General features: G+C 36.2%; 1 protein-coding gene across 2 annotated transcripts; it reads right to left on the reverse strand.

Annotated features, from left to right (window-relative positions):
- Positions 1-2,764: 2,764 nt before the first annotated feature.
- On the reverse strand, positions 2,765-48,349 carry WDR17 (WD repeat domain 17). 2 transcript variants are annotated; one of them, XM_018070702.3, is made up of 30 exons: positions 48,232-48,349; positions 42,625-42,753; positions 41,437-41,620; positions 39,453-39,683; positions 36,404-36,655; positions 35,537-35,659; positions 35,009-35,196; positions 33,589-33,757; positions 31,520-31,611; positions 27,032-27,114; positions 26,034-26,120; positions 25,273-25,437; positions 23,600-23,802; positions 23,315-23,464; positions 23,067-23,197; positions 21,116-21,241; positions 19,530-19,685; positions 19,183-19,247; positions 18,668-18,800; positions 17,304-17,395; positions 16,083-16,182; positions 14,837-14,976; positions 12,586-12,606; positions 11,579-11,690; positions 10,707-10,848; positions 10,516-10,618; positions 9,558-9,659; positions 7,208-7,303; positions 6,844-7,027; positions 2,765-5,175 (listed from the first exon to the last, which is right to left on the reverse strand). In XM_018070702.3, exons 1-30 carry the CDS (start codon positions 48,340-48,342, stop codon positions 5,056-5,058), a joined length of 3,990 nt encoding a protein of 1,329 aa, XP_017926191.2. In that variant the 5' UTR covers positions 48,343-48,349; the 3' UTR covers positions 2,765-5,055. The 2 variants fall into 2 exon arrangements, with proteins under 2 accessions (XP_017926191.2, XP_017926199.1); XM_018070710.3 differs by lacking the exons at positions 12,586-12,606; positions 48,232-48,349 and having other exon boundaries at positions 42,625-42,829.
- Positions 48,350-72,089: the final 23,740 nt, after the last annotated feature.

Consider the following 72,089-nt stretch of genomic DNA (forward strand, 5'->3'; position numbering starts at 1 on the left):
GGTTTCGAAGGCATATTGTGGAGATGTGGATAATGAATCTTCAAGCTAAAGTTCAGGAGGTGGATATGAGGTTCCAGAAATACATCAGTTCTCCATATCAGGAGGGTTATCACTCTTGAAAGGACATTATTTCTCTTGCTGTCTAGTTTATAAACAATTACCCAGCACCAAAAATCATATTGCTCTAGCAGGCATTTCTGTGAACAGGTTGAAATTTTATTGTTCAACTCCAGCCAGAGGAGGAATGCTGACACCCCCAAGAGGCATTAGAAAACCTCAAAGATTTCTGCCTTGCTCATGCCCTTGCATTTTGGTGATTGCCTGTCTTGTCAAAAAATATGATCTGACTACACTGAAATGCAGTGCTCCTCCTCTCAGTCTTCTCATTTGGTGTTCCTTTGAGAACAAATTACACTCTCAGTGATGTATACTCAATTCCTGTAAACCAAAGCATAAGACACTTGGTAATTTGCCACTTGCCCTTGGTGATTCACCCTATTCCATTCCTTTTCAGTGACTCCTTTCAGTATTTATGTTCCTACTGCAAAGATACTAAGTGAGGAACTAACTATAGAGGAAGCTTTCACAAAGAGGAATGCTTAGTCAGTTGCTAAATTATATCCACCCTAATGAAAAATGCAGCTGTCCAGCACTTGCCCTTGTTAAATAATCCTAGTTTTCATCTGTTCCCTGCAAAAACTCTAATTAGGGGTTTCTTCTGAAGTCTCTGTAAAGAAAAATCAAATGCAAGTAAGAGGAGCTGCTTAGGAGTCCATAACATCCAGACTGTTATGGAGTGAGTTGGGTGGTTTTGGTTTCCATCAAAACCTAGCAATTTGTGTTCTTATGTACAATACCAGTATGGTGTGTTACTTCGACAAACAAGCCAACTTCAAACCACCAAGCCAACCATGGCACTGCTGAACTTCTCTATGTAGAATGAGATAATTTAGATCCTCCCCTTCGGGTGTCCACAGTGCTTTTCATGTTTGACTCAGACAAAGTGTCAAAAAAAGCTCTCATGTTCTATAAGATCAGTTTTGAGCAAGTGTGGCTACTCTGCAAAACACCTGTTCAACACCACAGGATAACGAGAAGTTTTGCTGAGAGTCGCATAAGAGTTGAAGCCATCTCATTACAAATAGTTGTGTTTGTGCTCCTGAGGCATTTGCAATATCTATTCCCACCGATCCTTGCCACTATCCAAAGAGCAAACAAAGACTGTTTCTGGAGTACACAGGTATTTGGTACTGCTTTTCCTGTAATTCTACAGAAGGGTAGACTAGTCAGAAGAAACTGGCTTATGGTAATATTATGACTTGGATCTTGGACAAGATGCATTTCTCAACATAAACTTTTATCTTTTGCTACCAAATAATTATGTGAAAATGCGAGTCATTTTGGCAAGATAAGCCAAGTGGGTGGGGCAGTGCTTCTGTTACTATGTAACAGGGACAAACAAAAATAGGAAATGGATGTTGTTGCCCTGGCAGAACTATGCACTGCAACAGGTCTCAGGCAGATCAGAGCCTGCTAATGCCACATACCAAAAATACACAGCAATGAAATACCTGACGTTAGTATTTGGTAAAATCTCTTCCAAAAATGATCCTTTGTTTAGCCAGAAATGAAATGAAACAGGTTTCTTACTGTTTTCATGCTGTGAGGGCCCTATTCTTAGTATGAAGTAAATGCTAAGTTATGTAATAAAATATTAGGAATCAGGAGCTGAAACAAACAAAAAAAAAAAGTTACCCATATCAGAGCACTGTTTAAGACCACTACAGCACATCCAAGTTTGGAAGAAGCATTCTTTACAGGTTGGAATAGCTCTTATTATATGAATTTTTAGACCACTAAAACAGTATCACAGGACATTTTAATTAAAAAAAAAATAGTGTAATATGCCGATTCTGGAAAGCAATCCAACAGTGAAATCCTACAGGCATGCTCAAAAAGCACTCCTGAGACAAAAGAGGCTGTGAAAGCACAGGGAAGGGGGGCTGCAGGGGCTGCTCAGCACCATCCAGCCCAGCCCGGGCCTCGCTGCGGCCGTGCCTGGGGGGCGGCTCCGGGCCTGGGCCGGCACGGCAGCCCCACACAGGGTATAACAAAGTGTAAGTAAAAGCCACAAAACACAACAGCTGTGTGCAACATTTTCACTAAATCAGAAAGTGTACTTCATCTCATCATATGCCAACTTATGTGCAAATGCGTTCTGGTCCTCAGCACTGCTGTTGTGAATCTGCTCCCTGCTCCATGTCTTTTGTAATTTTTATCTGGAGCAAAGATGATCCTGGATTTCATTTCCTTCCTACATAAACATGTAACTTCAAGTTTTTAAGAAAACCTAATGCCTATTCTGAAAAAGATTTCTGGACTCTCTGTTTTCTGCGTTAAGAATGGAGTTTCTTTCATTAGTGTAATCTTAATTTGTAATTCTGGATTGAAATTATTTTACCCAATGAAGAAGTCCAACAACATGGATTTAAAGTGTCACATCTCATATCTCAGACTGCAGCTGCCAGTGAAGCTGTCCGTGAAGCTTATAAACATGTCAGTAATGTTGGACAGATTCTTTCAATATAACAATGGATTTGGTTTGGGGGAATAAAGTGATGTTAAATTTAACTGAGATTTAATAGCCATTGGAAAGCACTAGCTGTATAGCTTGATACATTTCTTCATTCAAATGGAAATAAGACTTTCACAGAAGAGTCAAACAATAATTTGAAGACAAAGTATTCTTTAATATTAAGGGAGAAATATCTGTATTTGACTTGCTGTGCCAGACAATGAAGTCACATATTAACAAACAATCTGAAATTATTATGAAAATGATGAATTCATAGTTTGACAGTTGCAACCACAGCTGTAGCAGTAGACACAATTACAACCTTTTCTGCATATTCCCCTCACTCAACACATGGGGTACAAACAACTACAAGGAAAATGCAACCTCATGTTATTCACAATGACTGTTTCCTGATTCACCCCAAATATAAAAAACGCCCTCTGACTTAATTTTTATATTTTAGCAATGAAAGAATTCCTAACCCTCACATTCTAAAGAGAGAGTAGATTTGCCCAGGATTCCATGTTAAGGCACAATTTATGTGCAAGACATTGATGTAGTTATACTACACATTGTAAGTTATTTAAACTTTGAAATATTGGTAAAAGTCCTTATGATACAGCAAAAGATTTTAAATATAGTAGAATGGCAGTTGAGTCAATCCTTCAGATTCCAATCACCAGTCATGGGGCTGCATGTTCTTACCATTGCTCTGCACCTGTGCATTTATATATCAGGTTATACAGTTTATGTGCTAAAAGACAGCTAGTCTTTCCTTTGACAGAAGCAGATATCAGATACTGACTGATGGAAAATTATTTCAAAAACTACAAATTTTGACTTCTGAAACCCAATTCTTCTTTGCCAAGCTCCATGGAGTTAAAAAAAGGAAAATCATTTTCCAAAGAATACCTGCAGATAGTAAAACATTCTGTTCCAGCATCCAAAAATGGGGGTTTTTAGGCTACAAAACAGCTAAGCCTTGCCTCTCCCCCTCCAATTTATTCTTACACCAGAAACCCTGTAATAATATTCTAGAGCATTGCCAGAGTGAAATTTTACTTTTTTAAAGAGGGAGAAAAACAATCTTGTATTTTTTCATTTCTAGTCTCCATCCCACCTTTCCAGCATGGTGGCATTGTTATTTCTAGTTAAATGAGGGCATGGCTTACCTCTCTATTGAGGATTGTCTACAGGGTCTGATAAATAGAGACCTGCTATTATTACCAGTTTTACAACAGTTTCTATTGAAATAATTCTGCCAATTTTTAATTGCAACTTCTTTACATTTCATGTAATTATCAGGATTTTAAATAAATTTTAAAATTTATTTTAAAGCAGCAGCAAAAAATGTAACATCAGATAAAGTAGATTTCTGCTTAAGTGCCAGCAATTAAACTAATAAAGAATATTGTAACCAAGGCATCTTTTCTACAGGTAATTCTGATTATAAGAATTATTAATAATAAATAAGTATAATATTTTCCTTATAATTAAATTCCATACTATACACAGCTTTAAAGTTTAAATATTCTTAGTATTCTATTGCCATAACTAGTTTTTTCCATTTGAGCACAGATTTAGTAAATAAAAATTTATATGCACAGGTATTTACTTCTGGTTTGTCATACTATATGCATGTTTATAACTAATACAAAATGTAAAAAGAAAACAAGTATTTTAAATATATATATCACAGTTAAATAATTGCAATAAATTCGCTGTTTGTTCCTTACAAACCCTTTGTTAAAAAAAGAAAACAGTTTTATAAATCCATTTTAGCCTCCAGTGAAAATATAAGGGGGACAGTTGCCGAAAATGATCCTATTAGAAAATAGAATTTTGTAATGTAGATATTCAAAACTCTCTAAACAGAACTTAAGTAAACTGCTATTTGTACTGCTAATAAGCACAATAACAAATGGATGAAAAAAATAATCTACTCTTTAAATTTTACTTTTACTATAGAACCCTGTGTGTAAAAATTAGTTAAAATTAAAAAGGGGGACACAATGTGTGAAAGAGCCACAGTATTCCAGTCCTTCTAAAAACAGGTTGCAGTAGGTATCAAGAAAGTTATTCTATTATTATGTATTTGGAAGTGTGTTTATGGATTTCACAGTTTGTTATCAATATTTTGATAATGTGCAGATAGTTGCTTACTCCCTTTACAAGGCATCTATTCACACAGAGTTGACTAAAATATGTCTGTATTGTCTGACATTGTTCTTACTGGAAAAAAAAAAGACATGGCTGTATATGAAGTTAGGACTTTTTCTTTGGATTATCAAATAACTTTTTTCTTTGGATTTTCAACAAACATTTGTATAGAAATTCTTTTCTTGCTTTCACTTTACAATTTTCAAAGTTCAAGTACTTGCCCTTCCAACTACCACTTTCTGTCCTTTGATCAAGGTTAAATCAGTATTAACCCCCAGAGTGTTATTTTAAGCACTATAAAGTACAGAGGAAACACCTCATCAAAATGGGTTAAGTCGTATTCCTGTTCCTAGTGGTGAAAAAGGATTGACTTTGGCCCACATCAAAGCATCATTCAGTGAAATAGCAGATTTTCCATCTTCAAGGAAGAACACTGGACCCTGTACAGCAAAAATGTTTGGAGAGGGAAAGAAAAAGAAAGCACACAGGTATTGTGTAAATGCCACCACAGTAGAAAGCACATTTTATCTGAGAAGAACACAAAAGTCTTCTTTACAGCTAACCTTCATGCAAAAAATTGTACCCCACCAACTTACAACTTTGATAACAGTTACACATTATAAATTGAGTGAACTTGCTATGTTCCCAAACCTGCTATGCAACACTTAATAATATTTAAATTTTTAGTTTGATTTTTAATAATATATTTTACTATTATTACATATATGCTTGTCAATTATTCCAGAGTTTAGTTTAGCCTGATTTAGAAATGGAGGTAACAAGCTTTCTTCCTTCGGAATACTGTCCATGCTTCTTGGTGTCTGTCATAATCTGTGCTGATCTGTGCTTTTTCCTATTTACAAAAAACCCCAATATAATGCATCCATGAATTGTTTGAAAACATGGAGTCTACAGAATCATTTCAAATGCTCACTACGAAAAGGAAAAAATACTCATTTATCTGATGGAAGAAGAGCTATTTGGCAATTTATTAATTTGATGAAATCTGGTCTCAAAGCTGCAATTCAGTTTAAGTGCTTTCAGAAAGGGTTGAGCTCTCCAAACTTGCTACTTAGAACTTGTAAACCCAATGCAATTAGGCTGCTATACACCTTAGTATTAACCAAGTGATTTGTGAGCTGATCTGCATGCCTAAAGCAATGACTCCTAATGTACACTAATCTGGAAATAAGGATATTGTAGATGACAAGATGGTGACACCATATTTGCTATGCTTGTTGAATGGATTATAACAATGGCAGCTTTACGTGGCTGTTAGCAAATGTTGAGAGCACAGCCATAGCCAGAGACCACTGATGTAATGTGAAAGTGTTGACAGCAAGTTTTTTTTTGATTGATGGGGTGCAACTGTAAATTTTGTTTACCTCAAAAATCGCACTAGCATTTTGCAATGTCCAATTTCTGACACAAAACTATCCTTCTTAGTCCTGGAACCACCCTGTTAGTCTTTGGGCTGGCATCTTGCACTGGACAGAGGAGACAGTATCATCTAAGAGAGTAAATTCACACTGTGGCACTACCTGAACACGGGACTAGCATTTTCAGGATCTGCCAATTTTCTCTTTATTGAAATAACAACATATACCAAAGAGGTGTTATAAGGACTAATGTGCTTCAATCATAAAGCTCCATATGAGTGATGAATAAATATCTTTGAATATTTAGTCTGCTAATTAGTCACGAATTGCAAGTTTTATAGTATGTATTTCCATAGTGATAAATACCAACACCAGAAAAATGTTAGTATGTGTTTGAAGACAAATAATATCCTGGCTTTTATTCAAGCTGTGGTGAGGTAGTAGGCAATAATTTACATGCACTTCAGGCAGAACATCTGGCAAAGGAATTTCACATGGAAATTAAAATGTTTCGGATTTGGGAAATGACAATTATTTGATTGGACAATTCTTTATGCAGCCTTTCTTATATAGCAGATGTCAGCATTTGTCATTTTTAACTCTGCTACTGTGAGAACAGGGTAAACATTTTTCCTCCTAAATGATGGATGTGACCTTAGATTTATGGCAGCCTCACAACTAGTCAATGCTATCACCAAGAAATAACACTTCAGCTCTCTGAAGCCGTACCTGTATCTTCAGCCCTGTCAAACAAGAGATATGAACATCTGAATGACTAGGAAGATTTGATCCAGTGACACAGTCTGGCCCAACCATTCCTTTCAGAGGCTCCTCCTGAATTCGTGATACAAGCAGTGAATACACCGCTCTCTGTGATTCAGATGGTGGGGTGCATGGCAGTTCATCGTCAGACCTAAGAACAAAAGATATTTGGTTTTCAACTATACTTCTTAATTTGTTTTAGAAATTAAGAGCCACAAAGCACTTTTTTTCCCCCCAGTCATATTCATATTTTACAAAGGAAACAAATTTACAATTAAACAGTTAAATACTACCAGTGTCACTCATGGTAATTTTATATTTTTCCACCTACTTGTTTAATTGTGTGCAAGCTCTCCATGCATCTAATTCCTCAGAAAGCTGTTCAATTTTCAAAGGTACAGATACTTCTCGTCTTTTTAAAAGCTGACTAAAAAGAAATAAAAGTAATCAAAGTCCAAATTAGTTCTAACAATGAGTATTTTCTTAGAAGCAAAACAAGATAGACATTAGTAATAAAAAATTATTTCTGATTGGATATGGAAATAACTTGATGGAAATAAATTGATCCTTCACAATAATAGTTATATTAAACCTTATAAATATTAATAATAGATACAAAAGTATACTTTTTCATTGAAATCTTATTTTAATTATTCCTATTTACACCTTACTTAATTAGCTCTATTTTTTTTTTAATTTGAGGTTGTTCTGTATCTTAAGGCTATATGTGTTCTTATTTCTTAATAATGTCAACTTCACTAAAATTAAGGACCTATTTTACCTATATATAGTAGATATGGTAAAAATACAGTTAGAGAAACATGGTTCAACACATGCTTTGGGACAGCCTGGTTTTACTTGTGGAAAACAGTTTCAAAACCCTTGCAGTGGATGCAGTTTTTATTTATCAAAATATAAAATAAGGGACAGTTACTACCTCACCTAATTCAGCCACCTTTCATTTGTGTTGGGATGCCCTAAAAACTCCAGCTTGTATGTAAGCATGTAAGTGTCTGATTTAAAATGTGCTGGAATCTAAAAATCCATGAATCCTGAAGATATTGGGCAATCCAAGAATAAAACTTAGAGTTGTATTGTTCTGTGGTTCTTTATATCCCAGGAAAATTGAAAGCTTGACAGCCAAAAGTATCAAAAAGTGAGTCTCAAAGACTCTGTATTACTAGTCTGTTAATATAGATATCAGAATAGCCCTTCTATAAAAGCTTGTATTTCATTCTGTTATTTCTGGAGGGTCAGGAAAAAACAAAACAAAACAAAAACAACAACAACAAAAAAATGCTTTTTTTCCTTTTTCCCAATCCTCTCACCAAGTTTCAGACATGAGGATGGCTAAGAGGAAAGACATATTAAGTTGTTTAATTATCCTCGGTAGGCAATTCTGATAAAATATCAGGAAGCACAGGAAAGGTCACAATTCTAGTGAGGTGTGAAAGGACTGAACAACATATACACAACATTTATTCTTGATGAAGAGATAAAGGAGCTGAAATTATTAACAAAGCTGCAGGGGTCCGTTAGAGCAGTTAATGCAGGAGTAACCGCTCGAATAATGTCAGCACAGCTTTCACTATGAAATCAGTGGCACCTTGGATCTGGCCTTGCTACTCAATAAGTTAGGTGACAAAACCAAGAGGAATTGACAGCCCCAACAGTGAAGGAGAAATGGAAATATGTCAGCTGGAATATCATTACTGAACCAGACAGGAAGACTAAACAATTGTGGTTATACTCTGAGAAAGGAATACTGAAGTATTCCATCTAAGTCTACTTTATTTACCATATAAGATAAAGATGATTCATCTTAATATTTCTGTTTTCTAGTCCAAGTTAGTTGGTTCAAGTTCAAGTGGGGTCAGATGAAGTCAGGTGTACCAAGTGAAATAAAGCAGGTCAGGTTGAGTAGGGTCAAGTGAGTTGTGCCAAGCCAAATTGGGCTGGGTCAGACCAAGTCTGGTCAAGTCAAGTGGACAAAGCTGGGTCACATGTAGTGGTTGAGGTCAGGTCAGGTCAGGACAACTGGGTCAGGCTGAGCTGATTCAAGTCAGTCAAGTCTAGTCAGGTGGGCCCAGTCCAGTCAGATATAGTCGGGTGACCAGTTGGGGTTGAGCTGCACCAAGCAGGCAGGACCAGGCCAGGTCAGATCAAGTGGGCAAGGTCAAGTGTATTAATGTCTGGAGATATTAGCTCACTGAGTAACAGAAGGCCAAATTGGGTTTCTTGTTGAAAATCAAGTGAGTGCCCAGTCATGAACTCTAAATTCAAAGCTTGTCCTTGTTGCTACAGAGCAAGTCTTGGCAAATGGTCTACAGGTAGATACAACTTAGAAGTGTTACTGTCCATGTATAGTCAGTCATGCATGGAAGTGATGCTGAATACTCATCTACTTCTAAAAATTGGTTTTTTACAGAACTCAGTTTGACTCATATCCTGGTTTCACAACTCATTGTGTTACCTCAGAAACTTTTATGTGTATAATGCATAAAGAAAGTAAAGAAGGTTCTATATGCAAGCATGGCTATACCGTTACAACTTTATAACAGAACTGGGAACGCGGTTGGTTTTGGTTTTCTTTTTTTTTTGGAGGGGAGGTGGGAGCAAAGTATGGTATATGTCATCATAAGGTCTGAGATTTCTCAGTGTTAGTGAAAACATAGTATTACCTTGTATACTCATACAGTGCAGGTACAATGCTATTGTACTGTCTTCTGATAGCAAGTAAAGCACCAATGTAACCACACAAAATCAGCAACTCATTCCGAAATCTATAAATGGACAAGTATTAATCATGAAAAACAACAAGCATTTGTAAAACATTAAACAAATTCATATTACAATATTAAAACCTAATTTATCCATCCACCTTTTGTGGAGAATATATGTTTGCTGATTATGCTTGTTTTCTGTGTCATGGAGTTGTTAAAACAGACGCTGTGTGTTTTATACTCATCTCCATTGTTAAATTTTAAATGGCACATACAACACAGTTTTTAAGCACAATCATGTAAAGTTACAAAAACAACACTCAGAGCTTTTAATGTGCTAGAACTCTAAATGGAAATAAAATTGCCCCAAATATTAGTGCGGACTTCAGTTTCACCAAATGTCCCCAGCTTTTTTCTCCTTTTAGTTCTTCACACGTATACTTGTGTAGGTATCTAGGCCTAGTTTCAACCATCTATCATAAAGATGAACCACAGCTTCCAACTATTATAGAGTTAATACTGAGAGTGGCAGCTCAAATTTTCTTAACACTTTGACATAAAAGCCCACATTGTGTGTGGTACCACTGCTCTTTTTCCTCAGGAAACTGAAACCAGAGCAGATCAAAGTGAAGGTCTTCACATAAGACCATTGATTCACCCCTTGTAAATATGCCACAGAAAAAGAAGCAGTAAAATATCCTTTTTATTTTCTTGCTAAACCTTCAAAATTTAGGAAAATTCCACATTCTATTCTCCAGATTGAGAACCAGCCAGCTTGCTGAAAATTTTTTGTATCCCTCTTTTGGTAAGCAAATAATGATAGTAACAGTGTTCACCTACATATATATATGTTTATAAGTTCCAAAAGTTTCCTTTAATGAAAGTTCCACTTTCTAAGTAATGAAAATATACTCACTCACTACACTGATGCAACATTAATTGTTCAGTGCGTATGTAACTTAGAAGATCAAGATATGGAAAGACTGAATCCAAAGTCCAATCTGAGCCAATAAGTTGTTCTGTTGAAAAATAACAATAAAAATATCTCAAGAGGCAAGTTAGACAAATGACTTACACTTTAAAAGGTTTCTTCATCCAAGTACCTACCTTTCACATACTGAATGCCAACAGGGAGAGCCCTGTCAGGTTCTGTGCTTAACAGATAGTACTTTATCGTTTCAAATATATCTCCGTCTGCCTGAATTGTCTCTGCCAACCGCATACATTCTTCTGCATCAGGAAGATTGCACTGGAAAAAAACATTTTGCCAGAAAGTGACAGAAATGTTCAAACAATTCTTTAAGATGCAGAGAAACACTGATGTTTGAACATAACAATAAAAAAAAAATTCTCTCTGAAGGACTCTGAAGGACATTGTTTGAAAGATGTACCTGCATATGATGCACATTAAGAAAGCCATCTAGACCAGAGAACAATATAGGGAGAGAAGGTTCTGTAACTTTAATTTAAGCAGTACCAGTTTCCATTGCTAATGTTTTTGTGAACTTTTTACTACTGCTTAATAAATGTGCAGTCTGAGCTGAACCTTAAGGGAGTTAGCAGAGAAGACCCTTCTGCTGCTGAAGAGGAAAGGAGGGATTTAAGGACATTAGAGGGATGAGATGTAAAACAACTCAGACTAGTAAAGAAAGCTGATCTGCCACAACATGATTAGGCTGCATATCTAGTAAGTTTTAAATCATACTGACAGGTAATTCTGAAGATCATAAGCTACTTCAGAAAGTAACCTGTGTAATGGAAAGTGTACACAAAGAGCAGAATTAAAGAACTAAATTTCTTGCACAATACTGAAAATAAAGTCAATGAAGACTAAAAGAGCAAAGAAGGGCATGCAATGTATAAGACTGTTGGGGACAAATTCATCCTATAGATTTATTTGGCCTTAAGTTTTTTGAAATTAGTAAACAAATCAATACATAACCTCTTATTAGCATTCAGGTAATTTTTTTACGTTGTACCTTTTCATGTAGGTCATTTATTTCTGCTATGCATCCAGGATAAAAAGCACATAGTTTTACTAACTGCAGTTTGTTATCAGGAATCATCATAAGAAGATCAGCTGCTAAATCCCTGCATAAACAAAAGATGACAAGTTACTCTTGATGGTTTGTAATAGGAGGAAACTGTTTTCTCTTTAACATTCTTTTTATAAAGAAGAGTTTACTGAAAACAATACTATTTCCAGAGAAGTGCAGAAGCAATCTCAGTCTCTAAGACTATTTTGGTGCAATAAATGAGGCTTAATCTATTTATCTTTTTGGGGAAGTCATCAGTGAATTTTCTGTTGCTTTACTGGTTGAATTAAACAGCTGTGCAATCCTAAAGCATCAGAAACACCTCAAAGTGAGGTGGAAGAATACATGAGCAGGGATGGGAAGGGAGAGTAGGAACTATCCAATTTGAGAGAAAGAAAGATGATAATGTAGTTCTCTGTCATGAAACCACCCTCAAACTTCCAGGCTTCTAAAGCTCCATGACATCAGCATAAAGCATCTCTCAGTCATCCAGAATGGCATGCTTCTATGACATTAAAATAGAGAGATTATACATGAAAAGAATGTGATATCTATTTTCATTCTCCTCAAAGAAAAACTGTGTTTTAGCAAACTGACATTTCTGAAATTTTCCTAACTTTTTACCATTTGTTATCCTATCCTGAACACAATAAGCAGCTGGAGGGAACACATGTAATATTAGGAAATTATTCTTAAACAATTCATTTCTCCTGTGACCCACAAGACTGACTTGCCCCTGTGTAAGGCAAAAAATCCTAGAAAGTTCCTCTGGACTTTCAGAATGGGGTCCTTGGCTTAAAAATGTTCAAGTAAGCTACTGTCCAATATTTGTAACTGCTTTCTATCCCGCTTTCAAGTACTCATCACAATTAAAAATTAGAACACTTATTTTTATCCTTAATAAAGTCACATGCTTTTCAAATCTTTCTTTCTATAAACAAGCAAAATACCTGTATCCAAGTGATGGAAAGCTAAAAGGAAGACATTGAAACAGTAATGAACAAACCTTTGTATTACTTTACAGAAGAAATATCTAAGAGAAAATAATTAAAACACAACAGAAAATCTAGGAGTCAGGGCAACTGACTAACAACACAAAAAATGCCTTTTGACTACCTAAAGAAATTAATGTCAAAAGGTCTTTGGAATATCTGTTATACTATTACTGTGCAATAGCCACTTTTCCAAGTTACAGAAGTGCTCTTTCAGAATATAGGATATTTCACAGCTTCTTAAACTATTTTTAAAATCAGTTACTCACATGTGCTAATCTTCAAAAGCAATTTAAACATTTTTTTAACGTGATTAGAAGTCATTTTGCAAAATCTGAATCCAACATTTATTTAAAAAAAAATAATTCAGAGAAGTCCTCATGGAACATTACCTGGAATGATTTTTAAGAATTATACTGAAAACACTGTCAAGTATAAAGATAAAAATTAGGTGGCTGAGTTTGCATATGCAGAATTCATTATCTCAAGTAAAATATGATTAGCCTTTTGAATAGTAGAAGGTTGCTTCTAACACTATTTAGGTGTTAATTTCCCAAGGCTGTAGGTTTGGAGAAGGACATGAATGCTTAATTTTGAGTTTATTTGTTTAAATTTTATATTTTAGAGCACTTCTAAAAAGAACCAACCAAATCCCAAGAAACATTCCACCAATAAACTGTGTCTCTACAATGAAATGTTTCCAACTGATGGAAATTCCTTAGCATAACAACCAATAAAATCAAAAAGGGAACCCTTCGTCAGAGACCCGGAACTCCAGCTTCCCCACACATGACCTTATAAATGCAGTGAACCAAGACGTATTATGCTGTGTCAGTATCTCTTTATTACAAAATATGAAGAGATTCATGAATCCCTGATCTTTTCCTACACAATAGAAAAAATATGCTGTAATGGCTGAAAATCAGACTCCAGGATTGCAGAGTGTAGCTGCAGTAGGTGTTCAGTATAGCCCACTGTGAAATCCAGATGTATACTTGGGCAGTATGCAGTATACCATTTCAAAATTTTATCACACGTGCCAATGCAGACTTCAGTACACATATGCCATAAGTTTGCAGAAGCTTTATGTACCTAAACATAAATGTCATACTACTATAAGTATTTGTTACAGCTCTGAGTTCAGAACAAGCTTTTGTAATGGAACTGGGAAAAATATACACTGTTTTTCTTAACTCCACATCCAGTGCTTCCTATTGGAGGCTACATAAAAATCACCCTTCACAGTGAAGGCAGGGAGATCAAAGAAGGAGTTTCAGAGACTTTAACAGCTGGATCTGGAGTTGCCAAAACAACCCTGTTAAAACTGGTGCATTGCAGACCTGCTAAATCATTGCAAAGTGAAAGTAGCAAGCCATCAATTTCTTATTTTATCTTTTTCTACAATGCTTCATTGTCTAAGGCAGGCTAAATGCTTTAGAGAGAGGAGTTCCACTGTTTCTCTCAGGCTGCCTCTAGATATTTTAGCACTAACTGTAGCAGAAAAACTGATCCTTAATTGCAGCATCTGTTTAAGTACATCTTTTCTATGACATATTAATTATGAAACACCTTTATAGCTGCCAAATATACCTTGGGACAGTTTTCTGCTTTTCACTGGTAGGTAAAAAACAAGAAGCTGTACTCTTCAAAGTAAAACCAGAGAAGGTTTCCCCTATATGCAACAGAGAAATTACTCCTGCAGAATTAAACAGTAATCCTGTTTCATCCTTAAATCTTTTCAGCTGTTTTGTGTTCCTAATACCAATATAAAATAATTCCTCAGACTATTAGCTTCTTTATTTTTCAAACAAGTACTTAAAAATCACTTCACAGATCCTACTTGAGCTTCTGTCCCTTTTGACTTTTTAATTCAGTTCCAGCCTTACTTTGTCTGAAGCAGTTATTTTTACTCAGGACAGATCAGGACTGGATGTGCTACCTATTGCCCAAGTAGCTGGTGGTTTTTCAATGGTTTTCACACTCTGTTTGACAGTGACTCTTCTCTCATTTACAATGCATACGTAACGTGTTTTGAGATTAATGCAGAACATTTGCATGCCCTGTACTTCAAAGGTCTAATAGCAGCAATTCTTATTCTACCTACTCATGGTGGTTTGGTCTCCATAAAAGTTCCAGAATGATACACCTTGATTGTTTTGTCAGGGAAAAAAAATTAATAAAAAATTTCTTTGGATTAAGAAATTCTTACCATGTTGCTACTGCCATACACTTTCTTGCTAGTAATTCTAGGGCATAATGTGTTGCTTGTGCTGCACTTTCTCCTAAGACAGTACCCACACTGACTGCCAGCTCCAGTTCATTTCCACGAATCAGGTTTGCCATCGCAAGCTTGCTCAATGAAAAAATTAAATCATAAGCATTTTTAGTATTCACCATGTTGAGTATATGACAATAATTTATGAGAATGCTTTTTACAGAAGGACAAAATATGCAATACTTAACGTAAATTATATATAATTTGGGTCTCTTGCATGAGTAAATAACTGTGCACCACATGTTAATCGGTTTTAAAATAAACAAATAGGTTTCCTTTAGCAGAATCTTTCTTTATTTAATCAAAGAGATTACATAGATATGATAACTAAAAAGCATGATAGGAATTTCATCTAATCTTAAGTAATGACACTAACTTTCAGAGTATATACTTCCCCTTTCTTTCAGTGAAGGGAGACTCAAAAAACCAAGAAACCAGGAAGGATTCTCCTGATCTTACACTCTGGCCAACCAGAGTTGCTGGTAGGCATAGCACAATGTCAAACAGTAAGAGACTACACAACAACTTGGAATATGCTTATTTTGAAATACAAGCATTAATTGATTCTCGATTTCTCTCTGAACAGATGATTGAGATGGAATTATACTTATTTGGGGGGGATAGAGGAGGAAAACACATTAAGTTCAGAAAGAATGGGAAAAAGAAACTATCTGTATAAAAATACAAACAAAATGAAAAATCCAGTAAAATGTTTCCTATATGTCAGTTTTATATTTGTACTGAGAGGTGGGGTTTTGTCCTATTTACTTTTTCATTTAGACTGTAAATTCTTGAAGGCAGAGATTGCATCTTCTGTAGAACAATAACTTCCATTTCTAAACAGCTATTTTGAATCACCATAAACAGTAAACAGTAACACTTAAGTGTATATATGTAAGGTACTTAAGTATCTTATATTTTCTAATATAACAAGATACTGTATATACAATTCAATGATAATATATTACTTTCTGTGCATGAGAGAAACCTTGAATTTAATAGAATCAAGGAAGTTTTGCTAGTAACTTTAATACTGTAAGGATCTAACTCTGCATAAATATATACAAATCAAATATCAAGTATAAGTAGAATTTTAGAATGTGATACATAAATTTTAAAACATGTGTGGAGAAAGGAAGACAATGTCAGATTTTTCATAATTAAAGACAAAAAAAAATACCTCTATATTTTCGACAGCCAGATGACAACAGGCTGCAAGCACTGCATGGCCATCCTGAAAATACCAATCTGCCAGTTCTTTACTGACCTTGTGCAGGAGCCTGCAAGAACAAAACATGAATTCTGCAAGGTTGCTTTCAGGCTGGAGTCCTTTGGCTCTTAATTTATGTAAAATTCACCACATTTCCTTCTGTACCCTAAAAATTGCTATATTTGACTTACGACTAGCTTGAAAAATGCAATCTGTTTGAGCTTCATCCACTGCTTAGGTTGGTGTGTACTCATGGGGGTCATTTCCCAAAATCTACATAAGTACAGAAATGTCTCTTCAGACTGACACACAAAAAAATCAAATATTTGGATATCCAATTTATACCAAGTATTTCTCTAATTGCTCAGAAACTGCACATGTAAATGAAGCAGCTAAACAGCCTCTAAATTGCTTGTTACTACACCCATAACTGGATAATATAATTCCGGTTTTTGACCACTGTTCTAAACAAGGAGAGGTGCATGCTTTGGGTGTTTTTAAGGGCATGGACAATGAAAATCACAGAATCATAGGATGGTTTGGGTTGGAAGGGACCTTAAAGATCAATTAGTTCAATGTCCATGCCATGGGCAGGGACACCTTCCCTTAGACCAGGTTACTCAGAGCTCTATCTAACCTGGCATTAAACACTTTCAGGAGTAGGGCTTCCACAACTTCTCTAGGCAACCTGTTCCAGAACCTCACCACTCTCACAGTAAAGAATTTTTTCCTAATATCAAATCTAAAACTACTGTCTCAGTTTGATTTTTAGTGTACATTGTTAGAATCTTTACTGATAACAAACAGCAAAGCTTCAGGAGCAGATGATGCATAATAACAGGGGATTATAAATACTTGTTAATGCTAAATCTTACCCTGCTTACCAGAAGTTCTAAGTTAATATGCTATATATTTAAGGGCATAGGAATGCATCTTAAATATCAAGCAAGTGAAAAGGACATTTATAAAACATACAAATGAAAAATCCATTTTGTGCCAGGAGGAGTCACAAGAGGGAAATTAGTGTAGCATCAGATAGTTAGGAACTCTATTAAATATGTACTAGAAGACACAACATTTTGTTTAATTCTAAATTGCTGATGCCAAATTAAACCACTAAGCTTTATCTCCCTTAATGACTTTACATTCTGTACTAAAATGAGGTTTTAGATATAAACTAGAACAACTTACTCATTATAATCATCTGTATTGTTTCCACCAGAGTTTGAAGATCCACTTGCTGTGGAGAGTGGTAACATCTGTATATTTCCTTCACAAGCTGCCTGGTAGTGAATAAAAAACATTAATTAATGCACAATTGAAACTGAAGATGAAATATGATTTTTTAACAACAACAAAAATAACCTATGATCTATAAAAATAATTCCGAAGCCTAGTTATAACAAAGAAAATGTTTAAATGTTTAAACTAATGAACTTTTTCATAGCTACATCTTAGCCTAATTTTATCCAGCCATACAAGAAATTCTACAGAAGCAATAGACTTCTTCCTTCCTATGCATTTGAGCAAGATTTTTTCAGCATTTGAATATGCTTAAAACAGACAGTGAAGACTACAACCTTGATTTTTACACCACAAGGAGCAAGTGGCTGTGAATAAAGGATGAAGTCTATAGATACTTCTCAGCAGGTATAACAGCAAATTGGAAATGTTTGGCACACAGTGGCAGAAAGTGGCATGAGCCTAGCTCTTTTCTGTCTAGTAATAATTTATTTCTAACATTAAATACAAAGAGATCAGTGTGGGTTAAATGAAATCAGTGGACAAAGTGGTGTTTGGTCAAGGGTTGGGCTCAGTGATGTCAAAGGTCTTTTCCACACTAATTGGTTCTGTGACTCTGTGAATTCTTTCATATTCTTTAAGGTGTAGCTGGGATAACACGATTAAACCTCAGAGCTGAGTGACAAGGGAAAATAAGTCCCGTATTTTGTTGCTTAATATTATCCAATTAAATCTTTGAGACAAGATCATTCTATGAATTGTAAAATTTCTCTGTAATCTCTCTCTTACAAGAAAAATTAAGATCTTTCTAAAGCTTTAATTTGCTTTAGGGTTCCAACATTTTAACTTGTTAAATCTAGGCATGTATTGAAGTTCTATTCTGTACATTATTCAGCTATTGAGCTAAAACATTCAGGCAATTTCTCAGTAGAAATGCAAGAGAAATCAAATTCTACACGTCTTTGATGTTAAGGCCAATACTGACTGTTGAAAATCAGGTTCTATTTCAATCAAAATTGAACACATCAGTTTTCACTATGGTTATGTGATTGCAGTTTAGAACAATCAGACTTTCAATACATAAACATGACATACCTTCTTTTGATTTTTGCATAAAAACTGGTCAGTACAATATGAAAGTAAAAACTGAGGTATCATTATTCACTATTTTGCAAAAGTGAACAGAGCAAGTCTTTTAAATATGCTTGTCATATTCAAAGTGAACAGAGCAAGTCTTTTAAATATGCTTGTCATATTCAGAGTTATAAGTTAATAGCTAAATACATCTCCCCCACTGGTATAAGTAGTAATACCTGTGCAACAAGAAGCGCTTCTTTAAGCTGACCTCTTGAAGTAAAGAAAGAAACTAGTTTCTTTACATCTCCAGTAGCTATACAGTATGGGATGACATCATCATTTTCTTCCTGAATTAACTGATCAGCTCTCCTAATTAAACAAATGAATAAATAAATAAACAAGAAAGATCTACACATATGATTAATCACCAAACTTATCTCTATGGTATAGGTGTTAGATGAAGCCATAAAAAGATCACTGAAACCCATTCGCCTTTCCAGGCTTACAAACTGTGGATATTGCACTAAAGAGTTCACAGCTGAAGTTCCAACTTATGTTCAACCCTTTGATTCAAGTACACAAAATTGTTCAAATCCTCCACAGTTCTATCCCAAAGCTTACTGAACAAAAAGTAACATAACCAGAAAGCTGTAACAAAAGACAACTACAATTGATATTAGTATCCATCCTTCCTAACTTGTCTGTGTCCTTTTATGGATTGAAGCTACAACTCACCATAATATGAACTTACCTTTGCATTAACTTCCTCCAATATTTCATTGATACACCAGGTGCAACTGAGAGAGCTTTGTCCCACTAGAAGAAAGCAGCAATACATTTACCCTGATCATTTTATTTTGAGAAATAGCCATATTTTAATCTAGCTTAATTTTTCTTCCATTAAAAATAAATTTGACAAGAGGTTAAATAAGGAATGAGTTATGCTTTAGACTGCATATGTTAAAAATAAGCTAATTGGAACACGATTATTTTTTTGGGGACTTGTGACCATTTATTGACTCTCCATCTTTGCTAGGACAACTGGTTTTCAGAAACTTTCATATTTTGTTATTCTTCAATAATGTTCTGATGTTTTACCTCTCCAAGTTCTACCATTAGTTCACAATATCGCTGAATTTGTCCTAATCTTAAATGTATTTCTGCAGCTTCTTTGAGCCTTTCCTCTTTGCTTGGTGCACCAATACCGCCTCCAAACTTAGACATCTTTACTGTTGTCAGCTCTTGTGCCCTGGACTGAGGGGGAAAAAAAAAAGGATAAAAAAGTTTTCTGTGAAGAAAACAAGTTTTCTTAAGAATACACTGCTGTCAAATATTACAGTGGAATACAAAGGTTATAATTTCAGAAAAAAAATCTTTTGAGAAAAGGCTAATTGGAACCGATTTCAGTGAGATTACAGTGAACTTTATGTTGTTAAAGCAACTGTGTTAGTGTTTTGTGCTTATATACACATATTTTCTATTATCTTCCTTTAATATCTCTATATAATTTTTTATCCTCAACCATTTTCTCATGTTATAGTAATTCATCCAGATGTCCCTCATAAAAATCTTGATATTTTGAAACGTAAAAAAAAAAATTGTGAACATAAACCATAGAGAGCTGGAAATTGAACATATTACCATTATAATGATGTCACATAAAGAAATAATACAGATAGCAGGCTCAACTGGTTGACAATAGGCTTTGTGGTCTGATCTGTCATGTCCCATGAATCTTATAACCAAGAAATTATTTATATTTCCAACTAACGCAATTTTTATATTCGTTGGAGAAACAAGACTAACTTGCTTCATCTGGCAGAGCTTGAGAAACAAGCTGCAACAGAATTATAGTTAACACAGAAAAAAAAAAAAAGGCAAAACCAGCTTCACGTTTCAACAATTCTCAGTTTATTTCTACCATCAATACACATTTATGGCATTTGGCTATTCATGGCTTTAGTGTACCATATATGGAAGATGGAGAATGAATTTTAAACATTCTTCACTAAAGTAAACTGTCATGCAGACCAATGCCAGCTCCCAAGGATCTGTTTTTTTTTTTTTTTAAAACAAACTATGTTACTTTTTTTCCTCAGCATCTCTATATTTTTTATTATTTTCATGTTGAAGTCTCCAACACATCCTCTCTGTTTCCTAAAAACAGAAAAAACACAGTTGCTCTGCATCCCTACTTCATCCTGAAATGTCTAGGTGCTGCAATGCCATTATCCAGTTTCCTAAGAAAAAGACAGTATCAGCAGCCCTTAACAAGCAGTCAGCATTACCCTACCCCTGCTTTCTCTTAAAGCTGTCAAACAAGATTCTGAGTCAGCAAAAAAGGGGACAAAATGACCAGCAATGACTGTAGTGATTCTAGGTCACCGGAATTATAAATGTACAAAATCATGTTGCAGAGATAAATATTTTGAAAAAGCTTCTCTAGTTAAAAACTGTAAATTATCATTTTAACACTGAGTATGCAGTATGAGTATGAAGTCATGCAGACTTAGCTAGATCCTATTGTAACAGAGTGGTATTGCAGATGGAACTGGTATTGCACAAATATCTTTGGACATGAAATAAATTGTAACCCTTTTGTAAAGCATTAAATGTTATTTTTAAAGAGTGAAATACTATATGGAGTAACAATCATTTTCACATATTGTTCATGTTTCACTTACCATTCTAAATCTAATGAGATGTTTCATATGCATAATTCCTTTGCAGTAGTTTTGTGGAAGCAAACTGTCATCCTGTCCTTTTATTACAGCAACTAAATCCCATAAATTTTTGCTGCCTCCAGGAGGCTGAAATTGTTAGGGAAGAAAAGTTGTATTACAGTCATGCTCAAGAGAGAAACTTGAACTTATGAAGACATTCAAAAACATTTGTCTGTCAACTCCAAGAAGACAATGTCAGACCATTTCAATACTAAAACCTTCATGATGAAGGCATGAATTAGTTCAAGATACTCTAAGTCCTTCAGTCTTCTTGAAGGCTGTAAAGATACAGCAAGATCCATGAATATAAGTATTGGGTTATGTGTGGACATAGTTGAGGGCTTGCCATTAGAGGTTTCCCTTTTCCTCACAAAGACATACAAGCTATCTTGTGGCTACTGCTGGCATAAAACAACATTCAGCTGCTGGGATGCAGGAGCTGCCCCAGTACTTGTTTACCATTTTCTGTAAATTGAAGGCATGGGTAAAAAAAAGGTAAGATAAAAAAACAGCTCCAAGGCTTGACTGCCAGAACCTGGTTTACTTTCTTAATATTAAATCTTGAAATAGACATATATGGCATATGTATATGCACAAAAGCTTGCAGCACAAAATGATCAAGGTGATTATTTTTTAAAAATAGATTTTAAGCCCTTCCATTGGTTTGGCCTTTGAATCAATCCTTCTGTAGATCTAGGACAATAGTTTAACACTGAATGAGGTCTAGAAGAGAGTGAGAATTTAAAAGCTTAAAAAAAAAATAAATCATTAAACCTTTGACCTGAAGGACCTTTCCTAAGAATAACAGGATTACAAGTTTAGAAGTCCAGTTATTTCTGAGTTGGTAAAAAGCATGAAATCCTACTAGAAAAAAAAACAAAAAAAGGCAACCCCCTCCCCCCTAAAAAATATTCTCTCTTTTTTCTGTCCCTTAAAGCTCTTATTTGTCTCCTCATTGTGTAGCACAATATCTCATTTTCTGGACTCAAAAAGCACTGAGTATAGCTGATAAAAAAAGCTTTTGTTCTTGGAAAATTTTAGTACTCTTATAACAGTTTTACTCTCAAATCAACATGGGATATCAAAATGTATAGCTTCTGTGAAACAAGGAATTCCATAAAATATATTTTTAGAAAATATAAAATGTCCAGGTTCCAAATTGAGGAAGATTGTTTCAGCATTTCAAAATCATACACTTCAATCTAGCTAGAAATCATAACAAATATTTTGGATGAACTAGATCTTTATAGATCAGAATCCTGACTTAAATTACAACAGTGCGTGACACAATCTGTAGTTCCAGGTAATTTTTGTCCTTGTTCTACCCCAAGTTCAGCCCCTGTGCAGCTAAACGGTCACAGGGATCCAGTAGTTTATATTTTTAACTCAACTGCACTGAGAGGCTGCAGTGATTTATAGGAAATATTACTATGCTGTGGAGCAAAGGAAACAAATGGATACCGGGGCATCGGTCATCTAGATCTACGGCTGCCAGAATGTAATCCTGTGGTTTGGGCAAAAACACTTGGGCAGTTCAAACCTTACGAGTAATGAGGGTGTCCCTTTGATAAATCAAAATTAAAAACTCTAATGTAGTTTGATAAAACACTTATTTTCATTTTCTTCAATAGCAAATTCTTGTCAGATTACACCTTTCCTATAGAAAATTAAATTATCCCACTAATTTCACTTTGCAAAAAACTGGTGCTCACAACTGACAAACAATTAAGTCATGGACATTTTTATATGCAGAACTGCTAAGAAACAGAACTGATTTCTACATATTTTCTAAGGTCCCTTAAAAAAGAGAGAAAAAAATTGTAAAGAAGGAAGAAATTTCAGTTTTGGAGACTGACCTCAGAAGAGCAAGTCATGCACATTGACAACATACTTAGGTTTACAGAATACTTACTGAAAAACATTCTGAAAACCACCTTAGTTTTTTTCCTCGAGGATTTCCTGACAATTTTTCCAATTCCTGTTTAATATCCCTGGAAACTTTACCACACAGCAAAGGAGGAGCACCAGATTCCACAGCACGATCTAACACACACAAAGATTTATACAAGAAAATTAAAAAAAAAAAAAAAAACAACGAAAGAAAAAAGAAGAATAGTGATATAAAGAAAATTAGAACAATGGTATACACAATTTACTTACCTGTATTGCCGATAATATCATCCCAACATCTATCTGCTAAGATACTTATTGGTAGAGGGTTTATAAGAGGTGTCAATGACCAGAGTCTCACAGTGGAATCACGAGAGCAGGATGCCATAGTAAATGGACGACTAGGATGACATGTTAATCCTAGCAGAGAGGGCATTTAAAAATGCAGTCAAAAAAGTTTATCTAATAACCCATTTGATTAAATTATTTTATAAAATTTAAAATATATTAGAATGCATTTAAATACAGAAATAAAACCAAATTAAAAAATATTACCATATACATCTGCACCATGATCATAAACTGTGTCCAAACACGTTCCATCTCTTGTGTCCCAGACTCGAATTGTATAGTCCCAACTGCCAGATATTAGAAGGTAAGGAATTTCAGGATTCCACATCAGCCCCCGTACTGGAGCTGTGTGTCCACTAAGAACATTTATACAAGCGTCCTGTGTATAATCCCATATTCGAACAGTACTGAAACAGGATAAAAAAGACCAATGTTCATCAAATCACCTATAAAAATACCATTATCTCTCTACTTCAGCAACATTCTAAGCCTCAAATTTATCAGAATATTTATTTGCAATATATTTATAGAAGCTGAAATAGGAGAGGGTGGAGCCAATGCCCTTCAAGTTTACAATGGCATACAAAGTACACCAAAGACCATTCACCAGGGTAAGAAACTATTCCATTGACCACATAATCTTGCAAAAGCTGACAGCCACCCGTCACTTACATATCAGTGAGAGAAAAGAAGTTGGCCATATGTCTGCATATGCAGTAAATTTTTCTGTTAGGACTCTCAAGAGGAAAAAGAACTAAAGAAAAGCAAAACTGTAAAATTTATCTTTCCTATGGCTTCAACAGCCCTCTAACAGACCCAAGAAATTACAGATCTGCTAGTCTAAGCTCAGTTCCTGGAAAAAATTGTGAAGACTATACTAGGTATTATGGAAAGGCATTTAAAGAATAACTCAATCATCAGGCACAGGCACAGTTAACATGGGTTCAAAAAGGGAAAGTCCTGGTTAACTAATCAGGTATCCTTCTATGACAAGGTCACCTGCCCAGTGGATGAAGTGAAGGTGCTGGATGTAGTTTCTCTCAATTTTTAGTAAGAGTTCAGATACTGTACCTGACAGCATCCTTCTGGACAATGGTGGGATAAGCAGGTTCATGGTGCACTGGGTGAAAGACTGGCTGAACATCAGGGCTCAAAGAATTGTCATGAATGGGGCTACATCTGGTTAGCAACTGGTCATCAGCAGTGCTCCTCAAGGTTCAATTCTAGGGCCACTCCTGTTCAATGTATTTTGCTGTCAAGAAGTTTGCTGTGAAGTTGTTTTCTGTCATGAATCACTACACTATGAACTAACAGATTTTGCTTCAAGCATAAACCTCTAATGGGGAAAGCAATAGAAGTCAATACTCCAAACTTGAGATCTTTTACAAAAATATCTTGTATAGTCTGCAGGGAAGTGGCTTAGAACCAGAAAATCCTTCATCTCGCTTACTGAGGACTGCTGTGCTTTCCCTCAAAAAAGATGTCATCAAAACAACAAAACAGAAGTATCTAGCACTCATTAAAAATTTCTGCAGACTATACTTAAGTATATTTTTGAAAAAACATCAGTCACTGTGGTGTCCTCCTTGTATTATTCCTCAGAGTAACAGTATCAGTCACTGATCCTACTCTTGGGAAAGCATTCGGAAAGGTTGCACTGCTACAGCAGCTGTGACAATCTTAATGATCCTGCTGCCCAAATACTACATAAAGCTAACAGCAAAGCTACAGCCTGTATTTGAACAAGGCAGAGATTTAGATTATTAGGTATTCATGAAGTTTTTGAAGGTGCAAACACTAGTACAAGTAAATATTTTGAGTTTCTTGAGTAGTTCTGCTTGAGGTTTTAAGTTTTCCAATAGTTCAGAAATACACACCCATCATCAGAGCCACTGCAGAGGATTCCTTCTCTCAGAGGAGACCACCGTACATGAAACACCTTTGCAGTATGCCCTGTGAAAACTTTCAGTGGCTGATCAGAGCTGGTTGCCAAGTAGTAAACACGAACATTTTTATCCTCACAACCAGTAGCTATCATATCTCTGCAAAATATAAACAGTAAAATCTTTAGTCAGAGAGATGATCAATGCTTTTTTAATTTAAAAATACATATGATGTGTAATTTGCAATTTACTTCAAAAAACAGCATATTTTTGCTTCTTCTTTGTCTCTTCAAGAGACAAAGTAACTATTGATAATCCAATTAAATATACTAAATTAGACAGAAAGTTCTTATGTCATTATTAGGAATTATCTGCAAAATTAATATATATCATAGTGCATTTAGTTGCCTACTACATTTTCAGCTTAGTAGTCATTACAAGGAAGCCAATATAAACCCCTTTTTCCTGGTATTGAATGTCTGTTTTTTTCCCCCCACTATATATTCAGCTAGAGAATTTTTTTTCTCTCATCAATATGAAAAGATCTTCCTTTGAAAATTAAGGAAGTTCATGGTGGTCAATGAGATACACTACTGGGAATATAGAGCTGCTACAGGCATATCCTACTGTGGAACAGATAATTTTAGTGGTTTACTACCACAGTGAAAATCACATTCTAATAACCTTGTGTTTCTTTACTGGTAATCAATTTAAATAGTAAATATTGTCAATTCTTTGGGTTATTTTTTACTTACTTGTTGTTTTGACTCCAATCACAGCCGAACACTGCAGCTGGATGTTTATACTTGTGAAGAACATTGCCATCAATGGTTCGAATAATACTGAAACCAATTATAATGCAAAATAATAAGGAAAAAAAACATTTTGAGGAGGTTATCCAAAATTAAGGTTTATTTTGTGCGAATAAGCCAGGTAGCAAAAAGATATACAGAAAGAATATGAGAAATAGCCATAAACAATATCAGCCCCTCAACTACAAGGCTAACTGTGTATTTTCCAAGAAAACATCTAACTAGACTTCAGTGTCCATGTTCCTTCAGAAGGCCTATGAAGATATCCACTGTAGTACCTCCTTCTTGAAAAGATCCTCATAGCCCTTAATCAAAGTTGTAGTTATGGTTTTAAGGTACAAATAGATCTCTTAAGGAACTAAAAAAAAAAAAAAAAGAAAAAGTTGATTGTTTTCAAAAATTTATGCCCATTATGTTTGAGCTGGAATGACACAGGTAGCAGAGGAAACTAATGAAGAAGGATTTTTAAAATGTACTAGAACATAATATATGCAAAATTGGTCTCAATGGACATTCACACGTTTTTAGAAATAAGGTATTATACTCCCATAATAGTACAATTGTAATTACTTTGTTCTAAACTAGTGCTTTCTAGTCCTTGAAAGAACAAACTTTAAAATTTTAAAAATTAAAACAAATATGGTTGGATAGCTTTTGAAAAGTGTCCCCTGCAGACAAGAATGATAGGATATTCTTGGCTAAATAAAATAAAAATTCAGTTTCACTATCAGAGTGCCTTAAACACTACTCCTTTTGAAAAAGTTTCCTTTATCTTCTTCTTAACATCATGAAAAACATACCCTAAGAAGTACAGAAGACTAATATAATTCTAGTTTTGTCCAGTAAGAAAAGTTTTAACATCAATCACTGACAGTACTGTCAAAATGTACAGACTTGAGAAGTGCATTTAGCAATTTTTTTTTTCTTCCAATAACACTCACCAAAATCCATCACTGCTGCAGGTTGCTATTCTTTTGGAATCTTTATGGCTCCAGGCAATGCAGAAGATTCCATTCTTTCCATGCTTCAAAAAATGCAAAATACCTATCAATAAGAAATAATTCACCCCTTTTTCTCTCATCTATTGACTCTTATTTTATTTTATTCTACTATGGGCTTCAGCCCTTTTCTCCCAGTAAAGTATACTGTACAAAACCACACTATAGTGAGTACCCAATACATCTGGGATTTTTGAAAACTCAAGTCCAAAAAATTAGGACTACGGAGATGGACAGTAAAACTGCTATACTTGCCAGGATCCAAGAGGCAAAACTGGGTCAAGCTGAAGAATAAGCAATCTATAACTCTATAAACCTGAAGCTTAAATAAAGAACGCTATGAGCAATCAAGAGGGACCTCTGGGCCTTTGGACAACTGCACAAGGGATTTGAAGCACAAGTTGTGTTCTCTTTGTCCTGCCAGTTGCAGGGAGTGATGGGAAAAGAAAGAGGAAAATCATGCCAGATGAACATCTGGCTTTGAGACTTGTGTTACCAGCAGAATTTTGGGGTTTTTGATCATGGGTCAGTTTATACAATATCAAGCCTGCTGGCAACAAATGGGGTCCACCTGTCTCAAAGAGGAAAACAGATCTTAGCTCAGGAGTTAGCGGGGCTCATTGAGAGAGCTTTAAACTAGATTGGAAAGAGGACAGGGACAGGCTTGCCAAAGAGAAGGTGTAGGGAAGGGGAGAGCAACAGCAACCACCTAGTATAAGGAGGCCCAAGAGAGAATATCTGGAGCTAGCACAAGCAGCCAAAGGCATAACCACTAGACAGGACTATAGGATGTCCCTCTGCACCCCCACAGGGATACTGACACAATCAAATACTCTGTAAAGTGCCTGTACACCACCACACAAAGTACGAGGAACAAACAGGCTGAACTAGAGATCTGTGAGCAGTCACAGCCCTCTGACCTCACTGAAATTATGGAGACATAGGGGATAGCTTGCATGACTGGAATGTTGTCATGAAGGGCTACACAATGTTTTGGAAAGACAGACCAGGAATGCACAGTGGTGGAATTGCCCCCTGTGTGAGACAACACTTAGAATGTATCAAACTCTGTCTTGGGGTGGATGATGTGCAAGTCGAGAGCTTATGGATTAGAATGAAAGAGAGACTAGTAAGGGTGACACTGTTGTGGTAGCTTGCTGCAGGCCATCTGATCAGGAGGAGGAAGTAGATAAAGCCTTCTACAGGCAGCTAGAAGCAGTCTCAAAGTCACGGACCCTGGTTCTTCTGGGGGACTTCTACTAACCCAACATCTGCTGAAGAAGCAACACAGCAAAGCACAAACAGTCCAGGAGGTTCCTGAAGTGTTGATGGCAACTTCCTGTCACAGGTAGTGGAGGATCCCACAAAGAATGGTGTGCTAATACTAAGAAACAGGGAAGGCCTTGAAGGGTATGTTAAGGTTGGGGGCAGCCTTGGCTATAGTGACCACAAGATTGCGGAGTTCACTATCAGGCAAGGAAGAAGCAGGGCAGCAAGTAAGATACAGCCATAGACTTCATGAGAGCTAACTATTGCCTCTTCAGGGATTTTCTTTGAAAAATCCCATGGGAACAGGCCCTGCAGAAAAGAGGGGTCCAAGAGATCTGGTTGATATTCAAGGATCACTTCCTCCAGGCTCAAGAATGATGCATTCCAATGAGCAAGAAATGGGGTAAAGGGGGCAAGAGACCTGCGTGGATGAACAAAGAACTCCTGTCATTACTCAAGCATAAGCAGGAAATACACGGGAGATGTAAGCAGGGTCAGGTCACTTGGAATGAATAAGTAAGTAGAAATGACATAAGGAAGGCCAAGGGCCATCTGGAACTAAATATGACCAAGGATGTCAAGGAAAACAACAAGGGCTTCTTTAAATAACAATCAATAACAAAAGGAAATCAAAGGATAATGTAGGCCCATTACTAAATGGAGGGGAGAAACTGGTAACAGAGGACACAGAGAAGGCAGAGATATTGAATACCTTGTTTGCATCAGCCTTCACTGACAAGACCAGCCCTCGGGAATCTCTGACCCAAGGGACCAGCCCAAAAGAACGTTGCAAGAAAGGCTTTCCCTTGGTTGAGTAGAATTGGGTTAGATAACCTAGACTAACTTGACATACACAAGTCCAAGTACCCTGACAGAATGCAACTGCAAGTCCTGAGAGAGTTGGTGGACACCACAGTGAGGCCACTCACGATCATCTCTGAAAAGTTGTGGCTATCAGGAGAGGTGCTGGCAGAGGACTGGAAGAAAGTAAATGTCACCCGGGTCTTCAAAAAGGAAAAGAAGGAGGATCCAGGGAACTATCAGCTAATTAGCCTCACCTCATTCTGTGGGCCACCTCTATCCACATGGCTGACAAGAAAGTGATCAGGAGAAGTCAGCATGGATTCATTAAAGGGAAATCATGCTTTAACAACTTGATTGCCTTCTACAATGAAACAACTGCCCAGATGGATGCGGGCACAGCAGTGCATATTGTCTACCTCAACTTCAGCAAGGCTTTCAACACTGTCTCTCACAACATTCTCAGAGACAAACTCAGTAAGTGTGGACTGGATGAGTGGACAGTGAGGTGGGTTGAGAACTGGCTAAACTGCAGATCTCAGAGGGTTGTAATTAGTGGCACAGGGTCTACTTGTAGGCCTGCCACTAGTGGTGTCCCCCAAGTTTCAATACTGGCCCCACTATTGTTTAACTTATTCATCAATGACTTGGATGAAGGAGCAGATACCTCCTCAGCAAGTTCACTGATGCTGCAAAGCTGGGTGGAGTGGCCAATACCCCAGGGTGTGGTATAGCCCTTCAGAGGGACCTCAATAGGCTGGAAAGATGGGCAGAGAAGAATCTACTAAAGTTCAACATGGGCAAAGCAGGGTCCTGCACCTGGGGAAGAATAACTCCATGCACCAGTATTGGCTGGGGGCTGACCTGCTGGAAAGCAGCTCTGCAGAGAAAGACCTGGGGGTCCTGGTGGATAACAAGCTGTCCATGAGCCAGGAATGTGCCCTTGTGGTCAGGAAGGCCAGTGGTATCCTGGGATGCATCAGGAAAAGCATTGCCAGCAGGTTGAAGAAGGTGATCCTGCTTCTCTAGTCAGCCCTAGTGAGGCCACATCTGGAGTGCTGTGTCAAGTTCTGAGCTTCTCAGTACAAGAGAGTCATGGAGCACTTGGAGCAGGTCCAGGGGAGGGCAACAAAGATGATTAAGGGACCTCTCTTATGAGGAAAGGCTGAGAGATCTGGGCCTGTTCAGCCTTGAGAAGACATGACTCAGAGAGAACTGCATCAATGTATACAAATATCTGAAGTGAGGGTGTCAAGAGGGTGAAGCCAGGCTCTTCTAAGTGGTGCTAAGCAATAGGACGAGAGGCAACAGGCATAAACTGATGAACAGGAAGTTCCACTTGAATACGAGGAAAAGCTTTCCTGTGTGGGTGACCAAGCACTAGAACAGATGGCCCAGAGAGGTTGTGGAGTCTCCCTCACTGGAGATATTCAAGAACCATCTGGACACAACCTGTGTAATGTGCTCCAGGACAACCCTACTTGAGCAGAGAGGTTGGACTAGATGACAGACATTGTGGTCCTTTTCCAACCTTACTCATTCTATGATTCTGAATAAGGTTAGTTACTTATTGAAATAATGAAGTGAGTGGGCATGAAAAATTGTGGTATGTGAAAACTTAAATGGGGTGTGTATCAGGATCAGCACTACATAAAAGATGCTTAGTAGCACAAATGCAAAGATCAGTGTTAGACTCCCAGAACTCCTGAATGTATTTGTTTTCTGCTCATGCCTCTCCCCACACCTCTCTTCTTAAAAAGCATCCCTTGTACACTGATGCAGACACCACAGTTAATTATGTCTGCATATCTGAAGATTACAGCTATATACTAAGAATACACAAAATAGAGTAGAATACTACGACATAGTATTACAACAGCTCCTTTATGCCAATAAAAATTATGCTACTGTTTCAGGACTTAAAAATGCCTGGATAGATTTCAGGTAATACAAGGCAAGATTCTAAATGAGGCATACTGTTTAGTGTGCTGCAAAATGGAGCCTGAAAGCCTTATGTTTAAAAATACAGAACACAATTTGCATTTTGATGCCAAGTCTATATGTCCATATACATTGACACATTTAAGAAGGAATCAGCATTGCTTTTGCTGTGTATCCCTACAGGACCAATTTTAATATAATGGAGACCATGTGGTGCTTCATCATTCTCATGTCACAAATCCAGTCTGAGGAAATAAAATACTTCTGCCACACAGGTAAACTGGCACCCACGTAATTCTATAGATTTTTATATTCTAGCACCTTTAAAAAACATATGAACTTTGACCCATCTATTTATTGACACTAGAGGAAATGACTAATTTACATTTTATATAGACAAAAAGAATAATCTCATCTTACCTCACTGAATCTGGTTATCATTTTGCCTTTTCGAACATCCCAGATGAAGGCACCATTTCTGGATGTTGCCCCTGCTATGCAGTTCAGATCTCCTATAAAGAGAGATATTTGTAAAGTGTCACGATAATTATAAGATCACAATATTGTTTGTGTTTATACTTTAAATTGAAGAAATGAAATATCAACAGGAGACATCAATGGCACATAAACATGAATTCTCCATAGTTTAAGGCCAGCATTTGCTACTAAGTCACAAACATCAATTTCAGAAAAAGCCTGACGTGTTTTTTACATTCCTGTTTTGAGGAAAGGCAAAACAGAAGTTGTATAGCTGTAAAAAGTATTCTCAATGCCTGCTGAAAGTCTTGCCCTTAAAAACATAGTGACCATGATGCATATGACTCAAACTAGAAAACAGATACGATCTCAATGTTTCAACCTTAAAGTTGTAGCAACTAGGACACTTTCCTTTAAAGGAAGATGTACTTCCCTATGTACTAAGATAAATCATAAAAATGTGACAGAACATCTAACAGTAGTTTTTTCCTTAATCTTGCACCACTGCAGCATGCAACCCCCTAAGAATGTGCCTGAATCTGTAACTACACTCTACAGGGTGAAAAATCTGAGTACGTAACTCCACAGCGAGAACCTGAAAACTGAATTCAGGCCTAATCTAAAAGCCATCAAATTCTCCTCACCACAGTGACTCTCTATCCCAATATAGCTATACTTTTCATAAATGGCACATTTATAGGAAAGTTTTGACTGTTATTTTATTCCAAGTTTCGGAGGCAGAAAAGACAATCTATGCAGGAGTATAGCATGGTAAATATATAAAATGGGAAGAGATTCAGGCAGGAGAATGAGAAAAGGGGGAAAAAAAGAAAAAAGAGTAATCACTTTTCCCAAAGACCTTCTGAGACCAAATACAAATGGTGATATGTACTGGATTATATATTAGGGATAAAGTACAAGGCAGAGAGGAAATGTCTAAGAGTAAGGGATGTGAAAGAAGCGGCAAAAGCTCTGGCCAGGAGGGACATGAGCTTTTGGACAGGTTGATAAGGAATGGAGTCAAAGCACGTGCTTCCAATTAGTTTTGTGGTTTTTTTAATTTTGTTTTGGGTTTTTTGGTTTTTTTTTTTTTTTTGGTTTTAAGAAAACCAGCCCCCTTCAGTGAACAAACTATTCCCTCAGTTTGAGATACTACTACAAACTGAATTTAAACTTCAAAACAAAATAAGTAAACATAAACACCATATTTCATACTGCCATAATTTACATATAGCAAGACAAATTATCTGTAAGACACTCTCTGAAATGAAAAAAGTCCAAATTCATTTCACATATGCAAAGTACATTAAGCTTCCCATCACAGTATTTCTTTTCCTGTCAGGTATTATTTCTTAGAGTTTAAAAGCCCAGGAGAGAACAGCAGTGAGATGAATTACTTAGATTTTTTAAAAAGCACATCTCCTGTCCAGTGAAACAGAACACAAGAAAGTCAACCTATCATTAACTATTGACATTAGTAACTATTAGTAGTAGGTACACTGAAGAGTGTTGCAGCACAGTTTTGAAAAGAAAAGAAAAGTTCCCACTGACTTCAGTGATTTCTCTAAGAAAAAGTAGATGCCTTGCAGAAAAGGCACTTCCTATTCTAATTAGGTAAAAGCAGAGCTCTTCGATGATTAGAATCCTACACAAAGAAGGAAGAGAAAGAACTAAATATGTATGTTCCACTTTTTAGCACAAAATATAATATGAACTTTAAGTAGCTGCTTCCCATGCAAAGAAAGCCTTTTCGACATTTGTGTAATGCAATGTTAGAAAGGCTCTAGAGATTTTCCTTCCTCCTTTCTGACTGAGAAATACTGGGATCATTACTCATAAGATAAAGCCTCAGAAAGGTCTGAAGCATTGAATTCTACTGGTTTCATATATAATTTAGTTTTGTTTAAACCTTATAAGATACCCTTCTATCTAAAACGAATACTTTTATATGACAAATTCTACACTCAATGCTAATTCAAAGAACATTCAGACATAAAGCAAAATATTCTTACCTGGAGCCCAAGAAATGGAATAAATAACCCCCTCATTACCAGGAGATGTATAAACCGCTGATAAAGTATTAATGTCCCAAACTTTTATTGTGCCATCAAATGAAGCTGTAGCAAGAAGATCAGGGTTATCAGGTTTGAATTTGCAATCAAAGATGGTCTCAACATGTCCCTTAAATGAAACAAATATTTAATCCATTTTTATTACATTTGATTTTTTAATAAGACCAACTCTAGATCAAACTCTAAAATACACTGTATTTAATTGACCTGTCAGGTCAATTAAGAGTTCCAAAAAACCTGCATATTATGGCTTATAAGTCAAAATTAAAAGTCATAAAATAGCTTAGACTATAACAGTACTCTCTTTCAGAGATCATTATTAAAGACAGAAAAATTATTTCCTGAAACAACAGGACACACAATGCCAGAAATTTGTTAACAATTTCTGTTGGAACTGAGTTGCTAAAAAACAGAGTAAAAAAAAAAACAAAGCAAAAAAAGAAAAAAATAGTTAATTTTTTAAAACAGAATTAATGTTGCCCTTTTGTTATAAACTATGTGACTGCAAAATAAAGCTCTGTATGTTAAACATGTTCTACAAGTTGTCTAGTATCCCACTGAATTTTCTGTCTTTCTAGATGCAGTCTATGGTCTATTGTAGTTTAAATTTCAATCCATTAGAAACTCCACATGTCAGTTGCTTGTTTTCTAAGACATGCACTTGTAGAATTTAAGTTGGCAAATATATGAAACATGGTTAATATGCAAGAATTTTTTTTAAGCCTCAGTTGCTTTATAGGACCAAACCCATTAAAAATGGAAAAATAACAGCAGCCAATAGCCTCTATTCAAACACATACATCATTACAGCTGAAAATTGTTTGGGTTTTTTCCAAATGAAAAGGGAACTTGTAAAGAGGAAAAGAGACAAATCCTTAAGAATAACCAAGCGCCCTGTGAAGAAGAGGCTCATCTAATATGGGATAAACCCAATTCTGAATTTCAGCTTCAACAAAAATTTCATAATTCAGTCTTTGTAATTTTAAACTGAGTGAACTCACCATATATCCCTCTGATTTGACTAGAATCCTTTTTCTGAATTATAGAAAACCCTCCAGCCCTTCTGAGAAGGCCATCAAATTAAAATTTTAGTTAAAAAAAAAAACCCAAACCACAAAAAAACCCACAAGTCCTTAAATCTTTATTTCTGGATGAAAACAAACTGCCAGAATACTGCCAACAGGATTCAGTCCTTTGCAATAAAGAACTATTTCCAATTTCAGAACTGTCATTTGTTTCCTAGAAATTTAGAGTCTTTTTGATAGAAACTGCTGTGAAGACTTCATTCCCCATTTTTTTCCTGTTAGAAGAAAGTGTGTAAGCCAAATAAACTCTCATTTCAAAGACAGATGAACCATACCAAATCTCTAAGGAAATCCCACTTTTTGGCTCCCATGTCGTAAAGCCCCACTCCACCATCCATAAAACAACAGACGGTGTGACCAGGAGGAAGAGAAAATGCTTGGTTTTGGGTTAAAGTTGGAGGAGGAACAGCCTCACTTGTTGAAGATGTATGATGATTTTTAGTAGGATACTGTGATGAACGTGCTTAACAAAATAAAGCAAAAGACAGAAATAGAGAAGATTATTTCTTATTTCAATAATAAGTAACAATTATAAAGAGTAAAATGCTTTGTATTCCAATGAGATTTAAAAATAAAGAAATGGAGAATTCCTGTATGAAGCCTGGCCTGCTAAAGAAGGATCTTATAAAGTGTTTGATCCTTTATGCATTTGTCTAGTCCACCAGCAGTAGAGGGTACTTGGTTTAATTAAGAACTACAGAGCTGTCCAAACTTAAGGATTGACTTGGACATAACAAAACTCATAAACAAGATTTTCTTAACTGGCAGCCATTACAATGAATAACAATCAAAATTACACTTACACTTTTTCTTTGGAGGAGAACTTAGCACATGCAAACCATGGAAACCCGTTTGCTTCAATTTAAAATTATCTATAGGTGTTGTACGTGAAACATTCCAAACACGTAACACACCAACCTGAGAATCTGAAATTTAAAAAAAACCAAAAACAAAAAAACCAAAACAGGACACAGAGATATGTGGTTTAAGGATTGATTTATGCAAAAATGCAACAATGAATTAAACTTAAAATCCTAAGAAGAATTTTATAAGCAGACACTGTCATCTCTATAGAATCACAGAATAATTAGGGTTGAAAGGGACCTGTGGAGACCATCTAGTGGAACCTCCATGGTAATATTCTATTTATCTTCCATTTACCTCTGTGGGAATATCACATTAACAACAATAATTATTAATATTAGCTATTTAAACATAGATAAATTCTATGGAACCTTTTTCATAAAATATTCTCGCTGTTTCAGTTTCCTTATTCATTAGCTCAACTTGAGCAGTAAGGTCTATGGTGTAGGAAACAAACATTCTTTTCTTTTTTCTTAATTTATAAATCTTCAAAGTGACATCCATTAGTATAACACATTTTTATTCCTATTCCCAAAGTAACTCATATATTTGTTGCAAAAGTGTGCATGAGAAAAGTATTATTTAGTATTAAAAAAAGCAGAAAGTCGCTTATGTAACAACAAATTTAAAACAAGTAAAAACTGCTCAGTGCAGTTTTCTATTATTTTCTAGTTTTATATTGGTGTCTTGTATGTTTTCATTTGTAGAAATGTTAAGAAAAAAAAAGATCACACTTGGAGTATCAATTTTGAAGATTAAGTCCTGTATTTATTACCTTTATATAAGTCAGGAAATAAAAGTCTTACCTCCAGTTATAAACATTCCAGGTGCACTGGAAACCCAGGCTAAACACTGAACAGATGCTGCTGCACTGGGAAAACTAAAAGTTGTGATACAGGACAGAGATTCAGAATCAACTAGTCGAATACCATTATGTAAATTAGCAACAAGAAGGTAGTCAGTTGACAAAGGGTCCCACTCCAGTGCTGTAACTGGATCCTCTTCATCTGTTCCTTCAAGAGACTCTGGTCTTAAGACATGTTTCTGATTTTTAGAACCTGTAAGTGCACAAGAAAACAGATTATTTAAAAATGAAATTAAGTATATCCTTTCAATAGTTACAAGGTTCACAAACATAATTCTTTATCTCTCCCTGAAATTTTCACTATCTTGCTCTACTGGCTGTACCAGCAAAATTAATGAAGCTGGCTTTGCAGTATTTGACTTAAAGCAGTTCTGGTTCCATTAGATCCAACTTTATTTTTAATAAAGCAGAAAATAGAAACAGCTGCCAGGCTTATTAACATAATTTTATAAGAAAGTATGGTAAATTATATACCTTGTTCTAAAAATTTCCAGGAGTAAAGGCCTACAGCACAGCCTGAAATACAGTCATTTGAGTGTAAGTAAATCTGCACACCACAGCAAATACAGGCAAAATAAAGGTAGTATGAACTAGAACAAAACTGTGGCAGTCAAAAAAGTTTTTATAAACAACTGCCTTTAGATTTTTTCTTCCACAAAACTGTGTGCAATTATGAAGCATTTATAGATTCTGTAGCCAAAACAGGCCATTAAGTATCTCAATTTGACACCTGCAAAAAAGAAGACATGTTTCACTTGATGATCCATAGTATCAAGAACCATACTTTTTTAACATATTTATTTCCCACTTTTTATTTTTACAAAGAGATGGATCTTAGTTCTGTGTCCAGTCCAAATGAAATAGAGCTGTATTTTTGAAGTTGTGATCTTGTACTAAAAAAAAAAAAACAAACTAATTTTGTACCTCTTTTCTATAAATAAGGGATTGACATCTTCCATTATTCAGCTTCTATCTAATTTTCAATTTTGGTACTGGAGACTACAATTAATTTTTCATATTATGATAACTGTCAGGACCTACCAATATTCCTTAATAATTGATGTAGAACAAAGCCTATTCTGATACAGGCTAAATAAAAGCTGAAAAGCTTTTGTTCACTAGGGAACATTCTGAATACTAAAACAGCTCTCACCATGATTTTCTAGGGAAAATGTTGTTGGTGCACATTCTGTATCAGGTAACTTTATAAAATCAGTTACCAGAAATGGGGAAAATAATTTAAGATTGCACAACAACTAACACAACAAACCAATTTCTCTGTTCCACTTTTTTTTCTTTGGTTTTCTCAATCCTTGGGAATAATATCAGAAATATGATCAGATAACTGCTTTAATTTGCCAAAAATTTTAGGATTCTCACTTTTTTAAACAATATTCTCTCCTTACACTTCAGTTCAACTTTTTGGTTGACTGAAAACAACACTGAAATGAAAAAGCAGAACTGTCATTTTTTGTTAGCTATACAAGAACTAAAAGCAAAAAGTCTTTGAATGATCAAAGCCAGCCATGTTCAAACACTTCAGTCTCAAGAAAGCACAATCAACTGCTGGGAGAGAGTATGAATATCTAGGAGTTATTCAGTTTTACCTGTGCTTCACAAAAGAATCCAAAAGGAGCCCTCCTGAAAACCCTAACTTAAATTTTAATTTTCGTTAAGAGAAGATATCAGCACTATAGATGATGCAGCTGAGTCACAGGTCATTTAAACAAGCTGGGCTTATTTTGAGAACAAATGAAAGGTAAAGTAGTACAGAATATTTGGTTCTATATGACTGCATTGTACTCCTCTAAAAATTAGGTACTAATTGTTGCATATTTTTTCTTTGCACTACATGTTCTGCTACATTAATGGATAGTCTAGAGTTAATAAAAAAGAAAATACAGCCATGAGAGAAAAACCCAAGTAGGTAACAATAATTTAAAAAAAATGCAGTCTCCTAATTATGCAGCAATGAGTCACACTAAAATAGAAATACTAGACCCTTCAGCGAGTCAATCACACTGAACTTTGAAGCAATCAACCAGAACTTGTGGATGTTCAGGTTCTCTCACGATAGCATTTTGTAGGATATCTACAAAAAGACTGAAACCTTTAAAAGTAAGGAATAGGAATTTTGTTAAATTTATTTCACTTGGTGACAAACTAAGCTCGGATCCAATGACAACACATTTTACATGAGGTAGATGAGGGCTGAACTTCAATCTCAAAGCAAAAAAGTTAGCTCTCTATTCTTTACTGTTAAAGTACCAATTCTTTGTGTCACCCATGTCTGCCCCTCCACTTTCTTTTTTTTAAACAGAAGGCCTATATTCACCCTACTGATTTCACTTTCTTCAGTGTATTGCTACTTTTTAGAAGCCACGAGTTAAAAAAGTTAGACAACTTTTGACTATAAACTGTAAACTAGAAACCCACAGTTAATAAAACAGCTAACTTGGATAAGCCTATGTTTTCAATTATATCTGAATGTTAAGACACATATTAAAGGAATTTACATTTAAAGTGTAATCACAGTAATGGTACTTCTATTTTATTATTCTGTTACAATCTATTTTTCAGTATTACCTAGTTTTGAAACGTATTTTAATGAATTTATCTGTTCACCAAAATTTTCATGATCTATTCTCAAACACATCTATGTTTTCACCCAAACAAATTCTTTGTCTTTTTCTAGTAGTATAAAGAAAGCAAGTTAAAAGGAAACTAATACTGGTCTGCATCCTTTCGAAATCATTATGATGGCTTCAATGTCATTGGCTTAATTACAAGAATGTAATGAAGGAGATGTAAAGAAAATGCTCTGCATTGTACAACTAAGAAAACATATTTTTGTGATATGGGAGGAGTAGGAATACTATGTATGTACCCACATTATAAAATATTTATTAAAGAGGTGCAGAATTACACACATATACAGAAACAAGTGATATATATATCAAAAATAAATATTTTACCGTATCAGTTTTTACCTGGCTGAAAAATAGATAGGCTTCCATCAGTATGTCCAAACACCACTTTTCCTTTTTTCTTTGGATGCCATCTAAACAGACTGATATCTGACAAGAAACTATGTGCTTCTCTATGTACAGTTACCCCGCTGTCAGGTCCTGAGATAGTCCAAATGTACAACGGCCCTCTATGGGACACAAATGCAACTGCATCACCTGCATTCCAACACCAGCTAAGTGATGAAGGAATTCCTGAAACATACAGGTAAACCTGATAAGAACCAGGATATGAAATTCAGTATAGTATTCCTTAACGCACAATCAGCAATTTTCTTGAAAAATTGTAGAAATAATTGTTCTACATAAAAATTACTAGACTGAAATTTAGACAACGGTATGAACATCTCATGCTGTAAAAGTAAATTACACATTTCCATAGGCACGAAGTAAAATTATTTCCCAAATTACTTTAATACTACTTGATGGACTATATTTTATGGTATTTGTACTTCATTAGTGTTAAAGAGAATCACACTTATGAAAGAGGATAAGCCTGATCCTGTAAACAATACTTTCATTCATTCAGAATCCCATTCACCACTACGTTTTACTGTAAGCTATTTGCTACTAAGCTAGTAAAATATTGAGAACCTCAAAATGCCTATTTTTGCAATGAAATTCAGAGATAAATATAACAGAGACAGATATTTGTGAAAAAATTGGAAAGCCAGCTCTGTAATCTAAGGGAACTCTTGACAGCTTCCTTCTGGATATGTGACAGTTCTAATTCAGTTGCCTTACACCTAACTGTAGGCATTCCAGTTTAGAAATTTTGACCTTAACATCTCCAACCCTCATTATCTCCATAGCTTAAAAATGTCTGCCTGAAGGAATAAATGATGGTAAGAAAAACTCCTCAAGCTGAAAATTTAAAATTGTATTTACATATTTTCACATGGCAACGTCAAAGAGGCATTTTCACATGGCATGTCAATGTAAAAGAGGCATTAATAGGAAGTTTAAACACATTATCCTAAAAGTAAATTAGTTTTTAAAAAGATTAAAATAAAAATAATAACACTTCTTTCATGTGTAGTCATTGGCTGAAGTAGATTTTTAAACAAGCAATGTATTGAAAAATAAGTATCTGCTTTTATATTAATGCATAAACTGATACAATATTTCTTTTAGAATAGATGAAATCAGTCTGGGTTTTCCTTTTGCAGGATATGCAAGATGTACAAGGTTTTCAGAGGTATCCTAAAATGCTCAGGAGAGAACAGAATAGGGAGTCCCAAAATGGCTTAATAGATCCTGAGATTCTGACTGTTCTTAGGTTGCACTCATTTCCCAAGAATGTAAATGTAAGAGTCAAGAACACCTGATGAAATTGACTGTAAGAACAGAAATACAGGTCCTGGGAATAAATCAGAGCTGGGTAGAGAGAGGTAATTGCAGACACAGATGTTTAACCCCCTAGACCTGTAACACAATGTCCAAATCAGCAATTTCAAGTCCTGAGAGAAGATTCAGGTAGACAAGTTTTAGGGTATTTAAACAAAAGCTGATTTTCAAATTCACTATAATTTATACTTGAATCTGTTAAGACTACATTTTATTTGCTTTCACTTAGGTAAAGTTATCATGAAAACACACAAGTTTAAAAACGTAATTATTTATCCTTTTATACAGATGAAAATACTGTGCTGGTTTTCTTTTCCTGCTCAATAAGAAATCACTAACAAAGTTAATTCTTGAATTGTTCAAGTACTTTAGAAAAAAAGAATAACCTCTTTCTTTACCACTTACAAGATGGTTCACAGCAATTCATTCACACTATCATTACTTTCTAAAACTGATTGCAACAAATCTGTCAAGAATATTGTTTTGGGCAATTGTTAAACCTCTGGCCTAACAACTGCTTAGAGTTTTCACTGTATCAAGTATTTCTCGTAACCGTGGATTAAAAAGCTGTATGGATCAAATATCTCCTTGTCTGAAATACCTTTTGTATTGTCCAGCTTGGCCACAACTTTCTGTTCATTCACATTCCAAATAATCACTAAACTATCTGCACTGGCACTTGCAAACACGTCAGGGTTGTGGGGACACCAGGATATGGCTGTGATTGTCTTCTTATGCTCAGACATAATTGCATGGAGCTTGAACTCATTGTATCGGTGATCCAGCTAAACAAATAATAAAAGGCATTTTAGACATACATTTTTTGTAAACTCACTTTACGTACTATTGGGTTGGAGATTAGTTCATATAACAGTATTAGACTTACAGATGAACTTATAGTGGATTTAACAATTGTCAGCGCCTCACATCTGAATAAATTAAATTCTCATATATTTGATAGAAAAGTTGTCAAATATCCAATTAGCTCAATCGGTATTAACAGTCTATTCTCTTGTCTCTTATAAACTATTAAATTTCATTAATAACTTTATTCAAACAATCCTAAAATGCTTTATTTATAGGCATGGTAACAACCATTTAGTAATCTCCAAAGAGTTAAACAGGATAGAATACGAAAATGAGTTTGAAATCCTTCTCATTTTTTTAATCATACTCATTTTTTCATACAGTTAAAAACTAAAAAGAGAAAAAAAAAATCACATGCCCAAACATGACACAGGAAATTTTGTTTATTTTAATCCTACAAGCAGTATAACTCTTGAAGTTAAAGTAAGTGTATCCTTTATTTCCTTACATATTTCTCATTCTGAAAATTCCACATCACAGCATTTCTATTTTTTAGTAACCACAAACTTCAGAAGACCACAGTCCTGAGCAGTTTAAGTTCCAAATCAAATAAAGGTGGGCCACAACTCTGGAATCCACAACTTTGAAGCAGTTTGATCCACTGTGCACAGGACTATTTTTGTACTACAGCTTCAAATGAAACCACAGAATTGCTTCATTTCTCTCTCAGAACATATTTTACTGTTGCTGCACTTCATTCATCTCAAGTGTTTGCTGGATTGTGAGCCTGGCTTTTACAAATAACTCTTGACATATACAACTTTAGGGCTATCTTGAATGGAAGACTGAGCTTTACATAGACATCTTCTAAGCACCTACCATACTTCCAAAAGAATTGCAGAAACATTTATTAAAAGGGTTCAAAGTGAGATCAACAACAATGTAAAAACATAACTATTCTGATAAACAAGGATAATCTTACCTGATAAATATAAATAGCAAGGGTAGCACAGTAGGCAAATCTGTCCCCACTAGCAGCACATATATCCTTGTTCCATGGTTGACATCCAGCAGCTAAAAGTCCCACTTGTTTAACCTGTGACATTTTTGCCTTTAAAACAGAAATTCATTAGACTACAAGAAGACAGAATTTTAAAGAAGAGAATAATACTTCTTTGTTCCCATAATATCTACCTTAAAAATATAACTAGCTTGAGATACAAAAGAATGTATTCAAAATAAAGTCAAGCAGACGTTTAGAGGCTTCAGTGCTACAGAAGAAAGGGTATTGAATACCATTCACAACAATCCATTTGGAAGGAAAAAGAAGCGGCCGGGGAGGGGAAGCAGCGAATGAAAACTTGAATAGTTCTTGATGTGTACTAGCTGAAACTGTTCATCATTCCCATTTTCTTCTGCATTCTGGTTCAATACTTTCTATTATGTTTAATGCCCTCTCTGCTCTCCCATTCATCTCCCACTGACAGCCAGACAAAATAAACCATATGCTAACAGTTTTGTTTTAAGTTAAAGCAACATTTGTACAAAGGTCTTCGAGCCACTTGCATAGAACAACTATGCAGTACATATTATCATCATCCTTTATGGGAAGCTTTCTAAATTTTCTTAATAATTACTGTTTAACAAAAAGTTGAAGTAAGCTGTGAAAAAACAAAGGCAAAGCTTAGTGTAACATTACTGTACAGCAAACTATGCCTTCAACATCCAAAACAAATTTCATACTACCATCTTGCTCTGAGTGAGACAACTGTTTTTAACATAAAAACGTAAGAACACCTTGTTGAGCCAGACCAATTATCTACCTAGCCCACATTTGATTCATGATAATATCAACATGTTACTTAGTAACAGAATGTCTCATTTGGGGCCACATTTATGCTGTGAATATATTATTGGACTGGGGGACATTATGTAGAAAAACATTACATGTAGGATGACTTCTTTAGGTTAAAGAGCTGAGACTATGATGTTGAAAGACAAGAATCTTACAGGTGCTAAAGCAATTCAACAAGTGTTTATTTCAGAGTAACAATACATGTGTCTTGTAGGATTCTGCAGTAATCTGTATTTAAAAAATCCTGTTAATAGATGAAATTTTTGAATTTTAGATGAAAAATGCTGCTCTGTACAATACCATTCTTTCACTGATTTAAGAATTTGTGCTTAATAAGTGTTCTTAAAATTTGATTTTTCAACTAGATTTTTCCTATTCAGGTATATATAAAGAAGTTACATGCATAAAATATTCTGAGCTGTATTACAGAAAGGAATGTACACTTTATTTACTAATATTTGTTGTTTTAAACTTGTTATTATTTCCTGCTCCTTCTAATGAGCTATATACCATTTTACAAAGGGAAGAATTTGCTTTGAAATTCAGTACAATAGTATCTGGAAGAAATGACAGTTGTATGGCATACTAACTTAGTCTCCTGTAAGTATCATGCATTAAAGCAGTTTCCTGCAGATCTTTTCGGACGTTATAGATTTCTGTTAAGCATACTTATAGAAGGGAGAAAGCAGCATTCATCAGAACAGCCTGAGTAAAAAGACAAAAAAGGGCAGCATAACTGAATATATATAGGTATGATTTCACACATGGTGCATTTTTATACATTTTTCATACTTTCTAAAAAAGCATTTTATTTTGAAATAAGGGATGTACAAGTAATTATACTGAACTCTAAATATACACTGAAAAAAACCCTGTGCATGTAAAAAACGTATACCACACCGGGAAAGCTATCAGATGATGCCCACAGTTTCCAAGGAGATGAAATAAAGAGGGAGGACAACAAAAACCTTTCTTTTCAATTGGCAGAAGCAGGAACACTCTAAGCCCTCTTCTGTTGCTAAATATAGAAAAAAAAGAAAAAACCAACCAACCACAATAAACTTAAATTTTGTATATCATAAATATTGAAAAATAACAACTGAATGGACTATATATAGAGCCATGGCTTTATATTAACAGCTTGAAGATAAATGCCTAATAATCCCTACCTTAGCATAGGTGTCATTGTTTGTAAACCACTTTAGCATTTCCATGTTCATTCCAATACCTTGCTGCTCCCAAAAACGGAAAATATTATTCTGGTTGTAGAACGAAATCACTCTACTTGACAGATGAAGGAACTAAACCTTGATGTTCACAGAATAATGCAGTTACTACAGGATACAGGAGAAAAGACTGAGCATTGTGTCGCACCACACACAAAACGGCAGTGTCAGTAGCCTGGCAACTGCAGCTCTTTAAAAGGCACCATTTTAATTTTAACCTAACTCCTGCTTCTCTGCTTCAGCTACTCAGTGTATTTCATTGCTTGTTGTATTTCCCAATTGTACTACAATGACACTTGTAGAATAATAACAGCTCTTTAAACCCATCACTTAACACTCTTCCATTATCAATACATGTGCTTGCATGTTTTAAGTATCCGTAACTTTATAACCATCAAGCACAACCAATAACAGATGCTTACATATGCTTTGATTATGGTCCATGTGGTGTATGACCTGTCCAAATGAGTCCCCATGCAGTACAGCACGCATACAAATGTGGATATACAATAGCCTTATTTTAATCAATATGCTTCTGTGTATACAAACCCCTAGTTTCTTAACAGCTGTATACAGTGAAGTGCCAGTGTCCTCTGCTTCTGTTCATCCTATGGTCACTATCTTCCCATTAAGTTTGCATCTTTTCTTATGTGGAAAGCATGCTGATGCTCCTGTAACTACTGTCCTCACGTAACAATATTTTTGTCAGCATGCCAATGATAATGTAATAATCAAAAAGATCTTTAGTGATACCAAAGTGATGTCTCCCTAAGATATTGGGTATATTTACCCATCTTTGAGGGAAAATCCACTGAGGATGAAAATGTGACCTAGGAACCACAGAGTTTCAAATTCATTACCATATCAAATGGGACCAGTTTGAAGCAAAATCATTTAAGTTTGCTAAAAGCATGAAGTTCTTCAAGGCTACCAAGAAATCTTGGCATGTCTGCAAGACACAGCAGTAAACAACTTCTGCCTGACAATGCCTGCCTCAATAGCATTGAGTCTCATGTAATAACATAAACATAATTAATTCATTAATAACATATTCATAATTAAACATAAATAATTCTTCCACCAAGCACATTACAGCCATGTTAAGAAATTAAATTCTCATAATTTGTCCAGACCCATGAAATAATGGAGAACTGGAAATATTCTGGTATATATGAAGCTTAAAAGCTAATAGAAAACTTATACCGTGAAAATTTTGACAAAATAAAAAAAATTCTTCCTACTTTGGAATGCTGCAAAATGCTAATGAATTTTCAGTTCTTGATGTGATCTACCCAACTGCAGTTACTAGTGTAGGTCTCTACATAGTCTGATTGAGATGATACACACTACTTCAAGAAACTGCTTCTGGGTAAAAGATGAGCTAAGTCTGACTATATTAATAATGACAGTCACAATGTAAAACAATGTAGAATAATTATATAGGTTTACACATGTACTGCTCAACACAGAAATGCAGCCTGACATACTCTCCAGCAGAATTTAACCAAAGTAGTCTACTACTTGCTAAAGCACCAGATTGGTTGCTAGTTTGCCCTTAAGCAGTACAGACAATTTGTACACTTCTCTGCAAAAACCGGGAAAGTTTTTTCCACTTTTGTATACAATTCATCGCACACAGGCCACCTACAGCTCCCAGAGAATCAGAAGATTAACCAGAGGCAGGAAGAGGGTGCCTTGGACAAAGCTTTGAACTTCAACAAGATTCTTCAAAAACACCAGAAGCCTTGGCTAGACTCTTGCAACCAGAATTGCAGATGACATTTCCTAGCCTATGGTAACCTAGCAAGTGTTCAAAATGCGTGCATTCCGTTATCCAGACAATGACTAGGAAAAGAATACTTTGATTTAAAAGCTCATTTTAAATGAACAAGTGTTCTACTAGTGTTCATAGCCATTTTAAACCTCCACAATAAACTTGGACCCAAATCACTACCAGAATTTCTTTAACCACAGGATCTCTTGGCTTCACAAGGGAAGTAGTTGTGGACCTTTCTCAGAAGTTTGAAACTTGAAATCACAGCCTAAGATTGTATTTCACAGAAACAAACATTTGAAATAAAACCCAAATACATTAATCCAAGATAGATACCCTGCTTAGAAAATCTAAGGTAAACAACATTAAAAAACCATAACTTAGAACAAGCCTTACAGAGGAGTGTTTTTGACTGTCTTGACTACACTACTTGTACATTTAACTACAATATCCTTTATTGTGCAACTTTAACAAAATAATCTAAAGGCCAATACTTGGGTTCAAAACAAAGCATGCAGAAATGCTAACAGTTCTAACAATACATCATCAGCAATGCTAAACTACACACCTAATGAATACGAAACACATCTAGCATCATCTACAGAGTATTGGTTAATCATATGGTATCAGAAATCTAGTTTGCAGATACTGTCTGTAATACAAAGAGATATATACAACCATGTCTGATCTCACTATGAAGCATCTAAGAGTTTCCATAAGATTTTGTTCTCATCTTCCAATCTGGAACTACTCCAATCACCAGAAGATTGCTTTTCTGTATACAAATTGCCAAGGTAGTTCTGATGTCAGATAAAGTTACCTCTTGGCACATCTCACACCTGAATCTCTGATGACAGCTATTAAAAGGTAACTCCACATCTGAAACATTCACATCACGAGTGATATATAAAAAGAGAACAGTGAAACAGTATTAAAATCTGCCGGTTTTTTATACTTACAAGCATATAACTGGCATTATCAAGTAATACACAATAATACAATGAAAGCAGCTGCTTATGTTTCAGTAGCATCTCCTGCATTCCAATTTGTTAGTTGACGATATTGTATGGAAACAAGAAAAAGAAATCACAGAAATAATGGTTCCATAAAGGAGCTTAACACAGTGAAATATATGAGACTTATATTCACTTCCTACCATAAACCTATGAAAGCAGCTGCAGATTAAGCTTGCCTAAGGCATGCAGTTAATAAACATTAAAAAAAAAAATCAAAGATATCCTGCAAATGTTGCTATAGTAACAACTCCCCCTCCTCAGAAACATGTTAATAAAAACGTACAGCTATCCAAGGTACAACTAGACACATTTAATATCTCCCAAATATTTTTGTTTTACTTAATTACTGCTTATAACTACTTTAGTTTACTCCATGCATGCTATATTGATTCCTCTAATACAATAAAATTAAATGTTTGATTTCCATCTCATTGCATATTAAAGAATTACTCATTAAATTATGCAACCTAAAAATGCAAGTAGGTGGCCATCAAACTTCCAGTACCTTTTATCCAGCTAGCAACATTAATTTTCAAAAATCTCATTTTGGATGTGCTTTACCCAGGATTCAAGACCTCATTAAAACTACTAAAAATCCCTTGTGAGTACCACAATGCAAATATTATTTTTTGATACTATCGATATAATAAACAGCAGCTTAAAGGAGAAAAATATAAAAGCAGTAAAAGAGAAAAATTTTAATTTAAACAATTCTTACTCGTCGTTGTCCTTCATACCAATCATCTTCATCAAACCAGTGAGAAATATAAGTCATCCAAGCCATGACAGAAGGCACAGTTGAAATAAAAAATACAGAATCTGAACACATATAAGTCCAATGTGTTCTGTGCTAAAATTTACTCAACACTACAGTAACCTACTCAAAGAACAGATTTGAACTCTGATATGAATTTACATTAATAAGCTTTAAAATCATAAATCTGAAATACTTTTAGCAGCAATTTAAATGCACTATGTCTTGGATTTTCTACTGGAAAACAGAAATCAATAATAAAACAATAAATAGATTATATATTCACATATTTTAAATTAAAGTAGACTAGTGCTTCAAGCTCTAGATTTTGCTGTATTTCTGAGCTCTGAAAACAAGGTGCTGTTTGAGTAATTCTTATCTGTCTCCTAAAAATTACTTTCTTTTTTCAAATGAAATGTCTGTATGAAATGTTCAGTGCATAAAAGCTTGTATTGAAATGTAAATTATCTTCAGAGTCATGGGGAACGATTTGTTTTGGTCATGTAGGGAGTGGTTTCAATTGGCACAGTAGGAGGGGCCAAAACTATCACAAATGCCAAACATCGGTTTAACATTTTTTTAAAAAGGGGGAAAAAAAGAAAGAAAAGATCTGCAACTCCATTGTTTGCAGCCAGTAGAGCCTGAAAGGCTCAGCTACAGCCACCAGCACTGGCTGGGAAATATAAAAAGCCCAATCTACCTAATTCATCGAAATGGATCTCTTTCTTTTTTCTCTCTCAGAAGAGTTTCACATATCTGATGGCATTTATTCCTTCCACAGGCAGTATCCTTTGCTGGTATGCTCCCAAGTTTCATATTAAATTTCACGGTGCATTATAGCAATGAAAACAAAAGGTAAAAAGAGGAATAAAAGCTGTACTGCTCATACCACATTTCGGTACTGCAGCAGCATACTTCATCAGCTGTGCTGTTTAGGAGATATTTTCATACAAATCTTTCTGACTGCATGATTACAGCAACTATCAGATCCTCAACAGAGATTATGAAGATCTAAAAAACCCAGTTTCTTAAGCAACCCAGAATCCAGACAACCTCTGCCTTTCTGTACTGGATTAACAAGTCGATTTCTAAAATCAGTAATATAATAAATGCAAAAAACTTCAAAGTCGATTGTTTAATCGAGAAATAAACAAAGCAAAGTAGAAAAAGAACAGCTGAAAGTACTGACTATTAACCTGATGTTAGTGGTGAACATTACTTACCATTTCCACAGAGCAACTCAGTGTCATTACCTGTCCTACTCCAGCACACGTAGTTTCCATTAAGGATATTGTATAAGCAAGGTACATTTCCACATACACAGCAGAGGAATAAAGAAAAGCAGCAATACTATTGGTCTCCAACCTCTTTCTCAGAAATTATGACATCCCAGGGAAAAAACCCAAACCAAAAAATACAAACCACACACACAAAACAATAAATATTTAAATCCAGACACTCACTATATTTAGCATTTCAAGATTATCAGATTTTTTTTGTGTTTATACTCTCTTCCAGATAAATGGATACAGACACAAGAACACAGAGAGGGAACTTCTCACCGTACTGCTGAAATTTTTCAAATAACTTGCCCTTTGAGATTTTGGCTCAAACAATGTGAAGTGCACATTATTAGAGGGTTTGATAAACTGTATGAGAAACACAGGATTAATTCAGTCAATTCTAATCACACTGCTGAAAAAATCCCCAACTATATCCAAGTTCTATGACTAAATGATAAAAATATGACTGATGTACCACTCCTATGTATAAAAATTTTACAAATTGCTAGACAAAACATATCCACATTATTTCTGCTTGCTACACACCAAAATCATGGTTTCAAATAAATTAACACTAACATGTTTAGGAAAGTCTTTGCTTTCAGGCTAATCTGTCTTCTCATAAGGGCACATTGCATCATTAAGAATCTTGATCAAAGAATTACAAGTAGTTCAACAGTAACAAACTTGTTTCTCTGTTATGCCTATAGCTGTTCCATCATCTATATGAACTGAGTTTCCTAGTGTCTACACCAACCTGTCAAAACAATGAGCCTCCCAAGACAGACAAACACTGTGATTCACATTTAGTTTCAGGATCATCAGGGAAGCATGGGCTTAAAAACATCTGTTACAACTACCTGTAAATAAATTAAAAAGTTTTGTGTTAAATTATACATGAAAAATAAAGACATGAAAGACTAGTAGCTGCAAATGCATCATGGGTTAGTTATATCTTTTTGCCTATTCTACCATTCATCTCCAAGTGTTGGAAAAACTATTATATGTGTGCTGGTTTTGGCTGGGATAGATTTAATTTTCTTCACAGTGGCTGGTATGGGGCTGTGTCTCAGATTTGTGCTGAACATAGGGTTGACAATACAGAGATTATAATCAATACAGATTACACAGAGGTGAGGCCTTTTCTGCTTTTTATACTGCCATGCTGGCAGAGGGACTGGAAGTGCATGGGAAGCTGTGAGGAGATGCAGCAGGGAGAGCTGACCACAAATGACCAAGGGGATATTCCAGACAATATGACATCGTGCTCAGTATATAATGTGAGAGGGAAGAAGGAGAAAGGGACATTCGGAGTGATGATTGTCTTCCCAAGTCACCAATGTGCATGATGGGGTCCTGCTCTCCTGGAGATGTCTGAACACCTGTTTGCCCACAGGAAGTAGTGAATGAATTCCTTGTTTTGCTTACCTGTGTGCACAGCTTTTGCTTTCCCTATTAAACTGTCTTTACCCATGAGTCTTGCACCCTTTTACCCTCCCGATTCTCTTCCAAATCTTGCTGTTGGGGGAGTAAGCAAGAGGCTGCATGGCACTTGGTTGCTGGTTGGGGTTAAACCATGATATACAGGTATAATAAAAGCTACGTGTAGGATGAATAAAGCTTTGTGTACTATTTATTACAATAAAAATATGAAAAATCTCAAAGTATTCTATTCCTTAAATTGTTGTAATTAGGGTTAATATTATTAAATGTTTTATAAGTAACTGAGTATGCATTTAACCTAAAGTCCAGTTGGTATCTCTACTTAAGTGTTTGCTCTCAATGTAAGGACAACAAAATGTACCATGATAGATCAGACCAGAAGAGACATCTTCAAGGTGTATTCAGCCTTACAACAGATTGCCCAATAAATTTATTTACAATATTCCAGAAAGAATTAAAGAAGATTAAAAAAAATCATATTCATTTGATGCAGAAACAATTGTTTCATTTTTGAGCTGACAAAAGAAAATGGTATGATGCTACATCAGAGGACATTCAGATTAGACATTAGCAAAAGGTTCTTCACTGAGAGGATGGTCGGTCACTGGGTTCCATCTGGAAGCTGTCATGTCACTAACCTTTCAGAGTTCACTGAGCATCTGAATGATGCTCCTAGTCATATGGTTTAGCAAGGAACAGGGAGTTGGACTCAATGATCCTTAAGACCCCTTCAAACTTGAGATATTCTATAATCAAGCCTGTGCTGCAGACATTTCACAATTCTCCCTTTGGAACGAGGTACTCCCCTTTTAGCTCATTTCAGATTGACTAGGCATAAATACAGAAATCCCAAAATAGCCAGAAGGAAAAAATGGAAGTGCTGATGTAACTGTGTGGTTAAAGCTCAGTGCTACAATGGTCAAGAACTAATAAAAATCAAACATCACCAATCAGCCTACCCCCAAAAAAATCATAAAAAAAAAATCAATGGTTATCTTCTATTTATATATCATATGAAAGTTGATCTTCTGGACACTCCAGTACAGATATCTGTTCATTATGACAGTAAGCTACTACCTTGCTTTCCACAAAGACATTACCTTAAGAATCTGAAAGGATATGCTGGAGACTATAGTGGCCTTAGTCTCTACACACTAAGAAAACTGTACCTAAATAAAACATACATATATAGTTTACCTAGAAAACAAAGGATAAAAGATTACATCTGAAAGTAATGCCCTATATGGCACTGCAATGAACAAACTAATGCTATTCTCCCATGTTATCTGGCAATATCTGAAGCCAGCAATGCATTTCAGTTGTGAAAAAAGATCTCCATGAATGGCAGAGAGATAATAAACCTCTATTTTGATATTCCACTTTTACCACCAAATTTGCTATTAATTAATAATATGTAGTTGTTATACTGTGACAAATCAAGCATGCACTTCTTTTTTTCCAAATACATCTCTAACTCACTGCTTCTGTTTCTGCTTAAATATTATAAAGAGAAATATTCAGATATCAGGGTTTTTTTAATATATTTTTGCCACAAATCAGCAGCATTATGTATATTTCAAAATTAAGAATTATTTTCAATTAATAACTATATTTACACCTCGGAAATTTTTATTTTTGCTGTACCCAATTCTATGACAAAATTCTCTGCCAATCCATGTATGTCCCATTGTAGCTCTAAAAATTATCTACCTTAACTACTGATTTACTAAAGATTAATGTGCTATGATTTTGCATTTTGAAGACACAAAATTCATTATAGGAATGTCTTCATGACGAAAACACATAACAAATAACCCAAGAACAAAATACTTAAAAAATTTCCTTAATTATAAAAGTATAAAAATTCATTACTTTAATAATTTTTATGCCATTATGTAAATTCATTACATCAATATCTGTAGTAAAGAAGTCCACTAAAGCCTCCAGTTTTATTTATTAACTAGTGCTTTAAGAACCTGTACACTGAGAATATGAAGCATGTAATGATGCTAAATATCCTAAAATAAATCCTAAAATACAATGTTTAGAATAAAGCTGTGCAATAACCAATCATACAATAGTGACACTGCAAACCTATGCCTCAGTGATCCTATGTCATACAAGGTCAGTTAAGAATTAGAATTCCCCAGACTTCCCCTACTCCTACTAAGCTACTAATGGCACAAACATAAGCAGGGCTCTAAATAGTTGTCCTTTTTTATTTTTTCCCTCACTTGCTCATTCCAAACAAGCTGTATGGATTTATCAGGGCATGACATACAGGACAGCCAGGCCACCTAACAGTGACTAAAATAAGCCGTTTGTAACAGACATGCAACACAACCATCATCACCAGATTTACACTGGGCTGAGACTTTAGAACAACCTTCTCACAAGCTACTTTTAAGATTGAGCTTTATCAGTTTATGGAGGAGATTAAGCTCTAGCTGCCAACAATAGCAGTGGATTGGACTTGATCATGTATCTTCTTAAGGATGTTCCATAACTGGATCTTAAAAATAAATTCAATGAAGCTTTATAGTCTTTTTATAATAAAATAAATTACCATCTGTTCAGAAAAAAATATGAGTATATTTATATATATAGTACCACTTTTACTATAGCTTAGCAGATGCCTCCATTATTCTGTGAAGAATACTTGCAACATTTAAGAAATGGGAAGTTAGATGCCTCCAATTGTGTCCTTGGCCAAAAAAGACAAAAAGAGCACACAGTATATTTACAGAGAAAAATTATAATCTTATTCATAAAACTACATCTATACCAAAATTCTTGTCTCTGTTTCATAGTCATTACTTGTATAAAATTTGAACATACTCAAAGCTAAAGTGCCTCAGTGTTTAACCTGGCAGGTACTAAACCCCACAGTCATTTGCTGATTGTTTGGTCTGTCAGCAAACAGGAAACAAGCCAAGAAACACATTGCATGTATTTTTTGTATCATGTTCATAGGATTTATCTATTTCTAGCTAAGTCATTCCATTCTAAAATATTCTTCAGATACATGTTAGATTACAGTAAATTTAGATTACAAGAGTTTAAATCCCTTTCTGGAATTAAAATTAACACATTTTAAAGTCAATACTTTTATAATAATATCAACTTTTTGTACTATAGTTTGCTGATGTAGATGTTAAATATAAATACTATTAAGTAAATTTCTATGGCAGATATATGAAATACCATAAACACTTCCTCACATAACAAGAACTTTCCTAAGCAGAAAAAAAATGTTAGCATCCAAAGCACAAACGAGACCATAGACAAAATAAACTGAAAGTAGAAAAAAATGTAATGGAAAAAAGGAAAGAAATAATTCTTTCTAGCTGTGAAATTCGAGGAAATATTTCAAATCATGTGTATTTATTAATGGATTTTGTGAGGTAAGAAAGGTTGAACAGTCAAAGTGGGGATGACATCCACCTGTATATCATCTTAGATTAATTTTCCTGATTTGGATAAATGGCTAAAGCTGGATGTGGGCAAGAAAGAGTTGATTTCATTAGAAAAACAGATCCACTCTTGAAAAGTTGTATCCAAGATAATGTTCTAAACCACAAGATTTTCTGCCTAGGAATTTTTACAGAGCAATCAATTTAACAGTTTTGTTCAGACACTTCAGGGGCCACTTGTGCTCCAATAACCATAAAGACAGAAAGAACCTTGAAAAAGTAAACACCACAACCATCTCCAAAGTAAGAAACTCTTTAACTGCAACAAGATTGCACTCCATTCTCTGGACAGGTGAATGGGATACAAGTACGTGCATGTTCCAAGCCAGCAGTTCAGTACAAAAAGCATGCTGTAGGTTAGCAACAAATGGCTACAGAGCTTTCACAACGCTAACCTCACACTTGACAGTGGAAGTTTTAATCTTACTTTCCTGGAACCTAAACCTATGTATGAAATTGATATCTGGGATATGACATATCTTCATTAATTCCATCATTATCAGTCCTCCATCACAGGTGTTTTTAGACAACAGGTACCAACTTGAAAAGGAAGTTAGGAGAATGAAAATAGTGGCATTAAATAGTTCTTAGACCTTGATTTGCCTATGCTAAAAAAATTTAAATATAATCAAGCCTAGCAAAAAACTCCCAAATGATTCTTTAGCCAGATTGAAAAAGAGAATACAAAAGGCCAAACCAAAGAGATTAGGGTTCAGACTGTCAAATTAGGCCATTTATGTCTCATTAAGAAAGAGGCTACAGAGCACATTATCTAATGGTACAAGTAAATGTCAACAGTTATATCTAAGACAGAAACAAAACAGATCTTAAAACATATAAACCAAAGGGATGGAATAAACTCTACACCTTCTGCCCCCAAAAGATGCAAATAGAGATGGTTGGTTTCAAGAAACCATGAAATTGAGTTCAAACTACAAAACTGTAGCACATCAAGCAGAATGGAATCAGGCAAAAGGAGAGAAAGAGGAAAAAAATCATATAAAGTCAGTCAAACACAGGATGTAATAAACTAGGGGAAAAGTATGAACCACCAATGGGATGCGGACAGAAAAAGAGATATACAATGTGTTAGGAAAGCTATTTTCAACACAGAAGGAAGCTCAACACTGTTGACCAGGCATTCATGCACTACGTTTGGCTGGCACATTCAAGAGAGATGAATTTAAAGATTTACATACAGGGTTTTAAAAAAGCCTGGTATGATGAGGTAATTACCAGAGATACATAAGTGTTATTTAAATCAATTTATATCATACACGCTAAGCAATGGGGTTCAAATTGGTCACATAGGCTGAAAGGTAGGTAAAGGTTCCTGAACCTGCAGCAAACTTACAGTCATTAGAAGCATTAAGAAAAAAACTTCATTAAGTAGGTGAAAAGCAGTATGAATGTAATCAATATGAAACCTATAATATACAGCCCGAGAAAAAAAAAGATGACATCAATCCTTTTCCACTGCAACAATGGCTTCTGAGAGCCTCTCCCATCATTAAATAGGAAATTAGGCACTGGACAACAAATAAAAAGATTCATCACTGATGAAGATCTTAGAAATCACTACTTATCAACTTGTCTGCTTACACATAGCTTCCCACAGAAAACTGAACTAAATAGCCCAAGTGAAAAAATGTAACGAGGAGACTTATCAGAGACAAAGTGCAGTCAAGGTTATCACCATAAATTAAAACACCAACCAAGAAAGAATTGGATGAGGAATGTTCCTATACTTTAGGCTATCTTGAGAGCTAGTATAGATATTGTTAACAAATAAAAAAAAGTCAGCAAAATTGTACAGGCCTATACTGATAGCCAAATAAATCCCTCACACAGCAGCAAAATCAAATTCTCCAGTCTATGCTGGAACAGGATAAGGACTAAACGGCCCCAATGGATTCAGCCAAGGTGTGCTTGTAGGATGCAAATGGGGAAAAGAATACTATACAAAGCTTCTATCTTTCTCCAGTGCTCAGCTGCTACCATAAATAAGGGCTAGCCTAAGTAACACAATGTCACTGAATTGCCTATATCCTACAGGTGAATTCACAGTTCTTGTAGTCAGTTGCTGTAATTCAAATGTTATATTGATAGTCACTTCTCTTCTTGTGCTGCATATCTTTTGCTTTATAGAACAAATTCATCACCAGGACTTGCTGAAGTAATTCTGTCTACATCAACTCTGACTCAAAGACTGCAGGAAGAGGAAGTATTGCTTTCCCTAGTTATCATCTCCTATTATCACTGTTAGAAATAAAATACTGGCGCACTGAATTCAATGGACCATTAGTCAAACTTACCAAGGACTTTCCTATTTTGTTCTTGCTATATGGAAATTTTCCTCATAGCAGATGACCAAAGAACAAATTTATCACTGTGTTATGGGCCCTTTAAATAGCCAGAGCTACTAAATGAGTCCAAGATTTGGTGTAACAGAATGCACAAAACATTGAAACATTGAGAGTTGGAAGAAGACTGTAGATACCTTGTCAGGGAGAATAATTAATAAGCGACCAAAAAATCAGTAAGTAAAACAATGGTCCTATGATATTTAAAAGTTTTTGCATTATTGGTATTATTTCATGCATACTCCATATTACCTTTGCAAGTTCTTTAGATCAGCATGTCTCCATATGGGTTGCAACTATTTGCTAAAGATGACTACAGTCTTAAACTGAAGCTTTTGAGCAGTTCTGATACGCAAAACAAAAATAATGGTAACACAAAGTTAATTAGACTAATTTGTGCAAGGCACTTATTCTCTTACAGAAACCTTAAAATATATCAGTAACCTATACAGTTGTGCCTATAATTAGGAAAGAAATGCCACAATGTAAGTGCATTTTCCCTGGTTTAGGACTACAAAGAGTTAGGAAGTGCAAAGGTTAGCACCTTGAACTTTGTTTTAAACAATGGAAAACGTCTTCCCATTAATAACTTATGCAAAATAACTCTGTTAAAGTCTGAAAAACATCTGATTGTTTACCGTACCTGTTTATTATCAGAATTCTTCCCCTGAAATGCTCTTATGAATAGCAGGTAGCTACAAATTCTCATGGCAAAATTTTTAAATGAGGCATAAAACCAGAGGCTGTACACTCCTCAAAGAACTTTTAGAATTAGTTAGAAAGAGACATAATGGACTTCCTAGCCCATAACGTTTTTGAAATACTAAGTGCATGGCCATCAGAAGGATACTCTTGCAACAAGTTTTGGGGCTCAAAAAGGACATTTCCAAGTATTTATGTTTTATATCATGCAGTGGTTAAGCCCATTATTAAGGACACTGTGGTCTTTATTGATTCTAAAATCCAGGATTATGATCTTTACTACAGCATTCCAAGTAATTAAAGATCTCAGACTTTGATTTCATACCTGCCTTCTTTAAGCCTTCCAAAACAGTTTCTTAAGTTATTGTATGACCATCTCTTTGTACAGCAACATCTCTTAAGGTATCAGAGGAATTTATTGAACAGAAATAAAAATTATTTCTTCATTTGCAGAGTCTGCTCTCTCAAATTTGCTTTCATAAGTTTTGCGTGCTTAGCCTGCAGTTTGCTTTTGTATTTGAATGCTTTTTTTAATTCTCTAAGCTTGATTTTGCTCCCCCTTCCCACACTTGTCCCAGCTACAAAAAGCATTTAGAGTACAAACAAGCCCAAAGCTCTCCCTCCCTATGGAGGGCGCTTGCCACACTGCTCGCTTCTTCTAAAGATTGCTGCCTCCGCCTCTACTCGATTTTAAGTTCGTATTTCCGCACAAGCACGTCTGTACAGATACACACACAGCAGGAAAGTCCCCCAACCAGTGCAAAATCCCGACAATACCGACAGCCCGCTCCTGGATGCTTCAGACACCGCCCGAAGCCCCGGGAGCTCCGCGGGGCCGTTCCGTCTCCGGAGCGCAGGTGTGCGCAGGGCGGCGCGGTCCGGCAGCCCCCGGCGGGCTGACACTCCCGGCCGTTCCGCACCCCTCGGCGAGAAGAGCGCCGCACCCTCCCTCCCTCCCTCCCCGGGCACGCCCGGCCCGGCCGGCCCGGCTGCGAGCCCCGGCCACTCCCAAGGGCAGCCACCAGCCCTCACCGCCCCCCGCAGCCCACAGCGCAGTCCGCCGCGACGCGACCCAACTCTCTCCGGGCAGACTCGGCCCCCGCGCGCCATTGAGCCACACGCCGGAGCGCGTTACCGGGCAACGCGGCGGCAGCGCCGAGCCCCGAGCGCCGGCGGGGAGATGGGGGACATCGCGGGGGCGAACCCCGGCCTCGGCTCGCTCTTGTTAGGGTGGTCATGCATTGGGACAGGCTGCCCAGGGGGGTGGTCCAGTCGCTGGGTTAGTGGATTAGGAGTTACAGTGATAGTGCTGGCTTCACATCTGGACTGGATGATCTGGAAGGTCTCTTCCAACCTTGATGATTATGATTCTTCCATGCGGGTTCCGAGAGGGGAGGCGGCTGGGGAGGGGACGTGTCAGAGCCAGCGAGCCGCCCTCCCGTTACCGGGGGGGCACCAGGAACCAGCGTCAGGCGGAAAGAGCGTATTTTGTGCGCCTCGAGTACCTGCGAGGGATGCTGCCCCTGTTGTTAAGCTCAGCACTGTAATGTGACATGAATTTTGAGCCGTTTAGCTATACCTGCGTCTAGTTTGCAGAGGGCATGGCTCCAATGTTGTTGGGCTGAAAGGAGTTGCAGTCTGTGGTGTTACACACTCACTGATCCTCTCAAATAGGAGTCACAAAACGCATTCCACTGAGTCCCACTCTACCTAGAGTCATTAGGGACACATGTGGGTTTTTAATCCATGGACAGTTATTGGAGCACATCTGCTTGTTTTTTGCTTCGACTTTTTCCCTCTTCCAGTTGTTTGTGCAGCTGGATGGTGGATTGCAGTGTGGATCTTACTTGTTTACTGAACAAGTTTTTTTTTTTAATTATTCTTCAGATAGAAGAATCTGCTGGTTCAACTTCCTATATCATTATTACTGTGTTTGTGTCAATGCAATGCAAACAGTGGGGAGGTAGGCCATGGACTGTGAAACTACATCTCCAAAAATAGCTCTTGATTTCTTCCATTAAAGCTAACATAGTCCACTGTAGCTGATATCTAGGCATGCTCAAATAAGAAAAAATGTCTTCTTACCCTGTTCTCTGGACAAAAAGAATCTATTGCTTGAGGAAATCCATCATACAATGTAATTCTTGACCTTACTGATAGATTTTTCTTTAGCAGGAGGAACTGAGAAGAGGTGGATAAGGTATCACTTTGTATATGATTTACTGGGCAGAAAATTTACAGCTTTAACCCACATCACCTGCCAGCAAAAACTTTTCCTGGATTTGCTTCTTTCCTCAGAAGCCTGGGCTATGTTTTAACCTATGTGATGTTAAAGACTATAAGAATCATACTTGGTGATAGTCCCAAGTACTATATTCCATATCCAACAATAGCCAGTACAAGAAGTAGGTGCAGCCAGAGTATAGAACAAAGGGCCTAGAAGGAACAAAGGATATAATATCCCTCTTGATATTGTATCTTTTGGCAATTACAAACTATGAGATTCTTGTAACAATTGCATATTCAGCTCATGTATGTACCCCCTATATTTATCTATCATCCTAGATTTTTGATCTCCAAAACATGCCACCACACTGAGTGGTGTTTTAAAGTCAGCATTTGCATTTGTTATTTTAAAACTATCCATCTGGAAATTCATTTGTTCCCTTTTTAATGATAGATAGCAGATAATAGTTTTCTATTCAATTTCTCTGTCTTTCATGCTTTCCTCGCTCTTTTCAGTCAACTCTTTTACCAGTTGAAGAGATCTAGCCTATTTTGACTCTTAGAGAAGTTCTAACCTATAAATGCAAATGACCATCCTTGTTGCCTTTATATTTTCTTGTTTTATTTCATTCTTTTGAGATGAGATGACTGGAATTGCCAAATGTTATTCCTAGAAAAGTGTTGGTCTGTAGGATCATAAAATAGTAGAAGAGGGTAATTCAGATTAGAAAGACCTCCTGAGGCAATCTAGTCAAACCTCCTTTTTAAAGCAGGGTGAGCTATGAGGTCAGGCCAGAAATCCCATGGTTTTATCTTGGCAGTCCTCCACTGAACTTACTCCATTTTGTTGATGCCTTTCTTGTGTTGGGGACCCAAAACTGGAAGAAGTATTACAGATATAGTCTAAGAAGTGCTTAGTAGAGAGGAAAAAAGTTAAATATGTATAACAAAAAACTGTTTTAATGCTTTCACATCCTAAAAATAGAAACCTTTTCCTTTAATAGAATTAATCACATTCAAGAGCATAAAGTAATTTTCTCTGGATTATGAGATTATATTTAGCACTGCAATCTCTGTTATGTTGTGTTTTATTTTAATTAGTCTAAAAAGTAAGAGAGTTTTTACTATTAGGAGTCTTCATTAATCTAGGCATACTAATAAGTCCTTTATGCAAGCTGTCTAGCTCTACCACACTACTAAAACCAAATCCTACTTCTTCTAGCTTCTCTGTGACTTTCAGCTCAAGAAATAAGGGTATCTAGGTGAAATGTAGTAGTTTATTGTCATCCATGTCCACCATACACAGTCTTATCTATAGCATTAGTTATAGTTACTAGAGCCCTAGGTTCTTACAGAATTCGTGTTCTTTTTCAGTCACTGAAAGCTAAGCTGAAGTTTATTCAGCTATTGTTTCCTACTCTTACCAGAGCTCTGTATTTTTTCCCTCACTCATGTTATTAAAGGAGGATACATTTATCCCAACTATGAATAATACAACAAAACAAATAGAAATAGAATTTTAAATGGATTGACAATGCAGTTTCAATTTCCATCATACTTATAATTTTGGTAACTTTCATTTTATTCTTATGGTATCACTGACCTCTGGTGGGAGTCAGCAAATATTATTTTAATTTCTCACTAAGAATGTTGTGGGTTTTTCCACTAGTGATCCTATTAGCTTGCTGCCTGGTAGGGATCATATGCCTTTCTACCTCATGTTAGCTGTCAAATTATATCTAGCAAATGATTTCATGGGGGACTCAGGCTGGTGTTTATTTTCGTTCATTCTTTCTAAGAGGTGCTTACTGAAAGGTGTCAAAAGAAGAAAATACTTGAAAGAAGCTTCATTCATTCTAGTTAGTTCATGCTGTAGTTTTATTTGGTGCATACAGTCTCTGCTGGGGCTAAAATCAGTAACATTTAATAAACTATTTGAAGTGGAGGAACTGTTACTTTGGCCGTGCTGTTGATGTTTGTTGGTAGCTACAGCATTAGGATTGCCTAGAATTTATTTTGGGAAATGGAATCCAACATTTGCAAATGAGATCAGACCAAATCAGAAAGTCCCACTTGCCCTTGGTGACTTGTACAATATAGATTTCGAACAGAGGTTCTGCAGGACCTGAGGAAGAAGAAGGTCACAGACTCTCCCTGGCTGGTGATTATTGGTAGTTTTCAAAAAGCAGTGACCAGGGATGCTCACTACTCTGAACAGTCTGGCTGACGGGCTCTGGTTACAAAATCTAGTACTCAGGTGAAATTCACATTAAGACTGGGGCACTTACATTGAAGTGCTGGACCAGTAGGTCTGTAAACTGCCATTAGTATTTTTTTCTCACAGGAGTCCCGCAAGATCTTTCACAGTCTTGTGCAGAGTAGCTCAGTTAACTAGACACTAGATGTTAAGGGTAAAATGAGTTGTTTGCTCTAATCTATTTACTGTATTGATTAGATTATTACTGACTATAATGGGAATTTTAAACACCTAAATTTAAACCATCTCCAGAGTTTTACTGGCAGCAAAATTTTAGGCTAGGTAACACCACATTCCTGCAGTGATGCTGACCATTAGACCATTGCATATTGCTGTGCTACTGACCCAGATAACATTGAACCTGAGAAGGTGAAGGCCTGTGCTGTGCTGTGCCATGCTGCACATCCCACAAGGCTCTCAGGCCTGTGGCTGTGGGACAAAATCAACCAGCTCATTGTGACAGAGGAAACAGCAAGACTGCTCCCACTTGGTACCTGGTGGCTTTGCCATTATTTAAAAGTGCAGCAAGAAGTTCTTCTGCGAATATCCTTCTTTTTTAGGAGTAGAACTTATGAATATAGATGTATACTTGTAAAAAAATCCTATAGTAGCTCAAATGACCAACATGGGGTAACTCTTTCTACAGGCAAGGACTGCATGGTGTGTTGCATACTGACAGAGGCCTGTTCAATGCTGCACAGCTTTGGACTCCCAGCATCTTAAGCAAGGTAAGATTATCTCTACTATTCTCTCTTTATATTTTTAACTATAATAAAGACCAATTAAAATAGTTTACAGAGTTCAAGTCCCTATCTAACTGGGATCATAATGTAAAACACCTCCTTTTTTGATGGTAGTGAAAACAAACATTTTAGAATCAAAAAAGTGTTGAGGCTTATTTGGTTCCCTTCTTCAGGTATTGTACAGCTCCAGTTATCTTGGCATAATCCCTTTAAGGTAGGAAAAGCAAAGAGCTGGCAAATATAATTACGTGTTAGTCCTCTTATTATAGACCAGAATAGATAGTTTTGATGTACTGGAATAGAGATTTCCTGAGAACTTTATGCTCTCACACATCTGTATAGGAACAAGCTCTTGCACACAGTACATACCAAAGTCGTGACGTGCTCAGGTCATATAGCAGTAACTCATGTCCAAGTCTGGGTCTGTACAACGATCTATGATTAAACTATTGAGATTCTACTTGAAGTCATTGTCTTTCTGTTACAATGTCTTCTGCAGTGGCCCACTACATTTTCATAGAATCATCGAGGTTGGAAGAGACCTTTAAGATCATCAAGTCCAACCGTGAATTTTGCATAATTAAATATCAAATGCATAAACTTAAGATGATAAACCCAAGAATTTACTTTTCTAACTCTTCTGGATGTTATGAAACGTGCTTAATGGACCTATTTATGTAAAAGTCTGGTATATTCTCCCTCTTGCTTGCTTCCTTCTTGTCCTCCGTGGTATAAACTGTCCTATCATTCCATTCCACTAAAAACACCTCTTCCTTCACAGGTAGCAACCATATTTTCTCACAAATGCTTTATTTCATGTACTTCTAATTAAACTAGAAGCAATTTTTTTCATCTTACATTTAGCATTCAATTGAATCCTGTGAATTAGGTCTCTTTTTTTTTTTTTTCTGAGTATCTTGGCTCTATTTTGAACTAATGGATAAGGATATCAGAAGCTATATGTTATGAATTGTTTATAACAACTGGATACTAATTATTTTTTAGTTTTAGATAACTGAAAAAGCCAGGGGTAATTTCAGGTCTTTAATGATGGACAACTCATTATTAGTAATTCCTTTAGTGGTAATTCTTTGCTGGTAGAAAGGAAGAAGATTATTTGCAAGCTCCAAAACAATTTTGTGTTGGTTTAAATTTGTTACTCATGCCACAAGCTCTTAACACTTCCAATGAACTTTGATATTTCAGCAATGCTAAGGCCCAAATCTGCCAGCAGATTGACCAGATCTACCATCAGACACAAAGACCAAAATCATCCCTTTGGCTAGGAAATCCTTTCTTAAACAGCAGTGGCTGGATCCAGATGAGGCAGGATTCAGTGATTTCAAATACAGAGCTGTGTCCAGTGCCAGCAGGTGTGCGGGCCATGGAGCATCCTGGGGTGTGGTGTGAGACAGGGATGTGTGGTGGAGTTGTGTGCTGTGGGCAGGGGCCAAGCAATGGTGCTGCATGATGACACTACAGAGCATGTGGTGTGTGTGGATCAGACATCACCACTTTTGGAGATGGAGACTGGAAATTGCCTGAAGCCAGGGTTTTCCATTTTTGCTGAAACTTCATTTTCGTGGTAGCCCTGTTCACTGTTGATACATTAATATGGACAGTTCCATTCTGATCTCTTCCCTCGTGGATCTGTGAAATCATCTCTTTACTGTTCTTACCATGTCCTCCCTTCCTGTTCTGACTCCTTACTTATTTCAGTCCCTCATCTGCACCTTTTATCCTTGAGAAGCTTTTCAGTGACCAGGTGCATAGTTAATTATTTTCTTCTAGCTCTCTTCCTTTACTGTGCTTTCCTCAGTGTTTAAATCTACTGTAGTGTAGCATCTCCTTAGCAGCAGTTCTCTCTGCTTTTCTTTCCCCTTCTCCTATCATTATCTCTTGATTACAAGTTAAAAGCTGACAGCTTTTAAGTAAGGAATGGTAACATAGTCAATGCACAGTAAAATGATGTCAGGCTGTGACAGTTCTGCTGAAGAATTAAAAAGTCAGAGTTCACACACTCTTTTTGTCTCTAGAAAGACATTATAAATATTAATCTTTCATATGTAGAAAAAGGAAAATTAAAGAACAATTCTATTTAATTCATTTTTTTTCCATCTTCTTCCTTGCCCTTCCCCTCTGCCCCTTCCCCCAATGCCATTCAAATCCTTCAGTTTTCATTGAATAAAATAGGATACCATGTTTCTTGTCGAGTGCTTTCATGCAGGTATAATTTCTTAACGCTTGCTTATTCATATCTGGAGGCTAAATCAGTAATTTTCAGGAAAGCAACATAATGTATGTAACTGGAATAGGACCAAGTTCTAGAATTGAGATCTTGTTGCTTTCAGATTTGAAACATTATGGCATCTACACAAAATAAGGAGTACTATAACTGTTTTTATAGCAGCAATGCATTTTAAAAACTGCCTTTTAGAGAACTTTATGGTAGTAAAATTCAAGAGTAATGAATCCCATTATGAATGTTTATTACATCGAACAAAAGTTTTGTCCCTGATTTCAGGGGGGGCAAGATTGTGCTTGGATATACTTGAAATAGAGAGAAAAGGTCTGTTTTAAGGCACTGTCACTATGGTAGAATTTACTGAAACATCAAACATAGTGTTAGAAAAGTACAACAGAACTACTGTGGTAGATAAATGCACTGTACCCTTTTGACTTAAAAGATGTTGGGAAAAAAATATAAATTTTTGAGCTCTAATTAATGAACTCTACTTTTGACAACTGCTATGCTGGCTCAGATTTATATTGTCTAGCTAAATATCTCTGGTGGTTTGACTCTTTTGATCTGTCATGTAATTTTTTTATGTCTTAACTAGAGCAGAGCAAGGGAAAGGCGAAATTTGATCAGCACTTTTTTGACACAAGTTAGTTACTGTATATATGTGCTAAATTTCTTATCTTTTCAATGGTTTCAGTTGTGTATAAGCATATTATAGGCTGGTGTTTGGCAAACTTAGATGACTTTCTAATAGGTTGACTTTGAGCATTATATAGTTATATTAATTTCCTTTATACAGTCATTATAAGTTTTTGGGGTTTTTAGGTGCAATGCTAAACTACTGAAAAATGTCATTCTAAATTACTTAAGTAAAAGGCAAAAGAGAAATACAAAATGACATTTCAGACTGACAAATTAATCATCAGTGTTAAAGATCATCTTTTAACTTCCTGAGAGTTGTTATAAAAATCTGAAACCTTCAAAAGCATAGGAAACCTAGCTTCCTTCTTTTATGTAAAGCTCTTGCAAGAGAAGAAAGAACATGTCTGCTTCTAGACTTCTATAGTTTTACAGTAAAATATTTCTTTCATCTGAAATATTTTATTTAAATAAGGAAAAAAAAGTATCAATCATAGAACTTACGTATCCTGTCTCTCTTTGATCAGATCTACAAATTCAGTCTTACTCATCCATTGGTACAAGTGAAAATGACAGTACGTGTATTACTGAGGATAGACTGATTTTTAAAAATATTTTGTCTGAAATATTGATTGAAATTAATTGGCATCAGATGTTGATTATTTCTTGGATTTAATATTATACCAAGAATATATATTCCTATCAGTCTGCATGTTTCTTCATTCATAAAGTGTGAGTTTTCATTTTACTCCTTTTGAGCTGCTTATTTCTATTGCACTTTGTAACGTCAGCATCTGTATGTGTTTCATTCTTGAGTAATAATTTCTAATACTTATAACTTCAAGTAATATTACATTGCCTGGAAGGATGATCAAATTAGAAAATAAAACATAAACAGAATTAATCTGAGTGACTTGGAAAACCAAACGTCAGAGAGATGTGAATATTTCAAAATTACAACTAGTCTCAACATAAAATGGAAGGTGGAAGGGAAAGAATTGCAATGGTTTTCTACTAACTTTCTCTCTTAACTGGAACAAGTAGAAATAATCTTTGTCCTTCTTGCCCCTGAGAAAGATGCAGATGTGATTGTCCCAGCTATAGGCCTGTGGGTATTCACTCTGGCCTAACCCCTTTTGGAAATATATGTGAGCGAAAGAGAACATGTATGCAATTACTAAGTGATAGTTAATCACTTAACAGTAAATTTTAGAGTTAATACACTTTTATTATCTTTGAAAAGTATACTATTTGATAATAATGTAATAATTTATTAAAATTATGAGTATGCTAAAATTTCAAGTACTGGCATATATCAGTGTTTCCAAGATAGCAGTTGATAATGTAGTTAAAAACTTTGTAGTTGTAGTTAAAAACTTTGTAGCATTAAGAATTTGTCTGGGGGCCAAAAAATTTGGTGGTTTTTTCCAGCGTTCATACTGTCTTCTGTCAAGAGGGTTAACAGAAGTGATCTTGACCAATGAATTCTCATCAGATGCCTTCTCAACTAAATACCCCATTTGTATAAAAAATAATTTTCTAATAATATTTTGCACTGACAAAAGCAAGTACTGAAATGCATGGTATTGAACACCTCTGACAGGAAAACAGCCCACTGTGGTGGTGCATACTCCCCCTCATCAGGCCTGCTCTGCTTTCTCTGGACTGTTCCATGATCTCAGTAATTCTCATTACACCACAGCCTTTGTGTAACCAGTTTGGCAGTGAAGTGTCCCTTGACTGTACCAGCACCTCTTGCACGGCTAAAGCATGAGTGGCACTGTCCGTACCAGGTACACCTACTGCCTGACCATGGAGGGGAACAAAAAATAATCAGTCATCCCTGACAGCCTTGGAGCATGACCCACCTGAATTGTAACCCAAGTGGAATGGTCCCGTGGTTACTGGACTTTTGAATAATTTCAAAAGACAATCGTCTTGCAACCCTACAAACAGTGGTCCTAAGTGAGGCCCTCTGAACTCTTCTGAACTGCAGTGGGCTGTGCCAGCACCTCCCTTTGAGTGGGACAGTTCTTAGAGCTTGCAAACTCTCAAGTTTGCAATAGTTGGAGGGCTCTCATTGGCTGATGACAGGATCTGGGCTGATACTCCAACTCCTTGAGTCTCAACCCTTGCCTATTGAGAAACACCAAGGCATTCAACATATTTCACTGGCACTCAAGGGAATTTTTAACGGGTACCTCTGTGCATATAAATACATCTTTGTGTCTGTGGGTCTGCATGTGTGAATTGATTTAAACACCTTATTGAGTTCCTGTTGTGATTATAGTCAATGCCACTGAATCATTGTGTAAATGTTAAATTAATCAATTATCTATTGCTGCTAAATCCTTTAGACATAAACCGTTGTCCAGATCTGAAGCTGGGATTGGACCTGCCCACACCTCAGCTCCAGGAGGAGTTTAGAGAGCAAGGGGTCTATTCTGAACCTCATTACTCAGTGTGTGAATCTCCATTATCCTTTTGCACCCTTACACTTTTGCATCCCCAGCCTCTGTGGAAATCATCCCAAACTGATTCTAATTTCATTTTCCTTGTATGTTTTTAGAAATATAGAGTATTTAGAAATAGAGTGAACCTTGCCACCAAACTCTGTTAAATTGCACTCTCAAAAATTTACATTAAAATCTACTTTCACTAATAACTTTGGTGGTGGTTCTTTAAGTGACCAAAATTCTCACTTGTGACACCTCTTAACTAGTTTCCTGTGGAAACATTGTCTTGTTTTCTCATTAGTGGAGCTTGTATTGTAAAATCTTGACAGCTTACTTGAAATGTTTAAATAATAACACATACCTATTGCTGCCACTTAGTAAAAAAAATTTTTGCAGTAGCTAGTGCCATACATTTTTGTGGAGCTCATGACTTTTTGGATTCGTACTTCTAGTTAATAATTTGACCTGCTGGTGCATGCTAATTCTTCATATTATTTACCTTCTTAAATATGTTAATCCAAAAAATTGAAATCTGTTTTTATAACCAATTAGAAAATATATGTGTGTAGGATGAAGGATTACAGTAGTTTTCTGTAGGCTATAGTATATAGATTTGAATTTGCCTGGTATGCTGTAAACAGATTGCTAATCCTTCCAGTTGGCAGTCTAATAGTTCTGAAGACATGTTTTATATTCTGTGGCTGGTTCTTGCTCAGATTATTGAAGTGTTTAAAGAATCATGGTGATCTGCCTACATTCTAGAATTTATAAGCAAGAAAATGTATTTTTGTAAATACAAGAAAAGAGCCTGAGAGGTAACATAGATTTTTTTTTAAATCAATTACTGATGTTTCATAAAATACAGTGCAATACTGAAAAAAGATCAAAACAAGTGTAGTGTTCCTGCTACACTTGTAATAATGGCATATACATGCTTGACTCGCCTAAATAAGTAATGTCCTCTTAAACAAAATAACTAATTTTGCCTTTCATAATGTTGAACATTTCATAATTCAGTGTCCGTGGATACTCCACTACTTTCAATGGAAGCCAAATCTAGTACTTATTCTGTACCAGATGATTTATCAACTCTGTGATTGCTATAATGTCCCCCTTCACTGCATAACTGAAGCTTAAGAGCAGGTAGGGCAACATTCTGATTTTTCTCTTGAAGTAGTTAAGGATATTTTTCAAATCCCTGTTATTTTTTTTTTTTTTTTTTTTTTTTTTTTTTTTTTTCCATTCTTATTCTGTGTAATTTCTACCTGTAGATCTGGAAAAAAATAAGCATTTTCTTCTCTGACTGCAAACCTCACAGCTTTCAGAACACTCTTCTCCAGTAACGGCCTCCAAACTTTTGCCTTGTTGCTGAGAGACCCCATCTCCTGACCTTACAACCTCTGCTTGTGGAAGCTGACAGTTTCATTCAACACTACTGGCAAATGCATCAAATAGCAGGGTTGTGCTTTTCAGGAGTGTTTCAGCATTTGACTGGGGAATTTAGAAGATCAGTGTCGTCTTGTTTGCAGAGGAATCAGCCTACCAATGAGACTCGTGGACTGGTTTTGAGCGTTTTCTTTGTTTTCTGCTTTTTGCTGTTGTTGTTTGGTTGGGTCTAGGTTTGGGTTTGGTTTTTTTCTGGGTGGGAGGGCTGTTCTATAAATTGCTCACGTTACCTGATGCTGTGGTTTTCTGACAAGTGGTACTTGGTCCCGTAAAACACTGGGGAGTGGTAGTATTGCTGACTGTATCATCGACTCTGTACCTCATTCAGCCTTGTTTATTTATTGCACAATAGAAAGGTAATTAACATTTAGATTGCAGTGTATGCCAGTGACACCTCCCATTGGGCTCTGCTGAATAATCAGAGCAGTTATTTTAAAGATGTAAAAACAAAACAAGCAAAAAAGAGCAGGGTGAAAACCTGTTGGAATATTTGTCTCTTATGACAGTGAGTAGAGGGGGGGTCGGGGCTGCTGCAGCGGTTACGTCACCTTTAGAGCGCTGTTCGATAAGCACGCGCGCCCAGCAGGGGGCGTCGCGCTCCGCCGGGAGGGGCACGCGCCGCTCCCGCCTGGCATCGCTGCGGGGACCCGGTTCCCATCGCGTCTGTCCCTTTGCAGCTCTGGGGACCCGCTTCCCATGGCGTCTGTCCCTTTGCAGCTCTGGGGACCCGCTTCCCATCGCGTCTGTCCCTTTCCAGTGCTGTAGATCCGCTTCCCATCGCGTCTGTCCCTTTCCAGCTGTAGCTGCGCCGCGAATTCATTGAGAGCAGAGCTCAGTTTGTAACTAGGGAGCCGTTTCTAAGCGGAACAGAATGAAAGTGAGAACCTGATCTGGAAAAAATTTTTCTCTTGGCATCCCGCGGGTTTTTTTTAACTACATTGGATTCCGTCGTTCCCTTTCCAGCTAACCTGTGGTAATTTCATCTGTTCTATTAAAAAAAAATAAATTACGTCATCTGTTTTTAAAGTGAGTGGAAGTCCCTTTTCTTTGAGGCGTGAAACGAGGTTGTTTTTCCCGCAGCCTGCCTGCAGGTGGAGAACTGGAGGATAAGTTAAGGTTTGATGGAGAGTGCGTCATGCGGGAGGGCATAAAAGAAAACGCAGTTCCTAATCTTAGACAAGAATTTCCTGAAGTCAGAATTGTCAATCTTGATTCAAGTCGTTGTCCCATCATAAAAATAGTCATTTTTTTAATGATTGATTAGAACCGATTTCATTCACGGATGAATACAGTTTGTATGAAAGCCAACGTATATCAAGCCAGTGCTCACTAAGTAAGGGCAATGTAATGCAGGACCAAGAAGGCATGTGAATACAGTCCTTCAGGAACAGACTGCTCCAATATGGGTCCTCTACGGGATCACAGGTCCTGGCAGCAAACCTGCTCCAGCATGGGATTTTCTCTCCACCGGTCCACACGTCTTACTAGGAATCTGCTCCAGCACAGGCTTCCCACAGGGTCACAGCCTCCTTCAGGCATCCGTCTTTTCTGGTCACCGTGGACCTCCATTGGCTGCACGGGCATAGCTACCTCACTACGGGTTGCAGGGGAATCTCTGCTCTGGTACCTAAAACCCCTCCTTCCCCTCCTTCTGCACTGACCTTGGTGTCTGCAGGGCTGTTGCTCTCACGTATTCTCACTCCTCTCTCCCCTGGCTGCAATTTGGTCTTGTGCAGTAACTTTTCCTTGCTCTTAAATATGTTATCCCAGAGATGCTGCCACTGTCATTGATTGGTTTGGCCTTGGCCATCAGTGGGTCCATCCTGGAGCTGGCTGGCATCGGATCCATTGCGGAAACTTCTGGCAGTTTCTCAGAGAAGCCCCTGTGTAACCCCTTCCCTGCTACAAAACCTTGCCTCACAAACCTAATATGATTGTCAAGAGAAATAGCCCTGGAAGATGATTATTCCTATCTTTCTATGCACATGAAGCAGTCCAGCGGTTGCTTCAGATGTTGATGAGTTGGGTTGCAGTAATCAATTTTCTGCTAAAGAAAAGAAAATAAAATGTACTGCTAGTAGTGAGGGGGAAGGGAGCATGTTGAAAAAGGCTGGTTCCAAAATGTTTCTTGTGAAATATGCAACATTTTGGAGATCTTTGAAAAGAGAAATGCTCTCGAGTGTGCCAACCCCCTCTTCCTCCTTTGTAATATCATCTTGAGTAATTTTGTCTTTTGGTTAGATTCTTATTGGTAATAGTGAAACCAATCACAGTATTGTCAGATAGCTTTGAAACCATGTGAGAAAGTTAATACAATTATTGCAGTTATTAGCATGGGGAAAGAGAGGATGACAATAGCATAAATGAATAAAATGACTGATACTGGAATAGAAAAAAAATAATGAATATTTTGCTAATGACTTGTGTGTTGAGAACTTCTGACTGTTATTAACAGAATAAGGAAAATTTCACAGGTATCCTAGGTAGACATGATTTCTTTAACCTGAATACTAATTTGATTTACTGAAGCTTTTTTGGGTTTTGTTTTG

Source organism: Manacus vitellinus, unplaced genomic scaffold (genome assembly GCF_001715985.3).
Source record: "Manacus vitellinus isolate BGI_N305 unplaced genomic scaffold, ASM171598v3 scaffold_0_pilon, whole genome shotgun sequence".
Lineage (NCBI taxonomy): Eukaryota > Metazoa > Chordata > Aves > Passeriformes > Pipridae > Manacus > Manacus vitellinus.

Excerpts from the sequence above, each read along its gene's own strand:
- WDR17 (XM_018070702.3), bottom strand. The coding sequence starts at position 48,342 with ATGTGTTCAGATTCTGTATTTTTTATTTCAACTGTGCCTTCTGTCATG. Across the intron at positions 26,121-27,031 it reads TGCAGCAGTGATGGATTTTG|TATTATTCGAACCATTGATG; the intron begins GTGAGTGTTATT and ends AATTGGTTTCAG. Across the intron at positions 5,176-6,843 it reads TGACAGGGCTGAAGATACAG|GGTCCAGTGTTCTTCCTTGA; the intron begins GTACGGCTTCAG and ends TTTGCTGTACAG.